Consider the following 70,459-nt stretch of genomic DNA (forward strand, 5'->3'; position numbering starts at 1 on the left):
TACCAATCCCCAACCACTATCCTGTTGCTGTGGCTAGGCTCACCTGTATTGCCCTGATCTGCCTTTCGCCTGTAGTAAGCGGTCTTCACTTCATCTGCGGCCTAAGTGAAGAACACGTCGTCATCCTCCTCCGCCTGTAAGCCCACCTCTACTAGAGCAATGAGCTCGCTCAGTCTAGCAGTGTCATCATCAACCTTCTCCGCTTACAAGCCCGTCTTTGCTAGAGCGATGAGCTCGCTCAGTCTACCAGTGTTGTCTTTAGCCTCCTCCGCCTACAAGCCCACCTCTGCTAGAGCAATGAGCTCGCTGAGTCTGGCAGTGTCGTCCTCATCCTCGTCTCCCTCATCAGACAACACAATCGGTGATTCAATGGTACGACCGGCTCGCTTTGTGTACTCATCTAACTTTTTTTTCTCGTATCTTGCACGAGCCACCTCTGCAGCATGTTCCTCGCTGCATCCAATCCCTTCATGTATAAAATACAATCAGTTAGCAACGCGATTATATTACATTTAAAATCAAGCAACCAAAAAAGGCTTTCAAACACTCACTGGCACATAATGCAATAACATGCTCGTTCAAGACCTGCATCTATACTATTGTCTCCTCCATTGCCTCTTTCCTTACCCTCTCCTCCTCTAACGTCGTCCGTCTCTCTAATCCCCATTTGTCAAGCCCAACGTCAATCGGGTTATAAATATCATATTGTCTAGCAAACTCACGCATCTTATCTTTGTGATGTTTAACGAAAAGGTTGACATAGTCAGGTCCATATCCTCTCTTCTGTGTAATTACTTGCTTCTCCTTCAGTTCATCTAAGAACTTAGCTTGACCATCATAACATTTTCACCTGTATTTTTTAGTGTCCTGTTCATACGAAAAATTATATTATATATGTCTTAGCAAAAGAAATAAAATACGATTTTATGGTTACCACAAAAATAACCAACCTCATCATAGTCAACCATATGGCCACAATAATGGCCTATTTTAAGCTTCGAGGGGACTAGACCGTAGTTGGATTTAATACTACATTCGTACTTGACTGGAGGTGCTTTGTAAATTAATCTTTCTTTCTTCTTTTGCTTTGCCTTTGGAGGTTCTTTGAGCCATTTGTTCTTAGGACCATACAACCACTTCTTGAAACGACACTTCACCATTGAATACACCTAAAAAACGTGACATTAGTACATGAACATATATAGCTCAATATTTCAACACATACACTTTGCACTTACTTCATACTTGTTTGAACACACAAACTCCAACGTATTCTTAAGGTTTATCACAGCTCAATCTCCGCAATCACACAGAGGAGGTTCCTCGAGTCGTCTAACTATGGCTAAGTGTTTCTCTTTAGTCGTCATTGGAGGGGGGGTTAGGGGGAGGTGGAACCCACCGCTCGAAGTGCTCTCGTGGATGTCGTCCTCTCCACCCATCATCGAAAAGGAGGTACCTAGGGTCAAACTTATCTGCACCGTCGATCCACTGAAAGAAAAAGCACCTTTTATGGGCCCACATAACAAAATTTCAATAAAATATTAGTAACCTAGTAATACAAATAAAGAAAAAAAAACATACGGAAACAATTACTTACATTAAAACAACTACATGTATAGAAGCAACGAGCTGCTGTGTCTGGATATCTCGATTGAAACACGTTGGCTGGACAACCATAGTCACAGTTAGGGACGGAGAGTTTAGGAGGGATGGGGGCATCTTTGCTAGACTCGTCGGGGTACAATTCTCTAGGACGACCTAGTTTTCGCCACAACTGCTCCCAACACATGTCTTCCATCTAATAAAACGGTTCAAAACAATGCAAATTAATGTAAAATATAATCATTTGCATTGCAACTCAAATAATATAACCAATACTTATAACAACAAAAACATACATGATAAACATACTTCTAACTAAATAATTAACCTTAACATTGATAAAATCAAACTAATATCTTCCTTTAAACCGTAGTCCATGGTTTTCAAACATAATTTTTCTCCTAACCTTAACTCCTATTCATAATATCCTATCCACCATTCAAACGAAAATCAAAAGTGTGTCATTACCTTGAATGAGGACGAGGGGGAGAGGCCTTCAGAGAATGGAAGGGAAGGGAGAGAGACGACAACGGAGGGCCGGGCGGGTGACGGGCGCGATGGCCAGGCGCGGGCAGGAGGTCTTGCTGCTCGGGCAGGGGAACTAACCGCGAGGGTTTTATTCGGCTCTGCTGCGTCACGGATCAGGGCGCGGCACTGCCGCGTCAAGATCGGTGACGTGACAAGCCCAGCCACGTCACCGGTCAGCGATTTCGGTCGTTGCCACGTCACATCGCTGCCGCGCCACCATTTGGCCACGCTATGACAATAGGCGCGGCAAAAAGTGTTAGTTAAAAAAAAAACAGACGATGTTAGATTTAAAATTAGTTTTTAAAAAATGTTAAAAATTTAAAAAAATCGAAGCCTTCTACTCGCTCCACGGTGCAGGCATCGCTCTTCATTAAAAAATGGATAATCAGAAGGAATGTTGATCAATCCCCGAGTCCCCGTCCCCCCCCCGCTACACCCCCCATCCGGCGGCCGAGCTCCCACGGCGCGGCTGACAGAATGCGCGGTCGCCACCTCCTAAAACCCCTGCCCCTCCTCACCCCTAAACCCCCTTCCCGGCCGCCCGCCGCCCACTTCCGCGCCCGTGCCGCAGCCCATCCGCCAACGCCGCGCCGCGCGCCGCTGGCCGAGCCCGACGTCGGCATCTCCCGCTTCGCCTCCTCCATCCCGGGCTTCCGCGGCGCGCTCAAGCAGCGCTGCTCCGACTTCGTCGTCCACGAGGTCTCCCGCGACGGCGCCCTCGTCCGCCTCACCTCCTTCGATCTCCCCGACGGCGAGGAGGTATTTCTCTCCCGAACTCCCATGCTGCGGATTTGCATTAGTGGACTGGGCTGTAATCTTATCCGCCATCCGCCATGTCCTAGGCTCTGACCTCACTTCGGCTGCCTGGTGTTTGTGGATTTGCACTTTGCAGAGTGGAGATAATGCGGAGGACGGCGACCCCGACGCCGCCGCGAATCCATCGCGGGCGCTCGAGTCGTTCCGGCTGCTCTGCGGCGAAGCGGATTACGACGCGTTGAGGGGATTCCTGGAGAGGGTTTCTGAGGGAGGGGATGGCAATTTGTCGCCAATCATTCTGTCAGCTGATTCAGATAAGGCCCATCGATCGGTGAGTTTGGTTATCCCGAACGTGGTTTCAGTGGATGCCTGGATGATATGTGTGTCACCTGCTCTGTTGTAATTGTTTTTGGTGCAGGAGGTGCACGAGTTCATCAAGAGGAATTTCAAGTTCCTGAACATGGATACGGTTGAGCACAGCGATGGTATTCAGAAATGTATTAGGGTGCGCTTGGGTTCGGGGCCACGTGGTGGGAAAGGAAGGAACAGGAGAGGCATGGACAGTTCAGGCTGGAGAGATGACAAGCCGTTTGACAGTAGAGGCTCTACATCCTGGCCTTATCACCTGGGGAAGTTTCTGAGGTGCTGCCATTTTCTTTTTGTCATATGCATCTATGGTCTGCTGAGATAATGTGTTAGGATGCGCATTTGACTTGTGATTCATATTTCATGTATTTTGATTTTGAAATATAGCTGGTAATAGTAAGCAATATTACCAGGTTTCACCTTTACAAAGAGAACAAGGACACACAAGAGGCACTAGGAGTTATAGGAAAGATGCTAGGGGTTCAGGTAGTCTCCATGTTTTACTTCATCAAAGTACTTCACAAGTTTTCTATTGAGTTGCTCAATTTTCTCATCGATTGGTTGGTGGCCTTAATTTCCACAGCCAAGATCGTTTGGATTTGCAGGAACAAAGGATAAACGTGCTGTTACAACCCAACAGGTATGCCCTGAGTTGTTCCCATTTGTTGGTTTATTGTTGGACAATCTGGGTCAATATGGTCTGGTCGGGTAACAAAGTATTTGAATAAGCTTGATAAAAGGCTGATCTCAGTGTGAACCCCCCCCCCCCCCTCCTCCCAATTCTCTATCTTTTTTTCCCACTGTCCTGATGATTCCCTGCCTTTTTGATCAGGTGACACTTTTCAAAGTGCATGCCAGTAGGTTGGCTGCTCTTAATAGCAAACTCGTAGGTATCAGAGTTGGAGACTTTAGGTAACCATTCAAGCATATAGCTATGAACTGCTTTATGTAAAATCACTGACTACTTAGCTGCAAATGGCTCTCCAGTTACGCGAAGGAGGGCCTTACTCTTGGTCAACTCAGAGGGAACCACTTTGCAATTACTTTGAGGTGTGTACTCTCCTTGCTATGTGTGGCACTATTGGCAGCATTAGCATGCTGGTCGTATGTCATGAATGGTCTTCATGAAACTGCTTGTGCTTTGCCAATTTTGATGCTGCACGTGCACTATGAAACATGTCGTTGGAATCACGATAAAATGCTTGGTGGCTTGCTTTTAAGTTACAACTTATAAGGAACTCTAGAATTTTGTCCATCATTTTGCGCTATTATCTTTGGTCCACTTACTTGGGCCATGACCTTGTTTTCTAATTAAAGAAATAAAGAGTGAACAGATAATTCATGTTTCCCGTTTCTTTTATCTCTCCCAGGAATGTTATTGCAGAATCGACCGATGTTATAAATGCTGCAGTTAATGGTCTAAGTAAAAATGGATTTATCAATTACTATGGCTTACAGGTACAGGAACATGCTTCAAGTTAGTACTGTTTTTATATTATTATGTGATGTGTAGTTCATCATTTTTTGCTTCTTATGCCTGTTAAGATATGATTTTTTGTTCGTTATTCTGCAAATCATAATAGTTTGCTTCCATTGTGTTTGATAGCGCTTTGGCAGCGGTTCTGTACCTACTCACTTTGTTGGTGCTGCTTTGCTTAGAGGAGAGTGGAGACATGCTGTTAGCTTGATTCTTGGTACAAGGGTAGGCGGTATTCTTTTTTCCCTATTAAATAACTAAATAATTTATGTTAAATGTGAATATTTGAAACTTAGCCCTAAGCCAAGCTAATAATGTGAGGAGAGGTAGAGAAAGACCGAAATTGACAAAGGGGGAGGCAAGACCTATGTTTGAATAGGAGTGCTTGGAAAGTAGCTATTGAAGTGCCTGAATCGTGACTAGGGGCTCTTGGTGGGTTTCAACTCTAGCCTACCGCAACTTGCTTGGGACTGAAAGGCTTTGTTGTTGTTGTTGTGAATCTTAACTCACTTCTAGCAGTTTCATGCAATGAATGACGTGCAGGTACATTATAAATGGCATGTTGATGTTGATGCAACACTTAGGGGCATGCCCCGACATCTCACAGTGGAGAGAGCTATTGTAGGTTTCCTTGATCTTTTTGCAGACATAAGTACATGTTGCCAAAATAAATTCATACACCTTTTCCTTCCTAGCACATTTACTGCATAGTTTTGGGATGCTGGGATTTGATTGGTCCTAGGCTCCTACTCCGTAGTTTCCTACAGAGTCCACTTATATAAAAAGTAAGATATAGGTATTTGTGTTTCCCGCCTGCCAAGAGCTTTCTTGACTACACAATACAGAGTCTATGTGAACTGTTGAGGTGTTTGGTGCAGTTCCACTCATGAATTTTAAGTTCAGCAGTTCGGTTTTAGCATCAGTTTCAAACAAGGAGGCTTTGAGAGGTAAACCAGGCTTGGCAATTGGTCCAGAGTGGTGAAAGTTGCTCAAATATTTGCATGCCTGGATAGACATGTTCTTTACACTACACTAGTTTAGGCACCTCTAGCCTCTAGGTACTAGGCAGCACCATACAGCCTTCCTTACTCATAGCAATTTGAAATGTCAGGTAATACACAATTACTTTTTCTGTACAAAATGTACCCAACCAAAAGATAAAAGTCGTTTACTTGCACAGTAAGAGGTAATAAATAGAAAATTCCCTTTCTGTCCTGCTTTTGTGAGATTGAGTTTTGCATTTTCTCCAATATTTACTAAGTGATCATGATAATTCATGAATGCCATATTTTATGTTCATTCTTGTTACCATTTAAGATTTTACATTCTTGCTTGTTGTCAGTCTGAATTCAATTGCATTAATGTGGGAGCCTTAGAACTATGTTTTCTTTCATTTCCAGCTTCAGAGATTGAAGAAGTACCCCGGTAACTATCTACAAGCACTAATGGCTATACCTAAAACACTGAGACTGATGTATGTTGCAATACATTATCTAAATTCTCATTCGTATTGCTAATTATGTAATGAAGAATGTGGTACATCACTGTTATGTAAGAAATTAGTATTCAAAATCTACTGTCAGAATATATTGTTAGGGCTTTTCGTATTTACTTTGTGCTCTGGTACTCCAATGGAACCATGCTGTGCAGGTATGTACATAGCTACCAGAGTTACCTATGGAATCATGCTGCAAGTATGAGAGTGGAAAAGTATGGTAAGTCTACTTGTGCATTGGATTCTGCTGCTCTCGTTCAAGCTGTTGTTCTAAAACTAACCTTTCGCTTTCTAGGGAGTAGGGACTAGTATATACTCTTGTTTCTTCTGTATATGCTAATGGCTGAACTCACAGGTATTTCACAAGTTGTAGAAGGTGACTTAGTTTACAAAACAGGGTCCTCTCTTGGAGAAGCAACTACCACGGATACGTTTGATGATGATGATGATAGCCATGCTAATTCACCTGAAATGGAATTGTCTTGTAAAACACTTCCTGAAGAAATGATCCAGTCTGTGAAGGTATGCTATAAAAAATCGTTACTGAGCATACTTCTGACGGCGAACCTTTCCATAACACTGATATAACAAAATTCCCAATCATGCGCTTCTCTTCTAGTTAGTTGATTCTGAAGATTTATTGAAGGCAGTCTACTCGTTTGAGGATGTTGTCCTCCCTTTGCCTGGGTGAGGACTGAGGAGCATATGCTTATGTCGTATGTTTTTGTGATTTGAGTGTTATGCACTTATGCTTGCTATTTTCCACGTGCAGGTCAGAAACATTGTTTCCTGGGAATGAAGTTGCTAGGATTTATCATGAAATAGCCAAGAAGGTAATGAGTTTTGTCATGAACTTTTCAGTTATTCAAGAGGTTTGTTGTGTTATTGTTGGAACGTGGATTGCTACGAAGGTGATAGTAGTGGGACGTGGAGGGGTTAGGCTTGAACGCCCGGCGGCGCCGTGCTCGGCGCCGAAGCTAGGGCTGTGGACGAGGGTGTGAGCGCTGGGGCGCCAGGGAGCGAGAGAGATGAATCTCAATCTCTGGCTGATTCTCATTAATGAATAGTGTTCCACACTTATAACCAAATGCTAACAAATCTCTCCTCACTCTAAGGAATAATGAAACAAACTCCTAATGTCTCTGATGGTAACAAACCAAACGAAACAAACTTCTGAAGACTCGGCTGCCGCGAACAAACTGCGACGCCGCGACGTGGTGACCGCGCGCTGGTTCGCTCCTGCCGCGGTCCACCTACTGGCTTTGTCGCGGCGTTGGTATACCTTGCCGACCATAACAGTTATGAACTGAAGAAACATCTTTAATGAACTAATGATAACTAGATTATGTTGTACAAGCATCTTATGCTCTTTTATGCCCAAAAAAGGATATAATTGAATTTTTCTGTTTACATGCATATGATTTGGAGTATCTAGTTATGAAATATAAATGTTTAGTCTGAAAGTTATGATGAGGAAATGGTTTATTAGGTCATGAAGTCCTTTAACTTTTAGTGTTTCTTCCATCGGTTACTATATTATCTCTCTTTAGAGAAATCTTTTTGACAAACTCATGGAATACATAATTCTTCCAGTCAGATTATGAAGACGTGATAGAGTTTCACACGTTCAAATTATTTCTTCTCCAACGACCACCATAATGTTCATCTTAATTTTGTGACACAGGATGGCATTAGCCTGATAGAGAGCGCCCATGGTATCAAGTAAGTCAGCTCTGTCACAAGGTCCATTTTTTTGCTGTCTGACTCCTCCTTTGAACAGCTTAGTGGTGCTTACGAACTGTAATCATACACTGCCACTAGAAAGTTCCTTCTGATTTCACCAGAAGGAAAATGAGGGTTTAAAATGACATTTATCTATGTAGGCTTTCCTTTTTGGTTCTTTATGCACAATATACTTTTAGGCCAGTGGAGCAAGTTCTTATTTGTCATACATTTCTTTGACTGTCATTTGTTAGGGACTTCTCGATTACAAGCATGAAAGGAGGTTACCGCCGCGTACTCCAACGCCCTATTGATTTTGAATGGTACACACAATACAAGCAGAGGTTTTCTGTTCCGTCGAATCAAATGCTTTGTCCCCTATCTTTTAGATTTAAACTTTATTTTTCTGTATATTTATTCATAGTGAATTTAGATGAACAACCCAAGCTAATTGTATATGTACTCCTGTACGACATTTGGTGCTATGATTTGTTTTTTAATGAATGCAGGGACCTAATGACTTACACTAATGACAATACATCCTTTAGTACCAACTGATTTAGATATTCTATCAGAAACCCAGTCATCAGAAACAAATCAACCGTTATCTGATGGGACTTGCAGTTGTCCATCAAGTGATTCCAGGTTGCAAGCTTCATTGGACACCTCTGGACCAACCATTGAAGCTAGCTCAGTAGAAACCAAATCAATTGGCATCTCAGATCTGTCACCAGAGAAACTGGCTGTGAAATTAGAATTTACTCTACCAGCATCATCTTATGCTACAATGGCCATAAGGGAGTTGGCGAAAACTTCAACTTTGGTGATTTCCTGGTCAATTCTTTTATTTGGTTTTGAAAATACTTAAATTATCTTTGCTACTCCTTCATTTCATCTTTTGGTCATCGAACCGAACTATTGGGGCTCGACCACGATCACATAATTTTCTTTAGGGTGTCTCACTCAATGCTTTCCTTTTGACAGACAATTATCGTACAACTAAACAATCTATTTCTTCAGTTTGCACTTCAATGCTTGAACTCATCCACCCGTATAGTCCATAATGCTATGTTTTTCTTTGGTCATGTGCAGGCTGCTTGCCAGAAAACATTAAATGGCTGACCGAGCCTTACGTGTAGAATGCATTCTTCACAAGCTGGTATCCATTGTGACAAAATCACAGAATACATCATGTGGGTTTAGCTGGTACGTCACAATTGAAAATTTTGTTACTAAAATATACCTTTTCTTCAATACCTTAATTTCACATTATGATTTCCGGACTTGTTTCGGTACTTGGTTGCCTACAGATATTTTCTTTTCTGAATCATACTATTTGGAGGATTTCTCTACTTATGGAGCTTTTAAAACAGATTGTCTGAGTGTGCGCCAGATGGTCAATTACATGGATGAACTACTACTTGAGGTTAGTTATTAAACATGAGAGTTGCGTGTTTAGATCCTAAAAACTATATAATAATTTCCTGTAGTAGCTTGCCTTGAAGTTGTATAATTTAATTTAGAGTAAATTGCAGAGGAAATTCCTAGGCTTGCTTCCCATGGTTGTGCTACTTGGATCCCTGGACATGAGAATTGCATGTTTAGATCCTAACTTTATAAGTTGATCAATGGAGATCAAAATTTTAATTAGAAAATGTAATTGGGGATTATATAGTGCCTTGGCTAGTCTGAATGTTGCTTCATTATGTGATCATTTGAAACCACTATTGTCAAATAAAAAATAATAGTTAGTGTTATATAATTTTCTGTGGGCAGGTGGAGTTTTTCTTTCTAAAAGTTTGTTTTATCCCCAAATTGGCATAAATCTGAATTTCTCTTTGATCAAATTTTCAAAATTAGTTTGGACTCTATTTGCATTTGACTATTGGTAAGTACAGAGTAGTGAATTAGTGATTGTGCGTGCAGACTGCAGAGCAGGAAGATGAGCACTTAAGTAGCCGTCTAAGTTAGTTTGAAATTAATATTCCCTATCATATAAGGACCAAATGGTTCTTAAAAATATGTCCAGCTAATTAGTGTACTTATTGCAATTGGTAGTGTAATTCAAAATTCAGACATGACATGGAATAATAATCTGTACATTTGTCAATATACTACCACTGTTTTTGGTCAGCAAAGTTAATGATTTTGCCTTGTTTTACCATTTGATTTCATCTTCTTTTACCAACAAACTGTAGGTTTGTCAATTTACCCTGCAACGTTTGGCTTGACTTGTCTTATTTCATCTTCCCAGTGTATTGTCGAGAGCTACCCTGATACATGAGACATGTTCTTGAAAATCATAATCGATGTACTAGAACATTAAGCTACCCTGCTCAGCAAAGATGACTTGCCTTATTTCATCGTCTGTTGCTGGATACCCTCACGCTGTTCCATGATTTTTGAGAAAACTGGAACAGATGCTGGTCTGTCATATATGGATGTAGGTAGCTTTACCTTTTGCAGATAGATCTTTTAGTTTTTAGTTATTCATCATATATTGTGATGTCTGAATTGAGGTCGCAACCTCGTCGGCATGCACATATGACTATGGACTTCTCACTACTGCGAGACGTGCACTACCTCATCTCGTCCATGTGCGTACCACTGTACCAGCATTTCCGGCTAAGATGCGGCTGATGGGTGCCTGGGTCATCAGGTGAACCGCAATTATAGCTGGAAAGAATATACATAGCCAGCTACAGAAGCTACCGATCGATCCTCTATTCGCTCTGTCCATGAGACCATGAGTTACTACTGCTTCATAGTAATAACACGTATATTACTACTGTACTGCAGCTGCAGCGCATGCTTAGTACGTCCCAAACTGTCAGAAAAGGTGGTAAAGGGTTTACCATAGTTTTCGTCCTTCATCCAAAAGGATATGCTCAAATACATTTGTTTAATTTCAGTGGTTTCTGACTTGAGCCATTACCTCGCCCGATTCTCAAAAGAGGTATCCAGTGGTGCTAGCTCACGCAGCGTCCCATTTCTTAACACAAAAAACCTGGCCCTCAATGCTTATCTCTTGTACGGTAGGCACACATGCGTTGAACCGATATATATTGTCACAAACTATGACATCAGTTCGAAAGCTCCGCTGCGGTCGTCGGTTATTGGATAAGCATGCTTAGCCCATGCACGGTCGCCCTGAAACTTGCCGGTCATCTAGCCACTGAACACGAGTCATCCTTCGAAAAAAACATAAACGCAAGTCGGTATCAGTATCTTTCTCCCCTGACAAAAACATCACCATCGCTATCCTTTCAGAGTCTCATTCGCCTCATCAGAAAACCACGGAAAAGCGCGGCGGTGGGACAGGTTCCGCACCTGCAGCGACCGGGTCTGCAAAGCCAAAGCATTTGCCAAATCCTGGGCTGAATCCACGTGCCGCACATGGAACCGCCCGGTGGCCCCTTGTCCCGGCCCACCGCTGCTCGCCTGCTTTGCCGATCGATGGACGATAACGGGTGAACGCTAGGACGGTGATAAGCGCACCACCCTCTCGCTCTCAGCGCGGAATCGGGATTGGAGCACCGCACCTGGCGAGAGCCGAGAGATACGATACGCCCCCGCCGCACACGCAGCAGGCGTTTGTCACGCTCAGGGTGGTCCGAAAAAGCATGGTTGGAAGAGGTACGCAGGAATGGGCGCATGGCAATCGCGTCCCGGGACCGACCGGAGAGGGGAGCACGATGGGGACCTGGGAGCACTCGCTCTCGTACGTAACTTGCGCAGCAGCGCACCTGCAATTTTTGCATAGCAAGTCATAATTGTCGTTGTCAGCGCACTTGTACAGGTTCGTTATTGGTTGCCTACACCATCTTCTGCACGATTAATTTGTCCGAGATCGGTGTACAGTAACTCCGGGGGTTCTGCTCACCACCCACAGTTCGTACAGTGCGTGCGGATCAGTGCAAAAATGGCACCATCTTGGTTGCAATTTTGCGAAGAACTCGGATGTCTGCGCGCGACAGGGAAAGCCGCAAAGCAGGCCGCACGAAAATGGGAGCAAAGACTGCGTCAGCTGATCAGCTCCGAGCTCCGTGGAAAATTCGCCGGTTTTGGATGCATATGCATCCTTCACGCCCGGGCAGGGGCAGACCGGCAGAGCGTGACTGACTGACTGATGCAGCAGCAGCAGCAGGCCAGCAGCTATAGGAGAAGCCTCCTGGTCATGTGGGTCGCCCAGGCGGCCCATGCCCATGCCAGCCTGGCACATACGACAAGTGGGCGTCGGCTAGCGGGTTCCTTAACCAAACGGGTTAGCAGCGCTTGACGCTGTGATCAGACGCTGGTAACAAAGTCACGGGTCAGATCAGATTCAGATCTCGTGCACTGCACGCGGGCCGAGGGCGATTAAAAGTCCCCCAGCTCCCCGCACCGGAATAGTAGGATTTCCAGAGACACAGAAACAAACGGAGAAGCAGAGAAACCCTTTCCACGCAGATTCATCCGGTTCGGTTCGGACCACGCGGGACGGGCGCGGGAGAGATGAGCGCGGCGGAGGAGGACGCGGCTGCCGCTGCGGCGGATGGGGGATCCGGTGGCGGGGGCAGCGGCGCTGGGTCGTCGGAAGGGGTCGCGCGGCGCCGGTTCGACGACAAGGGCCTCGTCGCCCGCACCTCGCTCATCCTGTGGCACACGCACCAGAACGACGTCGGCGCCGTGCGGAAGCTGCTGGAGGAGGACGCCGCGCTCGTCAACGCCCGGGACTACGACAGCCGCACGCCGCTCCACGTCGCCGCGCTCCACGGATGGCACGACGTCGCCGAGTGCCTCATCGCCAACGGCGCCGACGTCAACGCCCAGGACCGCTGGCAGAACACGGTGGGTGGGTGGGAGTGGGGTGGGCAGTCTCCTCCGACGATCCTCCCCTGCCCCTTGCATCTGCGTTTGATTTGCATGCTCTGTCTGTTCCGATGTCGCGGGCTCGATTTGGGTTGATGCTGCGCCTTGGGCTCTTTGTTTTCGTGTTGGAACGATTCAGAGGTTTCAGATCCTACTCTCTTCTGTTGGGATACGATTGGCTTGTCGAATTTGACAATTTGGAAAGGCACGCGATCAGCTACATCCACGCTCTGCAGCTTTTCATCCTACTACTGCGTTGTACTCTTTCATCTTCTGCGTTGGGCTTGGGAACCGGTTTTCCTTAGTGTCTCGACCTTGCTGCATTTGAGGAATTTGCAGATTGCGCTGCGAATTCATGGGGTCTCGCGCTTGCTATGTTGGCTTGTCAAATGTGCCGGTGCTACAATGATCGGTGCATTCCGCTCTTAAAGCATGTTTTTATGACATTTGTTTCCTCGCGACGAGTCATACTTTCATTCAGTCTCGATTGTTGCTTATTTGGTTCGGTTTGGTGTTAAAGTCTTGATGTAGAAGCCTGGCGTGGTTATGTCCAGTGCACTTCTAGGTTTATGTTGGCTGATGGGTTATATTCGTGCTGTAGTGCTGTAAATATTGACTGGCTTGGTCCAGACTCTCATATTATGATGTCACACTTAGGACGATTGGTAATCATGCTAACATTTCTATGGTTTGTGAACAGCCACTAGCTGATGCGGAGGGCGCAAAGAGGCAGTCCATGATTGAGCTGCTCAAGGAGCACGGCGGATTGACATATGTATGTGGTCGATAACTTGATTTAACAGGTTGTCTTGGTTATTGGATTGCAAAGTTTTAGGTTGAATAGGTTTGACCTGTAGCTCAAGATTACTAAATCTGTAACTTGAACACCAGGTATTCCAATTCCACCTGTCACTGTATGGTATGGATTTAGTGGGTGAGTCCCCTGTATATTGCTCTGCAGCTGTTATCGGTGCAATGTTTCTAAATACGTATCCAGGACACATGGTCCCCAATATTGTTGTCGGAAGTAGAGGTGTCCTCTCTTTCTTTGGCAAAATATTAGGTGATCTAAGGGGGAGGACTTGGTGATTTACACATGCTCTGTTTAGTTGATACTTTTGGCTTACCTTTTGCTTGCAACTAGATTAATCATGCTCTGCTGGACTACGAGTTTTAAAACTGGCGGTTGTAAATATGATATGATTATGCAGATTGATGCATCATGTGATCGTTCTCATCTCCTTCGAATTTTTCCTTTTTACCCTGTAGGGGAAAACTGGAAGCCATTTTGAACCAAAGACGATTCCACCACCTCTAACAAATAAGGCTGACTGGGAGATTAACCCACTTGAATTGGACTTTACAAAAGCACAAGTTATCGGAAAGGTTTCAAGTCTTGAAACATCTCTTTCTCAATACAATTATTTGATAAAGTATTAGCATAGTTTAATGATTTACTGTACTTCACTTTTAGTTCCTTTTGTATTGGGTTATCTTAAGTTCGTGTAACCTGCTTCCTACAACAGGGCTCTTTCGGTGAAATTCTGAAAGCAAATTGGCGAGGAACACCTATTGCTGTCAAGCGCATTCTTCCATCCTTATCTGATGACAGGCTGGTGATGTAAGCCAATCATATCAGAATAACTACCAACCTCCTTGCTTGCTCCAACTGATTGATTGTACAACAACTTTTCATCAATCGTAGTTAACTATAGTGTTCTAGTTACAAGATACATGTTTGTGTTGTGTATGCATGTTTATGTAATGTTTTTTTTCCCTTTCCTGCAGCCAAGATTTTAAGCATGAAGTGAACTTGCTAATAAAGCTGAGACATCCAAATATTGTCCAGTTCCTTGGAGCAGTTACAGAAACCAAGCCTCTAATGCTAATTACTGAGTTTCTACGAGGAGTATGTATTTTGCTTTGTGTTCAACTATCATTTTGCGTGGACTATTTGGAACTTGCTCATGTTAGGTTAAATGCATTTTTTCAGGGTGATCTTCATCAATATCTGAAGGACAAAGGTGCACTCAACCCACTTAACGCTGTTAGTTTTGCACTGGATATTGCAAGGTACTCTCACCTCATGTGCTTGAATCTTAGTGCATACACCTCTGTTTCACTGTGTTTGTCCATAGCACAACAAGTACTTGATTTGGGATGGCCATGCGCTCCCCTATTAATTACATGATAGAACTATTTCTCTTGTTTCAAAGCACTTGATTCGGGAATGGGAGTGAAAACATATATACAATAATTACACAATTGATGTCCTCAATGGACAAACATTGCGAGACGTATTCTCCCAAGGCCGAGGACAAACACAGCGAAACGTCCTCGAGTAATATTGTGTTCTCCTCAAGGCCTTTATAGTTGTAATATTGTTAAGAACAGCCGTTATGCTATTTAAATAATTTCTCGTGTAATATATAGTAGTTAAGAATAGCCTTGACCGTGAGTACATTGACTCTGCAGTTACAAATGCATCTATTTATCATCCCTCGTGAGATCATGTCAAATCTATTAACAGCATTATAAACTTATGGTAACATGGTCTGTTGGATCTATTTGAACTGTAGATTGAGAGATGGCGTGCCATAATAGTATATGCATTCTAGTTATGCCATAAACACCATATCCTTGAGCCTTCATATACTGCCTGCATGTATTTCTGACTCACCTCATTGCATACCACTGTCACTCCTCCAATGTATTAGCTGTTTTTCCATAATTCTTAGCTGTAATAATTGAGTCTTGTGTTATTTTCTTCATTATGTTTTTTTCTTTTGCAGAGGAATGGCATATCTTCATAATGAGCCTAATGTTGTGATTCACCGAGATTTAAAACCAAGGTTTGTCATGGAATTGCTTGCTTTTGATAATGTGACAATATTTTTTGTCCCAGTCTAACTCAATGTGTCAACTTCTAGAAATATTCTTCTGGTGAATTCTGCTGCCAACCACTTGAAGGTTGGAGACTTCGGCCTTAGCAAGATCATCAAAGCGCAGCACGCGAATGATGTATACAAGATGACTGGAGAGACAGGAAGCTGTAAGCTTCAGGAGCTACCACTCTCCTTTGAATATCTTCTCTTGAATTCAATATATTATGCAATTGTTAATTGTTATGTTTAACTTTGGACAAACATAGATCGGTACATGGCCCCTGAAGTTTTCAAGCACCGGAAATATGACAAGAAAGTTGATATCTTCTCTTTTGCCATGATTCTATATGAGGTAATTTCATCCCTAAAAGTAGAAGCCACCACCCAGCAGTAAGGTGGTATCACTGAATGACCTAAGATTATTCTGTATGATCGTAGATGATGGAAGGTGATCCACCCTTCTCCAACTACGAACCTTATGAGGCTGCTAAGTACGTGGCAGATGGGCATCGCCCAGTTTTCCGTAAAAGTCATACCAATGAGTTGAAGGAGTATGTATTAAGTCAAAAAATCCTTGACACTCTTACAATTGCCATGTTAACATGGATGCTGCAGTATTTTAACTTGTTTTTCTTATTTCTTATTGCAGTTTGGTTGAGCTATGTTGGTCTGGGGATATCAGTCTGAGACCATCTTTCTTGGAGATCCTCAAGAGGCTTGAGAAGCTCAAGGAGCATTATTCGCATGAGAACCACTGGCATTTGTTCCAGTAGCAGTGCATATATAATTATATATTCGTTACTACAACTGGTGTCTTGAATGGGGTTTTCTCGGGAGATCTGACATTGATGAATGTACAGAATTAGGTGCCTCGAGAAAGGTCCAATGAGACTACAAAATTTTCTTGCTGTTTTATGTCGATGCTATTTCTGTTAAACAAAACAGAAGCTTTGTTTGTACCACATCCTTTGCAACTTTGTCTTTAGGTTTTCTCGTTGCTTCTCTCCGTACATTATGAAAAATATTGAGCTATTAGATCATAGTTCTGCAGCATATAGGTTGATGTGGGGTTCTATAGATCAGATGGTTTCCTTTTTCTATTCTTTTCTGTTGCCAGGATCTTTATATGCTTATTGAGAACTGCCTCATTGGTGATGGGAAGTGAATTTACCATGCATATTCTGTAAGTGTTACTTAAGTCAACGAAGTTACTGTAAACTTTATACAGAGAAACATTTTACGGATTACAAATTTCGTTGTGATTACAATGTACTATGTTACCTTTATGATCTGGAGAAGGTGATTCTTTGCAGTTTACTGAATGAACTGGTAACTACTACGGCGCTGCAGTCTCAAGTTTCACTGCAACTGTAGCATATGATAGTTATCAGGTTACCGGCCATCGATCATTGCAGTCATGGTGTAACAGCCATGCTGCAGACTACACCCAGATGATTACATGTGGAACTGGCGATTAGAGTCTAGGAACGTCGGGCTTTTCATAGCTCTGCTTCACAATAGCTAGCAGGTAAAAAAAGAACAGGCGCTCCAGATTCACAACTATCACGTAAAGAAGAGTCAACACGGTGCTCAAGAAGTCCAAATTACAACACGAACTATTGAATGGAAGACAATTTAGTTTCCCTTTAAAGTTTCTTATAGAAGTTCAACTGGACAGGCTAAAGCATAGTGAAGCATATTTCTCTAGTATGACATACCAGTTTCTTACATGGGATTTCAAGCTCTGTAACAGATCGACAGTTCACCCAAAAATAGGTTACACCTGCGCTGAGGTCTACTGTGAATCAACTACAGCAACTTCTTCCTCTCAAAGAAGGTCTTCAGGTGCCACAGCTGCAAACCTGCCACTGATAAGCAGATGCCAAGGGAGAGGAACCCTAGCCAAGCCATCCTTGAGTTTGTTCGCCTGTTCAGGTCCTGCATTTCCTCTTCCCTGGACACAAGACATGGCCATGTAGTATCAGAATTGCTTTTTAGTTTTCCACAAAATCCATTTTCTCGCTGACTTGGTAGATACTACCTTTCACGCAGATAAAACATCTCTTCATGTATATTTCTTATAGTTTCCTCTAGCTTCTTCAGCTCCAATTCCATCATCTGCAACATATGAGCAATACACATGCATGAACAGAGGCACTAGCCATAAGAAACAGCATGGCAAAAAGTAGTACTATTCTCACAAAAACAAGACAACTTGCTCAGTCTCAGGAATTGATTATGACTTACGAGCAGTGTCAACACAACCAATAAATAACCAGAGGAGCAAATGCTATATGAGACACATTATTAGCAAGATCAGTTATGTTCAATTCCTAGATAGCACTAAAAGTTTAAATTACAACCCAATAATTTGCAAATACGAGGTGAAAAGCAGATAAGCTACACACAGCCACCAAAATGCCCAGTTTCAAGTTCTAAGAAGTCAGCAAAAGGATAAGTCGTCTTTTCTCCAATTCCTTTTCTTCAATGGAAAGTTCAAAAAATACCCTTACGATCAACATTAACCTATAATAGTTCAATGCAGAAACCACGACATCCCAACTTCATCACATATCATCTCTCTCGGTCCACTTCTCTAGAATTTTATGCCAATAGACCAAACTTGTTTAACATATGTTCAATAAGAATCTGACTCTAAATCACATACGATGCTTACCATTAAGCCATGCATAATTAAAACGATATAAAAAAAAAACACCAAGTGAGAGATTAAAACATTACAAATGTCAATTGTATACCTGTTATTCATTCAAGTACAGTCAACATTGTGCACAACTTGTATGAAACTAAGTACACATTGCAATGAAAACCAAGTAAAAACACCACAAAAAAAGTAACGAGCAACCTGTTGGTTACTAAGCTTATGACCTTTCTACATCCACATTGAAGAACATATAATTGAACTGCAGGAATGACTTACTAATATCAATATAAAAAATGCGTACCCAGTGCAGAGAGCTCCCGCTCTGTGCGAGGTCTGGGGAAGGGTGTCAGTGGCAAGCTTTACCCTCGCCTGTACTAATATCAATATACTTTTAAAAAATGACCTTCTTGATTCAAATTACAAAACCACACGAACATATATTTTTTTCCAAAAAATACAGCCCCACAACTGTACCATACTTGAACCCAGCACCAGGGCAGAAAATATAAATATACCACCTGCAAATATACTCCATGACAAGGTAGCAAAACTAAAAAGAACTCATTATGAAGCGCGTAAAACAGACTACAAAAGCATGCACAATCCATACCCAAATTGAACTCAACTTATTTCAGAAAATTGAAAAGCTCTAACTAGTAAAATCTAGCAGTCCAACATGCAAACACACCAAAATCACTATCAAGCTGAAAGTTGCAAAACCAAATGCTCTTCAACATCAATGTGGAACAGAATTGATCAACAAACTGTCAGCATGCACAATCAGAAAATTATTCCTGTCTAAACATACTAGTCCCGCAACCGCACAAGTTAGTCCACACCAAGCACCCAAATCGAAAGAGCAGTCCTGTAATTATGCTGCCACAAGTAAATTAGAACCCTCGATCTATTTTCTTAATTCCAAAAAGTGAACCACTAACCACGCGACCAGATTGGTGGTGAATTGACCAAAACAAAGGTAGGAATCTGAAGAGCGAAGCGAAATACTCACATCGACCTTGCCCTTCTTGGCGACGCTGGGATAGTCCTTGGCAGAGACGCCGCTCCTCCAGTCGAACTCGAACTCGATGGTGACCGGCGGCTTGTGGTCGGGCGCCCAGAAGCAGGCCAGGTAGTCGCCGGCCTCCGCCGCCGTGAAGGCGAAGTGGCCCGACTGCACGTTCTCCGCGTAGTGCATGCTGTTCCCGTACGGCGAAGTCACCTGCCCATCAATCGAAGGAAAGCGCCCCCAATCATCACACGCGCATCGCCATGGGTTCCCCTCCCAAGCCAGATCACCCAATAGCCGCTTGGCGCTGCTCGCTTGCTTACCCTGAGGGAGATGCGGTGCGATTCGGGGAGCTGGGCGTCGGGGAAGTTGGGGTCGGGCCCGACGATGCGGTACTTGCCGACGGCCATGGCGTTGACCTTGATCTCGTCGGAGACGCACTTGGTGTGGCCGGACTCGAGGTCGAACCGGAGGGCGCGGGCCGGCGACGGGGCCGAGAGGAGGGCGGAAGCGACCAGGAAGAGCAGCGCGGACGGGCGCAGCCACCTGGAGGCGGGGGATCCGAGGCGCCGCGCGGCCATCGCCGGAGATCGGGGGCTGGGGAGGTCACGGGGCTGGAATTCGCGTTTGGCTTGTGGGGAGGGGAAGACGATGACGCGATGCGCTGGGCCGTGTCAGAGAGCGCGACTAGTTGAAGAGGTTTCTCAAGTCTGACGTCAGGGTGCTTAAAGCTGCAGTGTTTTTTTTTTTTTTTTGAAAAGGTAAAAGTTCCACTGTATCACAAACATGTCACAGAGATGAAGATTTTGTTACACAGTCGTGGTTTTGTAGCACAAGGTTGATTTTACAAGTTGGATGATGCGCAAGTGCCTGGCAAAAAAAAAAAAAAGACTTGAATTCAAGATGCTTCTTGCCTTTAGCAAGGCTGTCAGCTATCTTATTTACCTCCCTATGAATCTTGCGTATTGTATAGCTTTTTGCTCGGATAATGTTCTGTATTTCATTAATGATTGGACGTATCGACCAATGTCTAGGATTAGTGTGTGGCGATCCATCAAGCACAGCGGAAGGTTGTCAATGAACAGAGTTGCGAAAATTACCTGCCTGCCATCGTTTCTGCGTGCTGGTTCGCTGTTCTTTCCCATCGAGCGACACCTTCCTCTCCGTTCTCGAGCGAGCGCACACCGGCACTAGGGATTGGGGCGGCCGCGCTTCCTTCTTCTCCCTCCCTGGCGGCCGCGCGCATCTCCCTCCTCGCTTAGGCGCGCATCTCCCCCATCCCCGGCGGCGGCGCGGGCCCTGCCCGGAGGCGTGCGTAGACAACCGGCGAGGAGGGTGAAGCCGGCGGAGCTCCCTTGGATTTCGCTAGCCTGCTCGCTGCGGACGCGGCCCTGCCGGTGGACGCGGGCGAGAGGAAGACGCCATGGTCGCGAGTGGATCTCGCCTCAAGCTCTGCCTCCCGTGCGCCCCTCCTCTCCTCGTCCCGCGCCGGTGACCGAGCTCTTCCCCCGAGTGCACCTCCCCCAAATCCGGCAACCGGGCAGCGCCCCTCCTCCCCTGTGCCCAGCTCCCGGACAAGCAGCAGCAGCGGGCTCTATTCTTTCTAGAGGAGAGGCAGTGGCTCTTTATCAAATTTCTTTCAAATTTGCATGTAAAAATCTTAATCGACCTTAATCAATTTTGTTCTTTGTATATAACTCTACCAGTTTGTTTCAAGGGCAGAGATCGAATTCTCAACGGTTTGAGAGATCTAGAGCTTCAAAGTTTGGTAAATTTGATACCCAATTGGGATGCATGTCAAGTTCAGAGCTTCATTTCTATGCAAAACTTACAAAATTAATTTCCCTTTTCTAAAATTGCTATTTATAGTGAATCAGTGAATAACACAGTATTTTACAACCAAATTGCATATAAACAACGTCTAAAGTAGACCGAGGTATTATAGACCTTTTACACAGCTCACAGTACCATAGTTGTTTTAGCCAAACGGCTTTCAACTTTCTCCCAGCTGACATTCCACAACAGCGTTTTCATAGCCCACAACCCACAACAACTTTTTCCCAAAGCAACAACTCAACCAAACGGACCCTGGGCCAAGGGTACCTGCACTGTCAGTATATATGACCACCACCAAGCTATTGGCCCAGCAGCCGTGGAGGTCCGCAAAGGCTGACGCGATCGACCAACGTGGAGATCAAGGCAAACTAAGGTAGACGTATCTGGACGATAGCTAGGATCAATCTATCGTCAAACTAGAAAACAATCTGTTAGCCCGATCGTCCTCTCTGTAACCCTACCTCTCATGCCTATATAAAGGAGGGTAGGGACTTTGGACTCAGGATCCATTTTCCACCTATTCCATCTACACGTAGCTAGGAGCAACAACCCCTGTAATTAAGCATACGAATACAAGAGCAGCCGTACCAATGGAGTAGGGATTAGTGCGCATCGTGCTCCGATCCAATATAAATCTATATCTCGTGTGCTACCATCTGATTCCGTCTACATGATCACGTTGCTGGATATTGCTGAAGCAAAACAATCCGACAAATTGATACGATATTGCCGGAGCAAAATAATCCGATAATTTGATACCTTTGTCTTATCATCCTTGGTCTTTGTTTTTCTCTTTCTTCTTTTACAAGTTAGAGCACTTGATATTCACTTGTGGTCACCTCCATCACCATTGGCCATCATCTTGTAGCTCCATCACTTTGCTTGGACCACCCTTGCTTATCTTCACACTTAGATAAAGGGTTAGTCCAATAAATTTCATCAATTAGTCAAAACCACACTAGGCTTTCACCTGGCGCCTCTCTCCTCTCCCCCTGCGCCGTGTGCGCTGCTCGGTCGGATCCAGTGCCCCTATGGCTGCAGCCGTCATCTCCTCGCCGGATCGAGGACGGCGGCGCCACAACGGAGGGCCCTTCCTCATCCAGGTTCATGTGCCTCGCTTTTTTTTTCATAATGATTGATATTGACTCGGAGGTTATCACTGGCCCAGTGCGTGCTTGCACTTGCTTGAATTTTATCAGGCCTTTATTCTGCTGCCGATCTAAATTAGCAACACACCACTATATTGTAAAAATAAAAAAGGAAAAAAGCCCTACTTAAAAACATCTCCTCAAAATTACTCCATACATATGCAATCGACAGGTATTTGGCTTTGCTGTGACCTTCCCACTGGCAGAAAATGGTAGAGTGGAAGTTCAGGAGCCAGGAAGACGGGAAAATGCATGTGGGTGCCCATGATGCCCATGTGGTCATGCTTCTCGGAGCAGGTAAGCTGCTTTAGTCTCCGAAGGACGATTTGAAGGTAATCTTTGGGCCATTTCTAGGCTCGCTTTTGTCAGGGATATTTCGGTAGTTCATTTACAGTTATAAAACTTTAGTTCTAATTGCTTCACTTACAAGATTTGGTTTGTGTAAAGTGGCACGCTAAAATTGTATGTGTATGCAAGAAGACACACTTTGATACTTACTCCTTTCCAATTAATAGCTCATTTTTGCATCTACATGTTGTCTTATACAGGAGAGTTAAAAGAAGGCATCATGTTTATCGAGAGGGTTATAAATTCTCAAGTTATTTCATCTGTAGGGTACGGTGAACCTTGTAATCCGCACATAGGTTCCTCCTTGATTAGGTGAGATTCTATATGAGTTTGTTGTTCATTGATATCTCATTTGCCAAAGAATCCTTGTGAGGAAAAGCGAAGATGACCTAGCCCTGATCGGCATGCAGAGAATAGAGAGATACTGTATAAAGTTTCTAGAGGGTCAGTATATGAGAGAAACGAAGGCGCACGTGTGTAGCAGCATTGGAAACAAGCTTTTGTTTATTTTTTCTTTTGTTTTGATGGGGTATCAGAGACAAGCTTTGGCTTCTGAGTAACAGACAGAGCCAGCACATTTAAAGGGCCAACCTGAAGGTAAAGCATGCAGTTGCATAGCTCGGACATTGCAGGTACCAAGTAAAGCAGCATTCCAACAATTGTCATTCTCCACCACTCAATCCGCCACTTCAATGGATTGAAGCACGCTTGCTCTCAGCTGGGACTAGTCATGCAGCCAGAAACATCACGAGGAAGCTAGTTAAACTGTGAAAGTATCCGCCACTTCAATGGATTGAAGCACGCTTGCTCTCAATGGATTGAAGCATACAGATCAGCATCAACTTTCTGCATTGGAAGCCTGTTTCAGTTCAACAAAAAGCATCAATTTGGATCATCTACCATCATGCAGCACTTTGCAGTTCAAATGTGGCTATTAGATCAAAATTCAAAATGACAAAAACCTACAGTCTGTGCGAACTCGGGTACCACCGTAGTGTTCATTATAGCAAAATATTACAACACATTTGATAATAAACCATGCCAACAGAAAGGCAAAAGATCAGTGGTGCTAGAGCTGCTGAGATAAGGGAAATAACAGGAATGCTTAAACTAGAATTGAACATAATACATCTCAACTAGAACAGGTTCAGGATTACCTAGTTGAACAGCTGGTGTTTCTCTCTAGGATGATATACTAGAAACTTGCATGTTTTACAATAAAATATGCATATTCAATGTAACATTTAAGAAACATGTAAGCACATTCAGCGTAGCTCTCAAGTTCTAAAGTTCCAGTGAATACAAGTTTCAGGAAACCACACTTCAACTGCTCAACCAACCATTTCGCTCTTATCGACGAATTCTCGATGACAGCTACACTGGGCTAATATCCAAACTCCAAAGGCAAAGAACTTCAACACGAATCCATTCATACTCAACAAACTTGCAAGCATAAGCACGGTGAGATCGCAGCATTTTGATCATGATCAGTAATAGTCAATTTGCTACGGGTTTTGCCAAAAATTTACTCACATAGACAGACGTATTTTCGCTGCTGCAGGGCCAACTGAAAGAGAGGGTGGGATGGGGTTTCCTTGTCGAATCGAATCGCTAACCCCTGTTTGGACATGATTATAATAATCAGATTATATAATCAAATTGGATCCAAACATAACTAATTATGTGATGGATTATTATAATCAAAATTCTTGATTACCATATATAATTCCATAATCCGGGTGAGACCATGTTATAAAGAATTATAGAAGTTCAATTTACCTCTAATTAGTTGTCCAATTTGCCAAACTATAAAGGATAAGATATGAATTTTCTCGTTTTAACCAACCATAACCAGTTACCATAATCTAAAGATGCAAACACTCTTATTATTATTCATAATCCTGATTATTATAATTATATGTATAATCCAAATTATAACAATCTCGCTGTGATCTGAACAGACCCTAAGAAATCATGAATAGAGTAGACACAGACGAGCGAGCGAGGTAGGATTGTCAGTCGGGTGAGGCTGGGCCTTCTTTTCTTTCTATCTACTCCTATATAGGCCTCTTCTCCATGACCTGGCCCAGGCAGGCACAACCCCCAAGGAAGGAGCAAGTCAGAGTCCAGTCATCCGACCTGAATTCATTCATTCATTCAGGCGCCAGCTAGTAATCTCAGTCTCTACTCTATTGTCATCAGGTAATCTCAGTTCCTCTTTATCAGAATGGAGAATGAAGGCTCTGGTTCAGAGCAGATATGGATCAGAGCATTGCTCCTCTTTATCAGAATGGGAAGATATGGATCAGAGCACGGCAGCATGTCATTGATCTGTCAATGTATGAACGATGAATCCTACAGTGGTTATGTTAAGTTGTAAACAAGGGCGGCGGGGCAGCCTTTGATAAGCAGCTTAGCTAGATCTATGTGCGAGTTCATTGAAAATCCTTTTGGTTCGGTAACAATGGGAGAGAAAAAAGAGAAAATCTGCACATGTTCTGCATTTTTTCTCAAAGGGAAAACCTGCGCATTCTTCACTTTGTTTTCAATTTATAATGGGTACCCCCAAGAACCGTGAAGCAAGCTCGAGGTTTCTTAGGATTGCCAGGTTATTATAGTTAATTTGTTCCAGACTTTTCCAAGATAGCCAAGCCATTGATCCAGCTAACCAAGAATAGTGTAAAAGTGGACCCAAACTTGTGAAGATGCTTTTCAATGTCTCAAATAGAAGCTCGGCACCCGTTTTGGCTCAACCTAATAATACTACAAGGAGCTTTGATGTGTATTGTGACACCTCAAATGTTGGATTGGGATGTGTACCAATGCAAGATGGGCATGTCACTGCTTATGCTTCAAGGTAATTAAAGCTCAATGAGTTGAATTATCCAACTCATGATCTTGAACAAGCTGCTGTGTTCCGTGCATTAAAGATTTGGAGACATTATTTATTTGGACACTGCTATGTGATCTTTTCAGTTTATGATATGTAGCTGTGTTCCGGATTCTGAAACAAGTGCCCTTGGTACGTGTACTTTCAGATCGCAGAGGGGGATCTTCAGCTTCCAACACAAGGAAAGATGAGTACAGCTGGAGATATGATGCCGATGAATCGATGATATATCTGAAGAGAAATGGTACACCGGTTATGTATGGTTGTCTTGTAACAAACGAAACAAGTATTACAGTTAGTTGAACTATGGGTGGACTTGATCCGATAAGATTGAATTGGCACCTCAGATTATTGGATTTATTATTTATTTCATATTTATTTGTTGCGCACGTATGGTTCCGAGAGAGTTAGACTGTCATACATCGCGATGGACAAATTCACTATTGACATAGCAACTACAGTAGTGTTGTTAGACAATTACCACTCCTTTTTTCTTTCTTCCTTGTTAGAGTACTATGTTTTTCGAATCAATTGAAACAATGTACATTCAACTAGTAACAAGGATAGTTATTTTGTAATGTGTGTTATATTTTCGATTGAATTGAAACAAACTTGCATTCAACTATTAACTAAAATAGTTACCTAGCATCTCAAATATTTAATTTGTATACTATGTGTTATATTTTCAAATCAATTGAAACAAATGCTCGTTCAACTATAGTAATTAAAATAATATGTCCACCATTTCTTTATTTTTTAAAAAGTGTCCAGCTCGTGGCTATATATATTTATAAGTGGGCCTTTAACTTTGTGCAAGATGCAGGCAGTGATTCAAAGATATTTATTCATCGCCACAAAATAAAAATGAAAGCAAAATATGCATGACGAAAGATAATTTTGACAAATAAAGTTGAAGATGTATGGGCACTCTGATTATTATTACATATACATAAGCAAGTGCGGGGGATCAACATCTACCGGCCTTACGCTAGTAGCTCCAAATAAACAAACAAACGAAGTCTATATATATATATATATATATATATATATATATATATTTGATACAAGCAGCCAGCCACTTATATTAACTGTTTTCAAATAATTCCCCCAATGTCAGCAAGCATGGTGTGTATGGGAAACAGGTTCTTATGCCCACTGGTATATGTATGTGCCCGCTCAACTGTTGAACCTTTGAGGTATTCAAATTATAAGATATTGTCCCTGATTTTAAGGAAAAGAAGACAATCTCTTTGTAAGGATGAAATCCGAGGAAATCAACAGGGTAGCGCCCGTCTGCTTCGGCAGCCTAATTATCTTTGGCTTCATCAAGGACAATGTCAGCATTGTCAAAGTCCCATTCATCATCAGCAGCAAACTCGTGTGCATGCTGATGTCGGCACTGGCACAGATAGCTGCCCAGCTGATGTTGGCACAATTTCCAACAGAAGCTAGCTAACTTCTCAAACACGCTGATGCCGATCTATGGCCTTGCTTAGTTGACGTTTTTTTTGGCGAAATAGTACTGTAGCACTTTCGTTGTTATTTGACAATTAGTGTCCAATCATAGTCTAATTAGGCTTAAAAGATTCGTCTCGTGAATTTCGTCTAAACTGTGTAATTAGTTTTATTTTTTATTTATATTTAATGCTTCATGCATGCGTTCAAAGATTCGATGTGATGGGGAATCTTGAAAAATTTTGCAAAATTTTAGGAACTAAACACTACCTATGTATACACTTGTGGCGAGCCGTCGCAAAAACTACTATAACTAATGGATGGATGCATGGGTTCATTTTCAGCCACTGGAGGCCACCTTGGCCTCGTATATTTATGGGCAGCCATAGCACAGCTAGCTGCAGTTGGTATTGGAAAGCTAGCTATATATATAAGCTTCCCATAGAAGCTAATTTTTTTTTACAGAAAATTGGAACAAGCACTTTATAACTTAGAGAAGAAAATTGAGAGAAACACTAATACAATTTCTAAATCAAAGCAATAGGAAAACAAAACAGATCAGAACTTCTAGTCACCAAAAAAAGAGTATTCGCCCGGCATAAAAGCAACAAATATGTATATAACCTATATATATATATTATTTGGAAAATCTTTTTTAAACAAAAATTTCAATCTATTAACTACGTGTTACCAAAAGTATAAAAAGTTATGAAAATCATTCTATTATTTGTGTTTCTTATTCAAATATCAAAATCCTAATATTTTAGGACATGATAAAAAAAAATTTGAACAAAGAACCCAGTCTATTGACTACTCCTTCTATTCCTTTTTAAGCGTTGCTATGGTATTCGTGGCGGTCAAACATTTTTAAGTTTGATTAGGTGTGTAGAAAATATTAACAATATTTGTATCTTCGAATAAGTTTATTATAAAAATAGATTCGATAATCTATCTCATGATACTAATTATGTATACCAGAAATATATTTGGTCAAAGTTGAGTACATTTGAATTCTCGGAAAGTAAGAACGACAGTTAAAGAGGAGCGCAGGGAATACGTGTTAGCTAAAGGAGGGAGTAGTGAATAATCAAATAATAAAATTACAATGAACGACAGTTAAAAATGAAAAAGCGGAACGAACGCTCGGGAACAGACGCTCCGAGTAGAAAAAGAGTAGAAGGATGAGAGTAAATAGAAAGAGAATATGGTATAGCTGATAAAGATTATGAAACAGACTTTGCATTTTTATGTAATTAGATTTGTAGGTTTCTTAATACTATGTTTTTCTAAGCCGCAAGCCACATGCGTCGCTGTAGGTGGGGGCAAAAATAGCTGCCTAGCTGATGTTGCAGAATTTCCAACAGAAGCTAGCTAGCGTCTCAAACACGCTGATCCAAGAGTGATGGCTGATGAGCTTATTAAGCTACTAGCTAGCTGATCCAAGAGTGAATGCCATAAGCCCATAAATTATAGGTCGAGATAAGATCACATCACACGCATCATCCCAATTGAATCTTGATCCCCTCCTGTTCTAAGTTAAGAAGTTCATAATGCACAACAATTATGTCTATGAATATATATCCCAATCGTTCAGTTTTGGAGAGCAACTGCATGCATGCTCCCATGTCTGCAAATATGTACACTGGCATCTAATATTGGTACCAGCCGATGCTGATTTATGTGTACACTTGTGGAGAGCCGTTGCAAAAACTACTATAACTAATGGATGGATTTATAGGTTCATTTTCAGTCACTGGAGTCCACCTTGGCCTCATATATTTATAGGCAGGCATTGCACATGCATCTTTTCGTGTGCATGCTGATGAGACTCCGCTCGGCTCCCCTTGCATTGGTCAGTAGCAGCTAGCTTGATCAGATCACAGCCGAGCTAGCTAGCATATACGTAGTACTGCATGATGATCAATCAATCATGCCACCCGCAGCAGCCGTGCTTAGTCGTTTTCATATTATCTTTACTAATAGCCACAGCCGCCTTTGCTCAAGCACCTCCACCTCCTCCACCGCCTGGGCCTTATTAGAGATATAAATAGATATGTATAGCCTGACTTGTATTGTACTTCATATTACTTGTACTCCAAGCCTTCTCAGCTATATATATGAAAGGCCACCCCCCCTTATTGGGTGTGCGGTGCATTATCTCTCTACATGGTATCATAGACCGGGCAAATTAGGGTTTCCTCTCTTCCGCTGCCCTAGCCCTACCTCTCTCCCCCCCCCCCCCCTACCACCTCGGCGCCCCCCCCCCCCCCCTCCCCTGTTATGGCCACCAATGGATTCTCCTCGACCGCGACCTCCGGGATGTCTGGATCACCATCCATGCCGGCCATGACAGACGCCCCTGCTCCTGTGATCTTCTCCTACGCGACCATCAACGTGCGCCAGCACGTGCCGATCACCCTTGATCTCAAACTGCCGAACTACACCAAGTGGTCTGCCTTCTTCACCGCTATGTGCGGGAAGTTCGGCCTACTTGGCCACATCGACGGCTCCATCCCAGCACGTCCTACTGATCGCACATGGTCCCAGCCAGATGCTTGCGTCCGGAGTTGGATGTATGGCTGCATCGACAACAGCGTCCTCGACCTCGCCATGGAACCTGGGCAGACTGTCCGTGATCTCTTTGTTGCCATTACCAATCTGTTTCAGGCAAACCTGGAGACACACGCCGTCGTCCTAGGTCAAGAGTTCCACTCTATGACCCAGGGTGATTTGTCCATCGACGCCTACGCCCAGCGCATGAAGCACACGGCCGACGCTCTCCGCGACGTTGGCCACACCGTCTCCGAGCCCCAGCTGGTCCTCAACCTTCTTCGCGGCCTCAATCCGCGCTTCGCCAACACGGCGGACATCATCGCCAATGCGGCGGTTCTTCCGTCGTTCATCTCCGCCCACAACACCCTTTGGCTCAAGGAGCTCCGCCTCGCCAACGACGCCAAGGTCTCCTCCGACACCGCCCTTACTGCCATCGCCCCGTCCACGACTTCAGCGACTACGGCCTGCACCTCCCCTTCCTGCCGCTCCTCGCCCTCCGGCACCAACCACAACGGCGGCGGCTATGGTGCGCGTGGAGGCGGCGGCAAGGGCAAGGGCAAGGGCGGCTACGGTGCGCGTGGAGGCAACAACGGCGGTGGCAGCAGCCACCCGCGGCGTCCCCGGGCCTCCTGGGCGGGCGTCCCGGCCCCGGCGTCCAGCCGACTGGTCCTTGGGTCTGCATGAACCCGTGGGCTGGTCCTTCTCCGTGGGCTCCTCAGCCGCAATGGCGTCCTCCAATGGCACCTCTGCCGTAGGCCCACACGTCCTTCGCACCGCCTTCTACGTCCGGTGGCTGGGATCAGGGCGCTCTCATTGCCTCCCTCAACCAGATGGCACTGCAGGGAGGCGCCAGCCCCTGGGTCCTCGATACAGGAGCTACATCTCATATGTCCCCCCACGACAGAATACTTCTTTCCCATCTACCTCATTTGCCGTCCTTCATCACAGTCGGCAATGGGTCCTCCATTCCAATTTCTAGTCGTGGCACTTCCATTCTTCCTATAGCTGATCATATTTTTCAACTCAATAATTTTCTTGTCGCTCCACATCTTGTTCGAAATTTGTTATCTGTTCGTCAGTTTACTCGCGACAATAACTGCTCCATTGAGTTTGACGCTTTTGGCTTCTCTGTTAAGGATCTGCAGACCAAGACCGAGATTCTGCGTTGCAATAGTGGCGGGGAGCTCTACACCCTTCCACATTCCAGTCAACCTGCTGCAGCCTGTCATGTCGCCGCCATCTCCTCATTGTGGCATTCACGTCTTGGTCATCCAGCACCTACAGCCATAGCCACACTTAATAAACTTTCAGCTATCTCTTGTAATAATGCAGCCCGTGGTATTTGTCATGCCTGTCAACTTGGCAAACACACATGGCTGCCCTTTACTAGTTCATCGTCTCGCTGTTCAGCACCTTTTCGACTTGTTCATTGTGATGTCTGGACGTCTCCAGTTCTTAGCGTGTCTGGATTTAAATATTATCTTGTGCTTGTTGATGATTATAGTCATTATTGCTGGACGTTTCCTCTTCGGCATAAATCAGAGGTTCATGCACATATTGTCGATTTTACTAATTATGCTTACACCCAATTCAGCCTGCCTGTCCAGTGTTTTCAGGCGGATAACGGCACTGAGTTCATCAACAATGCCACGTCTACCTTCCTTGCTAGTCGCGGCATTCTTCTTCCCACTTCTTGCCCTTACACGTCTGCTCAAAATGGGAAAGCTGAACGGATATTGCGCACGCTAAACAATATCGTTCGCACCCTCTTGATTCATGTCGCCATTCCTTCAGCTTACTGGGCCGAAGCTTTAGCGACCGCCGTTCTTCTACTCAATCGGCGCCCGTCTTCCTCCATCAATAATGGTATTCCCTATCACCTCCTTTATCACAAGATGCCTGACTACTCCTTGCTTCGAGTCTTTGGTTGCTTATGCTACCCAAATCTTAGTGCCACGACACCTCATAAATTGGCTCCTCGCTCATCAGCTTGCGTCTTCATCGGGTACCCCTCTTCACAAAAGGGTTATCGTTGTCTCGATCCCTCCACTCGCAAAGTCATCGTCTCCCGTCATGTGATTTTTTATGAGACTCACTTTCCGTTTGCGGTTGCCAAACCACCTACGGAGTCACTTGATTTTTTATTACAGGATCGTCTTCCTGCACCTGTGCCAGCTCCTCCTGCTGGCGCTCCGGGCCGGCTCTCTACTCGGCCGACTTTCGACGACGACGACACCCTGGCACTGGACCCGGCCATCCTCTGGCACGGTCCGGTCCTTCAGGGTACTGCTGCCCCTACACCGGCAGCCCCTGGCGCGTCCTCTGCTGCTGACATCCTACCTGCTGCTCAGGGAGCAGCACGTCTGCCGGCTCCTGCTGCATCACGACCGCCGGTGCTCTTCCAGTACAGCCGGCGTCCTCGACCGTCATCTGTGCCCCAGGCATAGGTCACGCCTCCTCCACTGGCGCCTCAGCCGGCTCACGCACCTGAGCCGGTCCCTGCTGCTCCATTGCGCCGTGTGACACGGCAACAGACTGGAATGCTCCCGCCTCCGCCGGAACGCCTGACTTACTCCGCCACGCATGCCTCACCGCTTCCTGCCAATTATCGCAGCACCCTTGCTGATCCAAATTGGCGGGCTGCAATGGTGGATGAATACAAGGCACTTGTTGACAATGGCACTTGGCGACTCGTACCACGGCCTCCTCGTGCCAACATTGTTTCCGGCAAGTGGATCTTCAAGCATAAGTATCACTCTGATGGCTCTCTTGCTCATCACAAAGCTCGGTGGGTTGTTCGAGGATTTTCTCAGCAGTATGGCATCGACTACGAAGAGACTTTCAGTCCAGTTGTTAAGCCAGTAACGATTCGAGTTGTTCTCAGCATTGCTGCGTCTCGTGCCTGGCCAATTCATCAGTTGGATGTCAAGAACGCCTTTCTTCATGGTCATCTGAATGAGATTGTTTATTGCCAGCAGTCACCTGGATTCGTCGACCTGGCTGCACCTGACCATGTCTGCTTGTTACAGAAGTCTTTGTATGGGCTCAAGCAGGCACCCCGGGCATGGCACCAGCGATTCGCTACCTTCATTCAGACCTTGGGCTTCGTCGCTTCAGTGTCAGATACTTCTCTTTTTGTGTTCAAGGAGGGCACCAGTGTTGCTTACCTGTTGCTTTACGTCGACGACATTGTCCTCACAGCATCCTCGCCTGCTCTTCTTCGACATATTACTGAGCGCCTTAGCTCAGAGTTCGCCATGACTGATCTCGGGGACCTTCATCATTTCCTCGGGATTTCTGTCACTCGTTCTGCTGACGGCCTTTTCCTGTCACAGCGGCAGTATGCAGTTGATCTTCTCCAGCGGGCTGGTATGATTGAGTGTCACTCTACAGCCACCCCAATCGATGTACGCGCCAAACTGTCAGCCACTGATGGCTCACCAGTTGCCGATCCAACACAATACCGGAGTCTCACCGGCGGTTTACAGTACCTCACATTGACTCGTCCCGACATTGCCTATGCAGTTCAGCAGGTCTGTCTCTTTATGCATTCTCCACGTGAACCTCATCTGGCGCTGCTCAAGCGGATTTTGCGATACATCAAGGGTACATTGTCTACCAGTCTTCACCTCGATACCGGGTCTCTTGACACTCTCACAGCATACTCGAATGCTGATTGGGCTGGCTGTCCGGATTCTCAGCGGTCTACGTCTGGATACTGTGTCTTTCTTGGTGACAATCTGGTGTCTTGGTCCTCCAAACGGCAGACTACAGTTTCTCGTTCCAGCGCGGAAGCTGAATACCGTGCTGTCGCCCATGCTGTTGCTGAGACTTGTTGGCTTCGTCAGCTACTTCAGGAGCTTCACACTCCTCTTACTTCGGCGACGATTGTATACTGTGACAATGTCAGTGCAGTCTACATGACGGGTAATCCTGTTCATCATCGTCGCACGAAGCATATAGAGATTGACATTCATTTTGTTCGCGACAAGGTTGCTCTAGGACAGGTTCGGGTCCTCCATGTCCCTTCATCCCATCAGTTCGCGGATATTATGACCAAAGGCTTGCCTGTACAGTTGTTTACTGATTTTAGGTCCAGTCTTTGCGTCCGAGATCCTCCCGCTGCGACTGCGGGCGGGTATTAGAGATATAAATAGATATGTATAGCCTGACTTGTATTGTACTTCATATTACTTGTACTCCAAGCCTTCTCGGCTATATATATGAAAGGCCACCCCCCCCCCCCTATTGGGTGTGCGGTGCATTATCTCTCTACTGGCCTCCTATCCACCATCTCTATTTCAACCTTGGTAGACTTTCACTGATATGCGCATTCAGCTAATAAGGCTGCTGCTCAGGTTCTCGCGCACGGTACCATACAATCCCACAGATGTGATGCAAAGATACGTCCTCGGGCCCCGGCGCCTCGATTTCTATGACGAGCCGCCAGAATGGATCTATATCCATGTCGTCGCCGGGGATGCGCCACAAGACAAGGTAACCCTGACCATAGCCATTGATGACCTATACCTTCTTGGCTTCAATAATGGCACTGACCACTGGTACCAGTTTAGTGCCGGACCATCAAAATCATACAAAGGTTTACCGGGAGCCACCATGCTACCGATTGAAGAGAATTATAGAGATTTGATCGGGGGCGGCCACGTGAATCTTAATCAGGTTCCTCTAGGGAAAAAGTCGGCCACAAATGCCACCAAGCAACTTGCAACGTACGACCCTAAAATTACCCCTACATCCCAACTCCAAGATGGGCTTGTTAGGTTCGTGGTGATGATGTGTGAAGGCATGCGGTTCCGAGAGATCCGGGAGACATTCTCGGGCAGTAACTGGGACAAGGAGACCTTCATCACTCAGACCCAGGAAAATTCTGTGGTCATCCGGTGGGAGCTAACCAGAAATCAGCCACGGGGGGCAAAATGGGGTGCTCCTCGAGGTAAATATAAGGAGCTGGCTGACAAAGTGAAGACCAATAGTGAGGTCAATGGTTTCGCGGATGCCATCAAGATACTTGATTTCCTGATTCGCCCAAAAGAAACAATACCTACCTATTGATAATTAGTACGAATATAGCTAGATCATATATGTTACTTGTGTTCAATTAATGGAGTGTATTCATTCGCCAGCCCATTTTTTATTATTATATAGACGATAAACACATCATCCGACCTATTGTAATAGTTTATCATTATTATATATATCTATCCAATCCAATATATATACATATGTATATGTGTATCTGTCCTGTCCTCTTATTATGCAATCTACTATGTGCTCTCATGCTCCAAAATTTTTATTTTCGATCAGGTCGTCGATGTAAAACACTAAATAAAATAAATGATTTTTCATTGTTCTAAAAAATACCAAGATTTATTTAGATTTTTGTCAAACCTAAGATTTAAAAAATGATATTTTACAAAACTTTTTCAATTTTTTTGAGAGGCATAACTTATTTGTTGCATTTCTTGCCTTTGCATTAGTTTATTGTTTGGAAAATAAATTTATATAAAATTCATATAAGCTTCCGCCCGCCCCCGTCTGATGCGCACGCTTTGGGCTGGCCCGTCACGGGGCCTGCTGCACCGCCTGGTTAACATTCTGGGAACTTACATAACTAGCAGGAAGGCCCGCGCAGTTGCGCGGGCTAGGAAGCATCACAATATGCAATTTTTTCATTATAAGTACCTGAGGTGTCATAACGGTTCTACGCCTGTCCTCATGGAGATGTGGGCTGTTGTTATGAACAATATTGAACACTTGCAATCAAGGATGATGTAGATGAGGTTTTCCCTGGACTGGTGTTCGCCATGGGCATGTGAGCTGTTGTGTGGATTGGCACATAAGGAAAATGTTTTAGTAGGTAAATAATATTTCTGATTAAAAATGGTACGCCACAAATAATCCTAGTCGTACAGCTGACCACTGTATAAATTGATTTAAAATGATTGTAATACCTACCACATCATGAAGAAATGATTAATTCTATCATATGGCACATATATTCATATGGATCCTCTAACTAAAGAGGATGGAATCATAAATGACATTGATAGGGTGATGGCAGCAAAGCGCATATCCGAAAATGGGGCACTAATGGTGTGTTGTAGGGACATCATTTACGAAAAGGACCTATACAGAGTCCATGTATTTTTTTTTTTTTTGAAACAAAGAGTCCATGTATATATCTATACAGGGATTGTTGGTTTATAGTCCTACAATGGTACACATGGCAGGTAGTAAAATTAAATAAGCAATTGAAACACAGGAGGAACAACAGCAAGTTAGGAGCTTACAACAGTGTCGATTGCACAGCAAGGGCGTCGAATTCTCTGCAAGTAATATATATGTGTGAAGGAATACTGATAAAAGAGGAAGTGTTGGCGGTGTGTCATGGAAGAGCAGTGCTGGTTGTTTGGCTGGTAAATTATGAGAACGTACCCTTTTTTGCTCCGGAAGCTATAACGGACGTACGCCTTTTGCGGCTTTCAGTGGCAATGAACGACCCTGGGCGTGGCATATGTATTGCAAAGAAATAACAGAGATTGGTCAGTATGATGACATACGTAGTCTGCGCTGGCATAGCTTGACGAATTTTACTGACTATAGGAAGAATAAATATTAAATTCTAGAATCACCTAGCCGGTCGCCTGACCAGGCGTGTTTGTGAGACTGCCATTCTCGAATCCGAAGGTGACATAGAGGAAGCGTCACAACATAGTTGTCCGCTGGTATGTCCGGCTATATCAGAAAGGGAAATTAATGAATGCCTCTGTTTATGCCTATGAAGGCAAACACTGAATCAGCAAAGCAAATGGAAGCAGCAGCGTTGAGAATGACAACATTACCTATATGTGGCTCATCAACATGAGCAGGCCCGCGCTTACGGCCTTTAACCATAACTGAAGGAACTACGCCACCAGCAGTGGGAGGGCGACGAACAGCACAGTAAGCAGACTGATAGAGTGTTTGAAATAGCAGGCTGTTCTCACAGCTAGTGGATGAAGAGACCTATTAAACTCTGCATGTTTCTTTGATGGAACAGTAAACATATTTCCGTTCGAATCATTTTCATCTCTGATATGGCCTCCAACAGCGCAGACCCTGTACATAGTGCATGCAAATGACATTTGCATATCAATACTATGAGTACTATAGAAGGTAGCATCAAACTCTTTGAATGAAACCTGTACTGCCTAATTAGAACTGATGTAAAAAAAAATTCAAACTCTGCATCCCTGTAACCTATTTAGCGGAATAGGGTGCATGGCGACATTAGATCATGTGAAATTGGTTGCAAAGGAAGATAGAACTGGTTTATGTCTAGGTGTTGAGCAGGGATTGAAAAGTATTCAGAGGGAACAAAATCAGTAGGAAAATATCTATATGGCAGGCCAGAGGCTTCCCTTTTTTTGTGTCCTATCTTGAAACTAATTGGTAAATGTAGAGGACTAAGGGTCAACTGACAGAAGTAAAGTGCTGACTACTCACCAGCTGGTTTCACAGTTGATGCCATCTCTGTTGAATATGAAGATCTGTTGAGCATGGACAGCTAAGGATTGAGGTTGTAGTGTGAGGGGGAGGAGACATAGGCACCGACTGGGACCCAGCAGTCCTGCTCATTTAGAAGAATATGATAGAATTAATTAACAGGAACATGTATATTAGAGGAAATTTTGTTCTTGAAGAGACAAGAGAGACCTATGAAGTGTGCTATACCAAGCACATGAGAAGACAGATTTCATGACAAATTTTGAACTGCCTAAAAGGCTCAAAGGAAGATCCACATTACTGGCAGGAACTCATTATATAATATATAATTAACACTAACAAATCTTACAATTTCTTAATCATACGTTATTTGTACCAAGACCCCAAGAGTTTTTTTCATTAGACAAATTGGAAACATAATGTCATACTATGTTCTTTCCTTCTTGTGGAAAATGTGGAGCTCTTCGTAGTGAAGATGTAACCTAGAATATCGAAGACATACGAATCAAAGTAATGACGGAAGTAGGAAAAATATGCAAGGATTAATTGCATACTGACACACTGAAAGTTTGGTTGTGCAGGTGGCGGCTGTATAGGCAGCATCTTTTTCTCCGTTCATTTTTTTTGTTTGGTTTGGCATTCCATCGAGCGATGGAAAGGCAGAAGACAGAAAGGTGAAAGAGGAAAGAGAATAGGGATTCAAGGCCTTACCGTGCATGGGGAGGAGGAAGAACGCGGAGCAGGGCTGCCCCTCCGGCTGGCGCGGCCGTGAAGCCGGTGGAGAAGGACGGCGGCGGCGGCGGACACCTGTTGTCTGAGGTTTCCGGCAGGGGTTACATCCCGTCGTCTATGGCCGCCAAGACGAAGCGGAGACGGCAGCGGAAGGATCCGGACGGGCAGGTGTCCGCGGCTGTCGGTGGTGGCGCGGGCGTCAGCAGCCGGCGGCGTCCGCCGATGGAGGCGGAGGTCGCGGTGAGGGGAAGGACGGCCGGCGCGGCATCGCAGCGGGGACGACCGGAGCGACGGCGACACTGGCAGGGGCGGCGAGCGGCGGAGGGCACCGGGGCGCGAGCGGCGCAGCGGCGAAGAAGGTTCGCGAGGCGGAAGTACTGTTGACCGTACGTGAGGTGTGGAAGTATGAGGTGCAGGCGATGTTCTGCGGGCCGTTGATTGGAAATCTAATGGGCAGGGAGAAGGGGCGACGTGGCCGCTTGTGGGTTCAAAAAAGAGAGTATAGGAATAAGGGTAAGGTATAGATGTGTACAAAACTGCAAATTCCTATCCCTACTATGACTATGATCTTGAGTTAGAGCGCTTTGTGACGTTAATATTTTTTTAATTTTAATAATATAATATAAATAATTCTCACCTCCAAAATACAGCTCGCCTGGACTGGCCTCCACGCGCATATATAGGCGAGATCAAAATATATTAGAGCATCTTCAAGAGTTTTTCTAAATCTTGCTTTCTAAATTAATATTTGGAAAATCATTTGCATAAAAATCGTTTTTTATATCTTTTCACTCTCCAACAGTTTTTCTATATCTCATGCGCACTCTAAAGAGTCATTCTCGTCTTCTATTTTTGGCTAGCGAAAAATCCGGAATAGAAGATAGCTATATTTGAATGACCATTTAAAAAAGCCGTTGGAGAGTAGTTTTTCAACAAAATCTCTATTCATTTTATTTAGGAAGGACATGGAGAGTCTCTTGGAGATGCTCTTACAGAACAGACCGGCCTCCACGTTTTTTATAGCCTAAGTTAACAACTTTTAAAAACAATGAAGTTGATTGGCCCACCTAAGGCCCTGTTTGGTTGGGCTTTTGGCTTTGGCTTTTGGCCCCAAAAGCCAAAAGCCCAACCAAAGGGGCTGTTTTTGGAGGGTGCTTTTTCAGAAGCAGCTGCTTTTCCGTAGTTCATTTTTGAAAGCTGGGTTGACCCTGCTTTTGGCTTTCTGCTTTTCGAAATTGGTGGAATAAAAAGCTCTTCCATAGTTGTTTCAAGAGAGATAAAGATAAAAGGTATATTTTATACTTGTTTAACCAAACAGCTTTCAGCTTTTCTACAGCTCACAGCCCACAGCAGCTTTTCCACAGCTCACAGCCCACAGCAGCTTTTTCCCACAGCCACAGCTCAACCAAACAGGGCCTAAAAGTCCAGAGTTCAAATGAAGTTTTAAGATTGCATGAAAAAACCAATGAAGTTTTAAAAGTTTTTTAAAAAAGTCCAGAGTTCAGTTGTAGGAAAACAACAACAACAAAGTTTTAAAATTTTGAAAAAAAAAAAGAACAAAAAATTAAAATATACAGCCCATGCAGTTCTTAAACCTTCGACCTTCGCGTTATTAGCACGATGCTCTAACCAACTAAGTTAATAGGCCTGTTTGAATTAAAAAAACATTTTAAATAGTTTATTTTGGTGATATATAAAAATTGTTGACTTCTATTTATGCTTGCATAGCGAGGATTACATGCATATCTATCCTCTCTTGCTGGTAGATGCATGCAACGGAGACTAGCGATTACTCGTTGGCTCGTCGTTTATCCTGTACCGTTCACTTCATAGTCACAGATCAATGGCACTGCATCCATACTCCAGAGAGCTGTACGTCAGGTTTCTCAAGTCTGACGTCAGTATCGCACTTGAGGATCCAATTGCAGATCACCAAACTTTTGGTAAAGTACTATAAGAAGAATTTATACTCCGTAATTTCGTATAAAAAGAGCTTGATATACTCTGTTTAGCCCTATATCTGCCCCTATTTTGAAATGGTCACCAAACTTTTGGTAAAGTACTGTAACGTTTGATTTTCGAACCCAAATTTGCCACCTGCTCCTATTCCTATGGTCCACAATACAATGAACCAGCAAGTCACAGTGCATGAGGGATTCAGCTCCTTATCCTTTTCGTTGCACACAGGAATCTGGTCATCTAGAGAAGCACTATTTGGCCCGTTCGTTTGAAGGAATTTGTGAGAGGAAAACACTGTTCCGGATGAAAAAAGAAGCGGATCAAGCCGGGTTTAAGGGCACGCGAACGGGGCCGTTGGGTGCAGCGGCATGAAGGAGAAGGAGGCCGTTTCATTGGATCTGTGGGCAAGGCGCCAACCTGAAGACCTACAAGTTCATCATGAAGAGGGATTACAGTTAGTCACCTCTACTTCACAGAGGAGACGATGCTGTTTGATCTTCACCCAATTGCCAGGTTCTGGACATGCAAAATTTTGTCATGCCAACATTAGAATTTAGAACTACAAATTTGGTGGCACTACTTTTGGCTTTTCTCGTCACCAATTAGAATTACCAACTTCCTAGCAGAATGAAGCAAACTTGATAACAAACCAAACACAATAAATCTAAAATTTTTACCACTCCCCTTAAGATATTAACAACTTTCAAGCTGACATGCGTTTGGTTTGACTTTTTGCCCAAACTAGCTCTCGAGGATTGCAGCAAATGCACGCGGTATGCCTGAAAGGCATTATATTTAAAAAAAAATCAAAACAAAAGCCGGTATCACAATGTGCCGTTTTGGCTTGGACACGACGCAAATACATGCCAGCTTACATCAAATATGCATGTACGTTGTTGTTGTGGGATACATCATTTACATATTCTAGAGACAGATATGTTCCTGTCTACTATAGTTGACTCCATTCTGAGATCATAGGTTAACAGGGATCTCCACCAGGCTTGTCAGTTTAGAAGCAGGTGTCAACATAACAATAGCAAAAATATGTCCCTGGAGTCACGCCACAGGGCAGCTGAAGCATCAGAAAGATGGCAACTTGATTACTTCAGTGATCCAACTGTTTTCACTATAACTTGATTACTTCAGTGATCCAACTGTTTTCACAATATCGATTATACTCTGTCGCATTTGCCAAAACTAGGGCCACCGCACTACTATATAGTTTACTAAAGTTCAATACATCCTTGCAGTAGGTCAGGTCCAAATGTAAGGAGCAAGTCATTAGTCTGAATCCGAGTCTGACATCTCCCACTGACGAGCGTCTTTTGGGTCAACGTCTACGACAGAAGGTTCACCGAAGAGCGACGTGCTAAGCTTTGGACGAGGCCTCTTTGTCTTGTCTTTTGGAGCTTTCTCCTGTGAGATGACACCACATACTGTCAGAGCTCTGAATGCTGAGTAACAAGTCAAACATAAATATACTTTCTAAAGTGTTAAGAACGTGATGTTTCGATTTGCTAGGATAACGAGTAGGTTTCATGGAATGCGAGAACCTTCAGATCAAATACCACCCAAGTGACCTTTTTTTTGGTTGGAAACAAATGAACAGTGAATCATGTGGAGTGTAACAGTTAGATTGGCGACATCACAATTTATTCAGATTGTATGAGAGAAAAATTAATGGTATTTTGGGTTTACAAATTCAGGTGTATGTAGAGTAGTAGTAGACAAAACCTACATCACAAACTACCTGTAACTGACTGATCAACATTAAGAAAACTGAGCATAGACATGGGGAGAACTCCAAAAGTTTTTGAATCAGTAAATAAGGTAATGCTCATCTAATTTTATATCAAACATGAAACTACCTGTCGAGTACTTTGAGTTGGTTTGTTGTTCCTGAACCATATTATTCCCATAGAAATACATCCGCACATAAGCAAAGTTGAACCAATCATTGGGTGGGTTAGGTAATCTTGGACATGGAAACCAATGTTATCTTTTAGACTTTTCCCTGCTGAGCGGATACTTTTAGAACTTCTTAGCCACTCTTTGCTCGTTTCCTCTGGTACAAGATCTGGCACCTTTGAAGTCTACACACACAGAAGAGCACTGCAAAGATTAACAATATGGGGGATATGGTATACACTTTGTGCAATGTGACTGCTCTGAAAACATTATTTTCAGAAGTAAAGTGAAAGCATTTTCATCCGCGGTACAATTAATGCTTAGACCTCAATCGCATATAGTAATTGTTAAGCCATGGTGAATTTTTACTGCTAGTGCCAACAAGTTAGATATTGTAGGTGCTTGGGTAGATAGAATGGGTGTTCATACAAAAATGGTTAGAGGCAACTTGTATCAACCAAATAATGTTGACTGTCGTCAAAAGGAGATACATTGGACAAAGACTGGATCAAGTAAGACAAGTCAAGCAATTGAGTCAATCGTCCTTTGGTCTATGTGGAAGTACATTTCATTTCTTATATATTCTTACCCCTTTCATTTAAGAATACATGCTAGGGAGACTATAAGAGCATTCTTTAAGTCTACATATGTACACAATAACACAATTTAAGGATACTGAAAAGGCAATCTAATTCAAAATCATTGATGGAATGGACATTCTTGAAGTCTACATATGTCTAGCTAACCTTGTACACAATAACACAATGTTTTTTTCTCTTGTAAAATTATCGATTCAACTAGGCAAAGGTCAAGTGCAACGTCCTGCAGATTTTTACCAAAAAAAAAAAAAAAAATCTTGTACTCCCTCCATTCCAAATTATATGACGTTTTAGCATTTCTAGATGCATAGATTTTGCTATGCACTTAGATATACACTATGTCTAGATACATAGCAAAAACAATGTATCTAGAAAAGCCAAAACATCTTATAATTTGGAACGGAGGGAGTAACATGCAAGAGACTTACAAAGTAAGGAATTTCTCTAGTATCTCCATCTTTGATAATCTGAGAGATCCACCTATTTATCTGCAATATTATATTATTTAAAACAGGTACAGAATTAGCAGTGATCTTTTAGTGTTGAGGTACCAAACCTGACATAATTATCAGAAGGCAAATAGATAATGCACTAGAAGGTACAAACCATTAAATTCTCACCTCTTCAATTTCATCTGGACCCTTGTACCTTGCCACTAGCTGGGACGCATCAGTATGCTGTCCCTGGAGAACATCCACAAGATTGTTCTTTTTTTCAGCTTTAAGTGCCTCATATGTTGCATTTCTTTGGAATCGAACAATGAAAATTTCTGGTTTATCATTGTCATCTCCAAAGTCTCTAGGACCACAGGCTCCAGTATAATCAGTGGCAAGATAGAAGGCACAAATTTGCTGCCAAAATATATGCTTACGATGTTATTTTCGTATTTACAAATATAAGAGGAGCAATTTGATTGCTGACAGTGGAATGGCCCACACATTTGCTGAAGTCAGGATCTGATGTGTTTCTGTTGCTCAGGTTCCAGTGACGTACATGGGAATTAAGGACAACTATAATATAACCAGAGGTCCGGAGCATTTCATTTGGTGGGAAACACATATTTCAGAATCAATAACTCATTATCCACTAAGCAATTGGAGGATACCTTGAGGTTCTAAAAGGGCTACAAGTGACAAATAGACAAAAGCACAGACCAATCTCGCATGTAGTGTTTTTTCACAGAATCAATGAAGCACGCACTGTAAATTAATGGTCCACATAATTGTTATTACTACCACAGAACATTTTGAATCAAATCCATTATGGTTCTGTTCACAAGGGTCTAGTATTCTGGACACTAAGGTAGTACTTGTTACGACCATTAGATCATATCGGGGGATAACTATCACAGACAATGAGGCCGCATGGCATGGCTTGAAGTGGAGGGACTTTGGGAGAAAGTGTAGACTGTTGGCTGGTGGATACTTCTTTGATTCATTTTTCCTTTTTTATATATAACAAAAGAATGTAATGCCATGCCTTATATAGAGCTGGTCCTAACAAATCAATCTATACCTGCCAACTAACAAGAGATAACATTCCAAACTGGATAAGATCCTATCCCGAAGATGACTATAGATAATATAAGAGATAAATAGTAAAGTTTGAAATTATAAAGCAGTCTACCTTTTGTACTTCTCCATCTAACCAAACAAAGGTCAACCTATCATCTTTGAAGGCAGTTGCAGCACTTGATGTCTCTACTGAATTATCGACACTCCGAGCACTTTTGTCAACATCACCTAACAGTTTGTCTTGGGCCTTACGCAAAATCTAGTTTCAAATGCAAACCAATATACTTAGCAAACTAGTAATGAAGATTATTCAGATAATAAACCATACCAATTTGCGCATTGCAATTAACTATGAAAACTTACTTGTCTCTTCTTACTTAATTCTGCACCCAGACGACCAGCGACAATTACACAATACCAAATTGCTGCATCATTGCCAGCACGTGAATGGCCTCTAGCATCACAACCCAGTTCCAAAGATGTGTCACTTCTTAGCTGTCGCAGTTCTAAACAAGAACAATAATGGAGTGAATGTGGTGATAAAGAAATGTTTTGTTTCATTTAAGGAAACTGTATCCTAAACAATACTACGCGGTTTGATAATTCAGTACAATTGGTTCAGAAACTGTTCAACAATACCATGGTGCTTGTGCTCCTCCATCATCTCTATGAACTCTGACTTGCTAAAAATTCCTGAATGGGGATGTCAACAATCAGCATAACCTCTGCATTGCAAAAATAAAAAAAAAAACTTAAGGGGAGAGGAATCTTGCCATGGTGTACAAAAGGCTTCGTGCCTGCCCCCTTCAAGAAAACAAGTGCTGGAGCCGACTCCACCCCTAACCTGATCCGAAGTAGACAAAGATTGTGTGACCAACTTTACCATGTGTACTAACAGATGGGACCATGGTAGTGTTTTGCTTCATTAAAATGCAGTAGCTCAATTGCTAAATGCTCACTGATCTTGAAATCAGTAAATCACATGTTTTCGATGCTAAGTAGCTACTATTTGTGGTATCAGCATTCAATTGTTAGACTGTAACACTAATTATCTGATTAAGAGTTTCTCTGTAGCCAAAAAATGGTAAACTTTCAAGTCAAGGCATAAACATAGCCAAAAAAAAAAGCAAAGGATCAGGAAATAGATCATTGACAAAGCTGAGTTGAGACTATTTTTGAACTTAAGGTTGGATGCGCCATCATATGTAAAACCATATATACACATGAAATGGTATGTGCAATAAGACTCTGATCAATGAAGATGATCGTAATAGTAGTATATAATACCACTTACTGAAACAATAAAAGCAGCAAGATGGGAAGGAGTCGTCGCATCCTTAGTGGCGCGCTACATCGACGCCCGGGTGTAGTGAAAAATGAGCAAGGGTCTTCACATCTGAGTCGACGGGTGCGAAGGGTAAGGAAGCTAGTCGAACCAACTAGGATCCGTTTAGGTAGTTGGAATGTAGGGTCGCTTACAGGTAAGTTAAGAGAATTAGTTGATACCGTGACTAGGAGGCATGTAAATATATTATGCGTTCAAGAGACTAAATGGAAGGGTCAGAAGGCGAAGGAGGTGGACAATACAGGTTTCAAGCTTTGGTACACAGAGACAGTCGAAAAAAGAAATGGAGTAGGAGTTTTGATTGATAAGAGCCTCAAGAATAGTGTGGTGGGAGTGAGAAGGCAAGGAGATAGGATTATCTTAGTTAAGCTTGTCATTGGTGATATGGTCTTGAACGTAATTAGTGCGTATGCCCCCCAAGTAGGCCTCGACGAAAGTGCTAAGAGACACTTCTGGGACGACTTAGATGGCCTGATTAGAGCTGTACCTAGTAGTGAGAAGCTTTTTATAGGAGGAGATCTTAATGGGCATGTAGATACTACAAACGCAGGTTTCGAGGCAGTTCATGGAGGTTTCGGGTATGGTAGTAGGAATCAGGAGGGGAAGGAAGTTCTGGACTTTGCGGTAGCTTTTGACCTGATGATAGCCAACACTTTCTTTAGAAAGAGAGAATCTCATCTAGTGACCTTCAGTAGCGGACAACACTCTAGCCAGATTGACTTTGTCCTCGTAAGAAGAAAGGACAAACGAGCATGCTTGGATTGCAAGGTGATACCAGGGGAGTGTGTTGTTTCTCAACATAAGCTTTTGGTGGCAGACTTTCGTTTTCAGGTGCGTGCCCGTAGGGATAAACAAGCTAAGATTGAAAGAACAAAGTGGTGGAAACTGAAATGGGAGACGTCAGAGGTATTCAGGGAAAGGGTTATCAAAGAGGGCTCTTGGAAGGAAGAAGAAGACATAAACAACATGTGGGAGAAGATGGCAACCAACATTCGGAAGGTGGCCTCAGAGGTGTGTGGAGTAACCAAAGGAAGTGAAGGTGAGGCTAAAGATACTTGGTGGTGGAACGAGGAAGTCCAAAGGGCTATTAAGGAGGAGAAAGAATGCTATAGACGCTTGTACCATGACAGGAGTGTGGGCAACATAGAGAAGTACAAGGTGGCAAAGAAGACTGCAAAGCGAGCTGTAAGTGTGGCAAAGGGTAGAGCGTACGAGGATCTTTACCAACATTTGGGTACGAAGGAAGGAGAGAAAGACATTTATAGGATGACTAGGGTTCATGAGAGAAAGACAAGGGACTTCAACCAAGTTAAGTGCATTAAGGATGAAAGGGAGCATCTCTTGGTGAAGGAGGATGAGATCCAACATCGATGGCAAAAGTATTTTGATAAACTGTTCAATGGTGAGAATACGAACACAACCTTTCAGTTGGATGACTCTTTTGATGACACCAATTGGCGTTTTGTGCGGAGAATCTAAGAATCTGAGGTCAGAGAAGCGTTGAAAAGGATGAAAGGAGATAAGGCGATGGGACTGGATGGTATCCCAATCGAGGTGTGGAGATGCCTCGGGGACATAGCTATAGGATGGCTAACCAAGCTATTCAACCATATTTTTCGATCGAACAAGATGGCTGACGAGTGGAGGAGAAGTATATTGGTACCGATCTACAAGAATAAAGGGGATATTCAAAGTTGTACTAATTACTGGGGAATTAAGTTGATGAGCCATACTATGAGTTAAGGGAGAGAGTTATCGAGCATCGCTTGAGAGCAATAACGCGGGTCTCTATGAACCAATTTGGTTTCATGCCCGAAATGTCAACAATGGAAGCCATTTTCTTAATAAGACAAGTTATGGAGCGGTATAGGAAGAAGAAGAAGGACCTACACATGGTTTTTATCGACTTGGAGAAGGCTTATGATAAAATACCAAGGAATGTTATATGGTGGGCTTTGGACAAACATAAAGTCCCAACGAAATACGTCGGGCTCATTAAGGACATGTACAACAATGTTGTGACTAGTGTTCGAACAAGTGATGGAGACACAGATGACTTCCCGATTAGGATAGGACTACATTAAGGGTCAGCTTTGAGCTCTTATCTGTTTGCCTTAGTGATGGATGAAGTCACAAGGGACATACAAGGGAACATCCCTTGGTGTATGCTTTTCGCGGACGATGTAGTGCTAGTTGATGAAAGTCAGACAGGAGTGAATCAGAAACTAGAGTTATGGCGGGAGACTTTGGAGTCTAAAGGTTTTAGACTCAGTAGAACTAAAACTGAGTATATGAGATGTGACTTCGGCACTACTACTCGGGAGGAGGAAGATATTAGTTTGGAAGGTCAAGTAGTGCCTAGGAATGATACCTTTCGATATTTAGGATCAATGCTACAGAGAGACGGGGATATTGATAAAGATGTTAGCCATAGAATCAAAGCAGGGTAGATGAAGTGGCGCCAAGCATCTGGTGTCCTATGTGACAAAAGGGTACCACAGAAGCTAAAAGGCAAGTTTTATAGGACGGCGATTAGACCTGCTATGTTGTATGGTGCAGAATGTTGGCCTACGAAGAGACGACATGTTCAACAGATAAGTGTCGCGGAAATACGTATGCTACGTTGGATTTGCGGTCATACAAGAAGGGATCGAGTTCGGAACGATGATATACGTGATAGATTAGGGGTAGCATCAATTGAAGAAAAGCTTGTCCAACATCGGTTGAGATGGTTTGAGCATGTCCAACGGAGACCTCCAGAGGCACCGGTGCGTAGTGGAATCCTAAGCCGGGATAGTAACGTGAAGAGAGGTAGAGGAAGACCGAAGTTGACTTGGATAGAGACGATAAAAGGAGACTTGAAATGATGGAATATACCCAAAGACTTAGCCTTAGATAGGAGTGCTTGGAAAACAGCTATTCACGTGCCTGAACCTTGATTGCTTCTGCTGAGTTTCAACTCTAGCCTACCCCAACTTGTTTGGGACTTAAAGGCTTTGTTGTTGTTGTTGTTGTAACGATTAGTAGCTAAGTATGAAATAGGTGCTGTAAATAGGAAGTGATGAACAATTGTGTAAATATGCAGACTCTGCAGAATGAATTTCTGCAACTAATAGAGCCTTAAATGCTAGTGTTCAATAGTTTTAGTAAATTGTATCAGTTAAAATTTTCATATTTCTTTACTCATTATAAACATATATATAATATCAAACTGTTATAAATAGCTACTGTTAATATATTATACAAAGGCATGATTTATAGATAACAAAAAGTTGTACAAAAACTCAAAAAGCACATACGAATTCCACCAAATCTGGGATTCGTCTTCTCTCCATAGGACAAATCCAAATGATGAATAACTTGAATACTCTTGGGCAGCTTGGCGAAGGAACGGAGCAGCACGCTCTCCAGTACTTGAGAAAAAGATAACTTTGACCTACATAATGCATGCAAAGATGGCATGAGCAATTGTGAGTGGCCAAAAGCCCAAAAGGTAAAGGTGCTCCAGCAAAAGCTATTCAACCTTATGATGGCCGCTCTTCCCAATGAATTGGGGCCCCTGAAAATAAAGCTCTGCATTAGAACCATAATTCCACTCAAGTAAAGCCTATCAAACCTAACTGCAATTGTTGAATAGTAACACTGAACGGGGCAGCAATATGCAAAACGACAAGAACAATACGTAGAGGAGTGTGTTGGTTGGTTACTTTTATAGTTACAAATTAGCCATAAGGATTGTGTAATTAAAATAGTTCCATGATGTCATAAGATAAACATCCCAAATAAGTGGGCGAGAAGCCTAGTCCTGACTGCTTCCCATGCAAGTAATGACAAAATTTTCACTAACCAAACTAGAATCTGTATCTCTAAAAAGGAATTTTGGATGCAGATTCATACTCATGATTCAGTAGGTCACATGGATCTTAGTTACTAACTAAAATAATAGATTACATTTCCAACAGGCCTTCAATTTGCTTCGAATTTCAAATATTTAGAAAGAACACATCGACATAGGATAAATAAAGTAATAGAGCTAATCATAAGGCTCACCAATGTCTCCTTTGAATAGTACAAGATCCGAGGCAATCCTATAACTGATGTTGCAACCCAATCAACAACAGAATCCACAAAAAGCCCACCTGGGTACCTAGGCATAGAAAACATGGTTATTTAGACCGTGTACCGAATATGCCATGTCTTCAGCACAGATGGGAAATGGCGTGGCATAAAATCTCATCATGGGAATGCTGATATAACAGGAAAAGAAGAGTCACAGACTTAAATATGATCAGGAAACTGATAGTCTGGCCAAAATAGTCACCTCATGTAACAGGATGGACTTTTGCAGTTAGCAGGGTATGCAACAAGTGTTGGTACACCTGCACGAATCGAATGAGTATGGAATGAATGAACCATAATAACAAAAAGAATACCTTTTTTTCTCAACAGAAAATTGAGGACAGAACTTCTCCACTACCAAAAAATAGCAATCCACTTCCCTCACTGACCTACTCTGTTTGACAAAATCCATGTAACAAACTAACAATGTTTCAAATAGAGGGTCAATATGTTGAAGTGGATCACCAGCGAAACCTAAACTAACTTAAAGTTCACATCATTATGACTAACAAGACTTGTTGTATTGACATACCATTACGGAAAAATGGCCGTTTGGAGAACCGTTTTTCAGCAAAATAACCAGCCACTTGTGAATCACCAACTTCTACCATAGCAGTTTTGGCGATTCCATCCAATTGAGTGCCTAGACCATGCAATCAAATATTGTGAGGGGGGAATCAAGTAGGAGATTTTTTCTTGGGAATTCTAAATTCACAATGTTTGTCAGTAGTTATTGTTGTCAACACCAAATAATTTCTAAAGGAACGGAAAATACAGTCGAGTGTCGACTGAACTGCCAAAAGATCCATAAAGTACCGCTCAGACAAAACGCTAAAATTTCAAAGCTTGCTCACCTAAGGAATATTCTCAGTCTTAAAAATAACAAATTCTAAGTAGACAAATTCAATTATATCAGCATATGCCTTTCTCATAGCATGCCACTTGGCAGTGTATTAAATAGTAATAAAGAATGTCTTTTCTAGATCTGACCCTGCAATTTACCACAATTCCAATTTTCATCATCCTTCAATACCATTAACTACTAAAGTCGATGCAACTTACCCCATCAATAGTAAATAATTTCATGTAAGACTATCAGTGTGAAGCAACAAACAAAACAGCGGCCAAATGTGTAATCCTACAATAGGTTGCATTTTCCATTAAGTATCTAAATGTGTTGGTTTTCTTTCCAAACGAAGCAACAAATAAAAAAAATAGCATCCACGTCAGAATGAAGAACGTACCAATTTGCTTCCAGTACTCAATAAATTGAGCACACCGAGGACTACCCTTTGAATATACCTAGAAAATAGAGCAAGAATCAGCAGTAAGTTCAGTGATTCGTTCCAGCAGAAGATACTAAGAATATGCACAAGTAATGTAAATAAAACAACGGAAGCTTAATCGCTTACAGAGGTAGCATAAAAACTAACCAGTATGATTAACGGGTATTCTTCATTAATAGCAGACATGAACGACTCATGTGTGAGTACATTGAAGGCTTCATCAGTCAAACCTAACAAATTGAAATAGTTTTATGCCAAACATAACAAAAGCAAGGAAATATATCAGTACAATTTACAAGTGATTAGATAGGCGGAACTTACTGACTACAGAGTCTTTTAACAATGGGAGATCAATTTTGAGAAAGTGCTCCGTTCGATATTGTTCTTTGACTCTCTTGAGGACATCCTACCAGATGGAAGGGAAAAACTCTTAGACCGATAGGGAAATAGAAGTGATAAAACTGAAGAAACTTTCAATTGATCGGCGTGCACGTGAACGGGGAGAGGGGGAGAGAGTGGTCACCTTATGCTCATCCAGTCCAAAAAGATCATAGTCCCTCTTTAAAACTGGATTTGTCAACAGCTCATATGCATAACGGATCTATACGAACCATCAAAGAATTGTGAAGTTTCATATATTACTCTCATAGCAACAAGCATTTGGGGGAAAAACAGAGAAAAAAGACTGAATGGTAGTTGGTTTATAATCTCAAAGGTTCTAAAAGTTGAATGACAGAAGGTGTGAAAAGTGTATGACTACATAGATACATGAATGGTGAGTCTGCTATGGAAAGTTATTGCCATGCCTAGGACGTAGGCGATTCTTACAAAATAATCACTATATTCTATGCAAACATTACCAACTACCAAGTCTAGTAGACTGAGCTCTAGATTTTGATCTCACCTTTATAATATCAACAGTTGGTTGGTGATTCTTTTCAGATAGCCTGGGTTAACATCGACAAAAGATTCACTCAGATTCTGTAAAGCAGGTATGCAAAAGAACAATAGCAACTAGTAGAGATAAGCAACAAGCAAGCAATCATCCACAGTATCTTACTGATTTCCCTCAAACAAACAAACAGTATCTTACTAAGACTGGAGTGGAGAATCGAGTGATGCGTCTGCACTATCTCAAAGCTGGTGATTCAGGCAAGCACTAATCGTGCCCTCTCATTCCACGTAAACAAAAGCAAGCCAGACTAGATTTTGCACACACACAAACAAGTGCAGAAACACCATCAAACTCGTAAACTCCAACTAGATTACCCCGTTACGACTTGCAATAGTCGAGAAATGCACTTCCCAGTTCCCACAACGAACTCCACAGAACAACACACTTCCAAATCAATTCAAACAGAAGCTATCAGTAAGTCGCATCAATCGCACTCACCACTCCTTGGAGAGCCACTCGTAAGCCTCCACAACCCGCTCGACCGGCGCGAACCTCTCGATTCCCAGCACTGCAAACCACACAGCACGGCCAATCCCCAAAAAAAAAAGTTTCAGAAGTCAGAACGTGGCGAATCGGAGAGCGCGAAGCGGGAGTGGGGACGGCGGAGGGGCTCTCACCGTCGTAGTGGGTGGGCGGGAAGTGGCGAGGCAGGACGAGGGCTTGGAAGAGGAATCCGGCGGTGAATAGGAGTATCGGCAGCCAGTAGCGGCGCACCTGCGCCGGAATCTCCATGGCCATGGACGGAGACGGACGGCGCGGGCGGAAAAGGCAAAGGTATCGGGGTTTGCGTGGGGGCCAGGGGTTTGCTTTGGTTAAGCTTTTTTAGGAGGCGCTTAATTTTACATAAATACTATACAACACATATGTATTTAAAAATATATATATATATATGGATTTTTTCTCTCTCCAATCAGTGCCCCGCCACGCCATCCTATCGGAGCTGCAGGGCGTGGCGGGTACCAGGTGAGCACCTCAGGCCCGGTGCAGGGCGTTGCACAGTGCAGTGACTCCACAGCAGTTCCGATGTGTACCTGGCGTCGGAGCGAATCCGGCTCCAGGTACCTCCTCCTCCTCTGTGATCTGTGATTTGTCCTTTCATAGAAAAAAAATTGTTTTTCGTGATCTGTAGATCTATGATCTTGTAATTTGTAATTGTCTGAAGGTAGAAGAAGGCTGGAGGTAGAAAGAGGGTGGAGCCTGTTGGATCTTAATTCTATGGTGCAAAAAAAATTATGTGTTAAAACTATATAAAACACATAGTCGTTGAGTAGACATACTCTAATTTTCAGATCAGTTCGCGTTCCAAGGAGAAGATTAGGATGGATCAGTGCATTTTGGAAGGTCCAGATTAGGCTGGGTTTCAGTAGAATTATGGGCGAATCTGCATAGTGATTAGTGATTGAGAGTGCAAATGCACCTTTTATAAAAACATAAAAAGTGATTATATGACTACATCTTCTATGGTATAAACCTATTCACAACTCATTTTCTGTTTGCTCTAACTTGGCCATTATGTGAACCATTCCATTATAAACATAGAATGACATATGGTTGTTGGTCGTTGTCATTGTATGGTATATCTTTCAGTATTTTTTTCAAAATTAAACTTGTCATTGATGCTTAAGCTAAAACTAATTGATATTTGCAGAAAGGTGCTATATCTTTCGGTATTACATTTTTTAGAGTATTTTGACCCATGATATGGAACCTAAACAAAATATGCTATGACGGGACTCCTATGTAGTCTCCTACAACTAAAAAGAATAAAACGTGGACATTTTTTGGTGCGACATTCCAACTTCGTCCTGTCGCTCTGCCCCGTGCGATACCTCTCCCTCGCGCCGTCACCCTTTCCTCCCGCGGCCCCAGGTCTAGATCCCCCTCCCCTCGCTCTGCCCTTGCGCTCGTCGCGCCTGCACCGTCATCCTCTGAAAACTCTAGTTTGGTTTTGGTGAATTAATGAAACCCTAAGTGCTAACCTAGTTTATCAAGTGATCATGAGATAGGTAGCGCATTCCAAGTGGTGAAGCAATAAAGATCATGACATGATAATGGCGATGCGATGGTGATGATCAAGTGCTTGTACTTGAAAAGAAGAAAGAGAAAAAACAAAAGGCTCAAGGCAAAGATATAAATGGTATGAGCCATTTTGTTTTGGTGATCGAGACACTTAGTGAGTGTGATCACATTTAGATTCGATAGTTGTACTATTAAGAGGGGTGAAACTCGTATCGAAATGTGGTTATCAAAGTGCCACTAGATGCTCTAACTCATTGCATATGCATTTAGAATCTAGTGGAGTGCTAACACCTTTGAATTTTTTTGTGAAAATATGCTAACACACATGTGCACAAAGTGATATACTTGGTGGTTGGCATATTTGAGCAAGGGTTAAGAAGCTTCATAGGCGGAGTGTCCGCCCGTAGAGTGCGGACAGTCAAACGATGCCACCGGCGTCCTGTACAAAAAAAATAGAGTTTCACAGAGTGTAATGGACATGTCTGGTGGCTAAACCTAGGTGAATGTGGTCACTGTAAGTGACCGGACGCTAGTCTCGGTAGGACCGGCGCGTCCAGTCAGTGGCAGCAGTGAGCGTGTAGTTTTGGTCTCATGACCGGACGCTGGCACGAGAAATGACCGAACGCTCAGGGCCTGAGTCCGGTCAGTATGACATATGATGACATATGCAGCGCACAGGGGAGACGTTGAGTGATCGGACGCTGGGTGATTTCAGTCGGTCATGATCGGAAGCGTTTGGTCGTGATTTTTCGCTTCTGGTACCTTACTGGAAATGACCGGACGCTGATGTTGGTACGTCCGATCACTTTGAGCAGTGCGTCCAGTCACTACTTAAATGTATTGATGACTTTTGAGATCGGGCGATCAGGGTTTGAAATCGATGACACATGGCAAGCATTGGGCGACCGGACGCTGGGGCCCTACATCCGGTCGATCTGATCGACGCGGCCGGCCACCCCGAGTTGTGCCCAATAAAGGAGTACAACGGCTCTATTTCATATGGGGCTTCTATTTAAGCCCCATGACCGGCTCTAGCTCACTCTCTTGTCCATTTGTATTGACATAACAACCTTGTGAGCTTAGACAAAGCCCTCTCACTCATCTCCATCATTGATTCAATATCTTTGTGGGATTAGAAGTGAATCCAAGTGCATTGCTTGAGTGTTTGCATCTAGAGGCACTTGGTGTTCGTGTTTCGCTGCGGGATTTGCTTGTTACTCTTGGTGGTTGCTGCCACCTAGATGGCTTGAAGCAGCGAGGATCATTGAGCGGAGGTTGATGATTGTCTCTAGCTTCGATCATGGTGATTGTGAGGGGTTCTTGATCTTTTCCCCGGCGGAGAGCTAAAATGTACTCTAGTGAATTGCTCGTGGCTTATGTGATTCTCATCTTGTGTTGGTTATGCGGCACCCTATTGAGGGTTTGACTTGTGATGTCAATTAGCGCGTGAACCTTTAGGTGAGTGAATCGCCACAACAAGGACTAGCTTGCCGACAAGCAAGTGAACCTTGATAAAAAATCATTGTGTTATCATTTGATTCCGAGGTGATTGGTCTTTATTGGTATTTATTCTTGTGATTGATTGGCTCCTTCCTTGATATGGTGGTATAACCATCTTGCTCACTCTCTCTACATTACCACAAATTAGTTGTCAAGCTCTTTAGTGTAGCTAGTTGTGAGAGCTTGTTAGTTTAGTTAGTGTGGCTCTTTAGTTAGCCTTTGAGAGCACACTAACTTAGTATAGTGACATAATTATTGTGTGGATAAAAACTATATAAACTAGAATTGTGGTAGGTGGCTTGTATTTTTAGTATGCTAGCGCAATACTCGCTTCGCCTCATAATTGTCTAACTAGTTTGTTAAGTGTTGTTGTAGAAATTTTTTATAGGCTATTCACCCCCCTCTAGCCATTAAAACCTTTCAAGTGGTATCAGAGCCAAGGTCATCATAATTTGAGGTTTAACAACCTTTGGTGTAAAAATGGCTTAAATCAACAATACCAAGAAACCACCCCAATTTGATGGTTCAAATTATCCCTATTGGAAAGCTAAGATGACAACTTATATCAAGTCAATTAATAGGAAGGTTTAGAAGGTGGTAGAGACAAAGATTGAGATTGAAGATGAAGAGGCTCCCACCGCCGCCGAAGAAATGCTACTCCAAAATAATGACATTGCTCTTAGTGCCATCCATAATGCTTTGGATGAGAGAACTTTTGAGCAAATCAAGAACATTGAGAGAGCTCATAAGGCATGAAAGAAGTTGGAGAAATTATTTGAGGGCACTCAAGCCATGAAGGGTGCAAAGGCATACATTCTCAAAGAGAAATTTGTAAGCTTCAAGATGAAGAAGGATGAGAGTATGCCAGAGATGTTCCATAGGCTTCAAGTGCTTGTCAATGATCTCAAAGCACTTAGAGAAGAGGTAAAGGATAAGGACTTCCCCACAAGTTCTTGAGATGCTTGCCTTCAAGATTTAACACATTGATCACTATTCTAGTGAGGAATGGTTTGGACACCATGACACCAAACTAAGTATTGGGAGATATAATGACCGATGACACATATAGAGATAATAATGAGAAGGAAGAAAAGAAGGAGAAGAAAGATGAAAAGAATGATGACAAGAAGAAAAGTGTGGCATTCAAGGCCACATCATCCAAGGGCAAGGCAAAGCAAGATACATCAAGTGAAGATGATGGCTCATGGGATGATGATAATGATAAGAAGATGGCTCTCTTCGTCAAGAGATTTGGCAAGTTCATGATGAAGAAGGGCTACCGTGCTAGAAGAAAGAAGTCTTCATCCAAGAATAAGGAAGAGTCAAGAAGGTGCTTTAATTATGGAAGCAAAGATCATCTTGTTGCTCAATACCCATACAATAGCGATAAAGATGATGACAAGAAGAACAAGAAGAAGGACAAGAAGGAAAAGAAAGAGAAGAAGGACAAGATGACCTTCAAAAAGAAGAAGGGTGGTTCATATGTCGTCACTTGGGATAGTGATGCTTCCTCAAGTGATGATGATGATAGTGATGATGACAAGACCACCAAGAAGAAGGCATTTGCAAGCATTGCTATCAATGATAAGCCTTCTCTCTTCGACACTCCATCATGCTTTATGGCTAAGGCCACTAAGGTATAAATTTGTGATGATGGAAGTGATGAGGAACATGATAATAAAAATAAAAATGAAAGTGATAGTGATGATGATAAACCTACTAAGAATGAACTATTTGACATGCTAGAAGATGCTAAAGAACACTTTGGCATTAAGAGAAGGAAATGCAAAAGCTTGCGTAAGGAACTAAAAGCCCTTAAGCAAGTCTTTGATGAGCTCAATGCATCTCATGAAAGGCTAAAGGAAGCCCATGAAAAGCTTGGCAAGGCTCACAAAAAGCTTGAAAATGCTCATTCCTCTTTGCTTGATGAGCAGAATAAAAAAAGCATGTTGTGACTTGTAATATAGGCTTAACTTGTGATATAATTGATGAATCATTATCTATGCCTATCATTGTTGATCCCACTAACCCTTCTTATAGTACTTCTACTTCTACCTCATCTAGTAGTGGTGGTTTCACTTGTGATGTCTCACTAATGGTTGAGAATAAGAACCTTAAGAAGAAAGTCAATAAGCTCACTCACACCTTGGCTAAGACCTATGGTGGTAAGGACCGCTTGCTTATATGCTTAGATAGCCAAAGAGCTTCTCTCTATAAAGAGGGATTAGGCTATACTCCCAAGAAAGGCAAGGCGGCCTTTGCTCCTCACAAGACTAGTTTTATAAAGAACAATGGTCGGTTTTACACTAGTTGCAAGCAAGTTGGTCATGTAGAGCAAAAGTGTATGAACAAGAAGTCAAGCTAATGTATCCTCCATTAAGCTTGATTCTTTTTATATGCTTACCAATGGTGCAAATGGTGTAAAGGCTAAGTTCATTGGTAAACCATAGATGGGCTCAAAGAAGAAAGGCATTTGGGTACCAAAGAGCTTAGTAACTAACCTTCAAGGACCCAAGCAAGTTTGGGTACCTAAAAGGAATTGATCTTCTTTTGTAGGTTAATTACAAAGTCGGAGGAAGGCATTGGGTTCTTGATAGTGGGTGCACTCAACATATGACCGGTGATGCAAGAATGTTCAACTCAATCAACACCAATGGCAATGATGGTTATGATAGTATTATATTTGGTGATAATGGCAAAGGCAAGGTCAAAGGGCTTGGTAAGATTGCAATATCCAATGACATGAGCATATCCAATATGTTGCTAGTAGAGAGCTTGAACTTTAATTTGCTATCCATGGCTTAATTGTGTGATCTTGGATTCAAATGCATATTTGGGGTAGATAATGTAGATATCATAAGTGTAGATGGCTCTAACTTGATCTTTAAAGGCTTTAGATATGAGAATCTATACTTGGTTGATTTCAATACTAGTGAAGCTAGATTATCTATATGCTTGTTCACTAAGTCTAGCATGGGTTGATTATGGCATAGAAGGCTTGGTCATATTGGAATGAAATAATTGGATAGATTGGTTAAGCATGACTTGGTTAGAGGCTTGAAAGATGTTGTGCTTAAAAAGGATAAGTTATGTAGCTCTTGTCAAGCCAGAAAATAAGTTGGAAACACCCATCCTAAGAAAAGCATGATGAGCACTAGTAAAGCGTTTGAGTTATTACACATGGACTTGTTTGAGCCAACACAATACACTAGCATTGGTGGTAACAAATATGGCTTTGTGATAGTGGATGATTACACTAGATACATATGTGTATTCTTTCTAGTGGATAAAAGTGATGTGTTTACAATATTCAAATCATTTGTTAAGGGCATTCACAATGAGTTTGAAACAACCATCAAGAGAGTTAGAAGTGACAATGGTAGTAAGTTCAAGAATACTAGAATTGATGAGTTATGTGATGAATTTGGAATTAGACATCAATTCTCGGCCAAGTACACTCCATAATCAAATTGCCTTATTGAGAGAAGGAATAGGACACTTATTGATATGGCAAGATCTATGCTTAGTGAGTACAATGTGAGTCAATCTTTTTGAGCCAAAGCTATCAACATGGCTTGCTATTGTAGCAACCGCCTCTATTATCACCCATTGAAAGAGAAGACACCATATGAGCTCTTAAATGGTAAAAAGCCCAACATTGCATATTTTTGGATCTTTGGTTGCAAATACTATATCTTGAAGAAACACACTAGATTGGGCAAGTTTAACAAGAAATGTGATGAAGAATTCCTACTTGGTTATTCCACTACAAGCAAAGCATATAGAGTTTGGAATTTGGATAGTGGTACTCTTGAGAAAGTTTATGATGTTGAATTTAATGAAACCAAGGGTTCATAAGTAGAGATTGAGAACTTGGAAGATGTTAGAGGCATTCAACTTTCAAATGCCATAAAGAACATGGATGTTGATGAATTAAGGCCTATGCAAGTGAATGATGATGAAGATGATTAAGCGCAAGTGCTCTCTAACTCAAATGTGCAAGATGATACAACTCAAGTTAGTACAAGTGGCTCTCGTGATAATGAACAAGATCAAGTGGCTAGTACATCATCTCAACCAAATGATCAAGTAAATACAAGCAATCAAGTTCCAATGCTCTAACCAATAAATATTACAAGAGATCATCCATTGGACACTATAATTGGTGATATTTCTAGAGGTGTACAAACAAGATCAAGATTGGCTTTATTTTATGAGCATTCCTCATTTGTGTCATCTATTGAACCATAGAAGATAGATGAAGCATTAAAGGATGTTGATTGGGTGAATGTTATGCATGAAGAATTGAATAACTTCATAAGAAATCAAGTATGGGAATTAATAGAGAGACCAAAGGGACACAATGTGATTGGAACCAAATAGATCTTTAGAAACAAGCAAGATCAAGATAGGATAGTGGTAAGGAACAAAGCAAGATTGATAGCATAAGGCTATACACAAGTTGAAGGTCTTGACTTTGGAGAAACATATACCCCAGTTGCTAGATTGGAAGCAATTAGAATCTTGCTAGGCTATGCTTGTACCCACAACATCAAACTCTATCAAATGGATGTCAAGAGTGCATTTCTCAATGGTTACATCAATGAAGAAGTATATGTTGAGCAACCTCTCGGTTTTGAAGATGACAAGTGTGGTAGAACTACTTAATCTAATGCCTCCCAGGAGTGCTCGTCTTCCATTAGACACTAAGCACTGAAAGGAGAACACCAAATTACTCGGTTCCGTCTGTCACACCACAGGGGAGAATCTGAAAATCCATATTTTTTCATCAGGATCACAAATGAGAGAATAAAGCTGACATCATTTTTATCCATTTCTTACATCACTTTTAATACAACATTAGAGTATAATATTTATTATTTATAATAGCGGAATGTAATCAAATTATCAGAGTTATAAACAATTTAATTGAACAGCGGAATATAAACATGTGATCAGAATTCTAGCAGAAATAAATATCTAATCATGACATGATAAAGTATTGATATATAAACTATGACAATAGATTATGAAACTTTCATTTATAAGAGCATTTGGTGAGAGTTATAAATAACAACTATGATCATAGCATAAAGGAATCCTCGCTGAGCCCACCAGGAGGTATCCATACACAAGGGTCAACTCTAGCATCCACCTATCACCTGTAATAGGGGGAATAAAACTCTAAGTACTCTATTGTACTCAGCAAGACTTACCCGATAGGAGAAAAGAAAAGACTCCAAGGATATACAAGACTATCTGGCTTGTGGGTTTATTGTATTTGCAGAAAGCATTACTAAGCGTGCGTCCTTATATTTGATTTTTAATAAGCATTTGTTACATAGAATGGTTAGTTAATGAATATGTAAGCATTATAACCATTCTATGTAAGCACATATTCATTAACTAACCATTCTATGTAAGCACATGTACAACTTTCAAGCAGGTGGTAAGCAATCAGATTTCATTTTTCCATTCCATCTTTCATCTTTCACTTCTTACTACGGTGCTAAACCCAAAAACAAGCCGTACCAGATCGCCTAGCGATTTATGAATCAATGCCTCTAGCTGGGTACTCCAAAAACACACGCCCTGCTTGTACCCAAAGCACAAGCAGGACCAACCCCTCACCCTCCTGTCCTGGGGTCCTAGGTCCCTATCCAACCTGGGACTCTAAGCCCCCGCTCCTGAGTCATGGACTCAGTGCGGTGCAAGGACCTCCTCCACCAAAATAAAACTTTGACAATCGGTCCGGAAAGAGCCAGAACCCATAACAAAAGAGCAACAAGTCTTCCAAGTGTCAATATCCAAGTATGTGCTCAGGATAATAAATCTATGACTTGCCTCGAGACTTATGCAACGACCGGTCCTTAATCGACATAGACAGGGAAAGCAGTGTAACCAAGCTGTGCCCTACATCCGTGGTGACACAACCTCTTACACCCACCAATACCCAAACCATATCCCTACCCAGTCACCAATTTCCTTTCCACCGTTTTTATACATTCCAAGTGATAATAATCCAATAATATATTTTCTATCTCTCGCGAGTGACAGCCATCACTCGACTTCTATCGGAGTCCTGTAGCATAGCAATCTACATGACCCTATCATACTAGTAAGACTCATATGATAAAGATATATATATGCAAGTAGATTTTATTCAACTCCTTAAAACTTAATGCACAAATATAATTTAAACTATAGAAAAGTAGGGGTCATGCACCGGGGCTTGCCTAGGTAAGATATATATTAAAAAGTTAGTATATGTATCTTCAGATCATCCACCATCAACTGGATTGAAAGCCCATTGCATCATCTCGTGGAGAGAATATCATTACACCATCTTTGAACTCCCAATCATCCTTTAATTGATCAGTTGATCCATCATCGTACCTATATGATATGCATGGATGTAAATGCATAAATATAAATAACCAACGACAGCTCGAATGCTTAGAAACCCAATCACGCCTCATAAGCTAATGAGATAGCTCTAACGTTGGTCTACGTATTCATATTGTCGAATAAGGCATTATGTCCCAATAATTAATTTAGTTATATAAACCCAAGTTGTTTCTTTATTTCATTCTCGATTTAATCATTGTTCGAAATAGAGCATCATTATCTACCTAGCAAACTGATTATTCTAGAGCCACAAAAATTATAGTGAGTACCTAATATTGCTAGGAGCCTACTGTAAAAATTTTAGATTCAATACTATTATTAATTTATCACAATAATTCCTACAAGTTTATATTTTTACAATATTAAGTACCTTAAATTAATTATATAGTATCCAAGAATATTGTTAAACTATGTAAACAAAATATACTAACAAGTAGATCATGATTTTAGGAGACTAACAAAATTGGTTTGGTATTTTACGATTTTTCTATGATTTACTATAAATTTCCAAACATTCAGCCGATAACTAATATTAACAAAATACCGAAGACAGAAGAAAAGACCCTTGGGCCGGAAGCAGCCTAGCTCGCCTAGACCAGTGGCCATGGCAGCCTAGGCGGGGCAGGCGTGACCCAACGCAGCGCAGCGGCCCAACAGCGACGGCAGCCGCGTGGGCGGCCCAGGCGGGGCGTCACAAGGCCGTCCCAGCGTGTGGCGCTAGCGGCCCAGCCAGCCTGGCAATTTTGCAAAACTGACCCTACATTTTTCTCTATTCAACCCTAGGTCTAGAGTCCTATTTAAATGAGTCGTGTATTTCATAGTAAAGACCCTATATAAAATTTTTGCTTGGGTTTATACCCTTCTCTTCATCCTCAAAAGCAGAGCATCGGCAGTGGAGGCCATCCGCCGGCCAAGAGAGCGGTGCGCCGGTGGTGGTGCCATCATGGGTCATCGCATGGGGCAGCGAGGTACCTACCGTGCCTGAAGGTGATGGTGGCAAGGCCAAGGACAGCCCAAGACGGACCAGCCATGAGCGCTGGTGGTCGGCAAGGGCACCCGACCAGCAACGGACATCGGTGGGGCTCGGCGGGTCACAGCCATGGCATGACGGCATTCTCGGGTGGCGTGCTGGCCATGACAAGGTGGTGATGTGGAGCACACAGGGCTCGGGCGCGTTGTGGGCCTGCGGTCCAGAGCGGGCCGAGGGGTGCAGCGATGGCGACCAAGACCACTGCGTGGAGCGGTGCGGGAACACGGTAGGGTGGCGCTGAGGGTGAAGGTGAGCATGACTTAGGCAGGGGAAGGCAGTGGAGGCACGTGGAGCAGTGGACCAGCACGGGCCGGGGCTCGCTCATAGGGAAGGAAGAAGGAGGTCCGGTGTGGCCGTGGGCACGCGCGATGGCGGTGAGAGGCACGGCAACGGTGTCCCAACGCAGAGGAGACTCGAGGCGAGGCAAAGCCATGGAGAGTTCACGCGCTTGCATAAGCGGTGGTCGGTGACGGGAGCGTGGTTCGTGGAGCAGTGGGCCACGAGAGCGCTGGACAGGAACACGGCGCATGGAGGAAGAGGAGGAGACGCCGGTGCTACACATGGAGGAGAGGAGGCAAGATGAAGCTACGCGTGGCTCGAGACGAATGGCCGTAGTAGTAAAGCTGTACCTGCATGGATGACGGTAGCCGTGGCACGACGACCATGGCATGCAGCGGCGCTGGCCGAGCAGGCAGCATGGGACACTGTAATGATGGGGTAGAGCAGCAGGGGAGGGCAAGCAAAAACTAGACTCCAGCATAGGACCTCGGGGCTCATGCACGTAGGGGAACAGGAGGAGCCACGGTGGCTCAGGCGCAGTGCGAGGAAGGCAAGGCCGGGGAATGGAGGCGCGAGCATTGCGGTTGCTACGACACGGGAGGAACCGTGGGGAACTATCACTAGCGGCGTCCAGCCAGGGTGGGTCGTGGAGGCGGGTAGATGCGGCGGTGGCTGAGGAGCTGGCCAAGGCGATGGCGCTCTTAGGGCTTGGTGGCGTGGTGGCGTAAGCGGCCGCAGGTGTGAAGGGTCGAGATGGCGACTAGAGGGGGTGAATAGTCTTTTCTAAAACTTAATTGCGTCGGCTAACCGATACAAATGCGGAATTAAAACTATCGGTCTAGCCAAGACTATACCCCACTATATATGTTCACTAGCACCTTGCAAAGATAATAATTATGCAATAAAGGTGCCGGGCTAGCTAGAGCTCTCCTAAATAATTCTAGGAGCAAGGTTACACAAACCTATGCCACTAGTACTTTAAGCAACAAGGGAGCTCCTACACATGCTAGTAAGCAAAAGCACAAAGCTAACTAAGCTCACTAGCAATGCTCAATAACAAGGCAACCAATGCCTAATTAGAGAGCGCAAATACTTAGCTACACAAACTAAGCAATGTGACTAACAAGGTTACATAAACCAAATTAGCCACGCAAGGGAGCTACTTCTATGCTACATAAGCAAGAAGGTAATTAGCAAGCTACACAAGCTATCTAATTACAAGAGCAACAACACAAGCTTAAAGTATATGAATGTAAATGCAAGCTTGTGTAACGGGGATGCAAACCAACGGGAAGAACAAGGTTGACACGATGATTTTTCTCCCGAGGTTCACGTGTTTGCCAACACGCTAGTCCCCGTTGTGTCGACCGCTCACTTGGTGGTTCGGCGGCTAATTAGCATCACCCGCTAAGCCCGCACGTTGGGCACCGCAAGAACCTACCCCTTGAGTGAGGGTAGCTCAATGACACGCTTTACTAGAGTTGCTCTTCGCGGCTCCCGCGGGGCGAGCACAATGCCCCTCACAAGCACTTCTCCAGAGCGCCGCACAAGCTTCTTGCGGGCTTCCACGGAGATCACCACCAAGCCGTCTAGGAGGTGGCAACCTCCAAGAGTAACAAGCACCATCGGCTTGCAACTCGATCACCTAGTGCCACTCGATGCAACCTCACAATGCAATAGCACTAGAATCACTCACTCACATAATCGGATGATCACTATCAAGTATATGTGTGATGGAGGGCTCCCAAGCACTCACAAGCATGGACACTAAGTCCCTTGAGGTGCTCCACACCAGCCATGGCCGAAGGCCACTTCTATTTATAGCCCCAAGGGCTAAACTAGCCATTACCCCTTCACTGGGCAACGGTCGGGCCGACCGGACGCTCCGGTCGTGTTGACCGGACGCTGGACCTCAGCGTTCGGTTGCCCGTAGACGGCCACGTGTCTCGGTTCCAACGGTCACTGACTTGACCGGACGCAGCAGCTTCAACTGACCGGACGCTGGACCCTCAGCATCCGGTCGTTTCCAGTAAGCTCCCGAGCATGACCGGACATGTCCGGTCGAACGCGATCGGACGCAGCCAGCGTCTGGTCACTCTTCAGCTACTGCTACACTCCACGTAAGTGCGACTGGACGTAGCCTGCCAGCGTCCGGTGCATTCAGAACCAGCGTCCGGTCAGTTGACCGATGCCAGCATCTTCTCCATTCTCTTCACCCTTGCTCAAGTGTGCTAACCACCAAGAATTTGCATCCGGCGCAATAGAAAATAGACATTCCATTTTCCCGAAAGTGCCGAATCCTACCTCGCAAGCTCGGCGGGAGGGAGAGAGGGACCCAAACCCATCTCACCCCTACAAACACCACCTCCTTTGTAAATGTGCCAACACCACCAAGTGTACACCACCATGTGTATGTGTGTTAGCATTTTCACAATCATTTCCCAAAGGATGTTAGCCACTCAACTTACCACGCCACTCGATCCTAGCGACAATGCAAAGTTAGATCACTCGAGTGGCACTAGATGACCGATATGCAAACAAGTTTGCCCCTCTTAATAGTACGACCATCTATCCTAAACCCGGTCATAAACTTCTCTACACACCTAAGACCGATGAAATGAAATGCCCTAGGTTATACCTTTGCCTTGCGCATTCCATTCCATCTCCTTCAAAGTCGATGCAACACATGCACCAACACGATCAACAATGATATGATCCACTTCATATCATCACATGATCATATTGGTTCATCGATCTTGACTCTACTTGCTCTTCACCGTTGCCATCGTCCATTGGCGCCAAGTCTTGCTCAAGCTTCACCGCCACGCGGTCCATCACTCCAAAGCCTTCGACTTGCCCTTCACGCTTACAACCGGTCCATCAAGCCAAGTCTTATCTTGATCTTCTCCGCCTTGATCACATGACTCAATGTCATGTCTCATGTGCATTTAAGCTCCTTCATCATCACATGTGTGAGCTTTGCAACATCTCCAAGCCATTTTCACCTTCATAGCATATGTTTCTCACACACATGTACCTGTGGACTAATCACCTGTGTATCTCACATAAACACAATTAGTCCACCTAGGTTGTCACTCGATTACCAAAACCAAACAAGGACCTTTCAAGGTGCCATAGGAGGCCGCCTGGAGTAGCGACTGCGGACACGGCCAAACAGGACATGCGATGCGGTAGCGCACCAGCATGGACAAGGAACGTGGACAGTGGAGGAGGTGCCTGGGTGGGCAGCGCCGTGGAGCAGCGGGTCCGACGCGTTGGGTGGTTGGGAAGGCACGGTGATGTCGGCGCGAGGCAAGCAACTGAGAGGAGAAAGGAGAGGCAGCGCTGCTCGAGCAACAGTGGGATGAGCAGCGCTCACTCGTAGGGCGGCTTGGTGGTAGGGGCGCCGTGCAAGGTAAGCAAAGGAGGGAGCCGAGCGAAAGAGCAAGGAGGGAGAGCCAAAGTTGGGACACCAATGAGCAGCAGAGAAGAAAAGGGAGGAGGCAGCGCTTGAGCTCAGCCTCGAGCTAGACCATGGTGGATGCGTGCTAGCAGTAGAGCTCGGTGCGCTTGTGTTGTGGTTGGGTGATGGTGGCCGGAAGGCAGGAGAAAAAGGGAGGGTGAGAGGGACAGGTCTAGCACGGCTTGGCCTCATCATAGGCGCGACGCGACTAAAGAAAAGACCACACAACACAGGCACCGACAGACAGCAGAGAGAGGCAAGGCAAGGACGAGCAAAGGACGTGATGGTGCTGTAGGGATGAAACGACCGAACTAGCAGAGATAGAGAAAGACAGCAGCGTAGACAATCGACGCGTCGGGGGTTCGGTCAACTTTTATTAACGCAGGGACAACACGGACTGGCACAACGTGGCCGGCAAGGCAACCCGATTAACCTCCACCAATAGTTATTTTACGCAAAAGTTCATGCTTCGCACTAACCTATAGAGACAAAATATTTAAGCATTATGTAATTACTTTGCTCAATATAGTTCGCCACAACTGGCATTTTAAACATAAGCTCCAATATTTTAAATTTTAAAATCCAAGAAAATTGTTGCGGTAACTCCTCTTAGGTCTAATCGCGGTGCTAAACAAGCTCGTAACACTAGAGGTGTTACAACAAGAAGCCCGACCATGTGTACAAGTTGAAGAAGGCATTGTATGGCTTGAAGCAAGCACCTAGAGCATGGTATGAGAGATTGAGGGACTTCCTACTCTCTAAAGGGTTCATGATGGGCAAGGTTGACACCACTCTTTTCATCAAGAAGTTTGAAAAAGATTTATTTGTATTACAAATCTATGTTGATGACATCATATTTGGATCAACCAATCAAGATTTCTATCAAGAATTTGGAAAGATGATGGCTAATGAGTTTGAGATGTCCATGATTGGAGAGTTAAGTTACTTCCTTAGTCTTCAAATCAAGCAATTGAAGAATGGTATATTTATGAGTCAAAGCAAGTATATCAAGGACACGATCAAGAAGTTTGGCATGAGTGATAGCAAAGCCATTAGCACACCAATGGGAATAAATGACAACTTGAATAGTGATGCAAGTGGCAATATGGTGGATCAAAAATTATATCGATCTATGATTGGAAGCCTACTCTATGTGACTGCATTAAGGCCAGATGTCATATTTAGTGTATGCATGTGTGCAAGATTTTCAAGCCTCACTAAGAGGAAGTCATTTGAAGGCTACAAAGAGAATTTTGAGGTACTTGAAGCATACACCAAATGTTGGTTTGTGGTATCCCAAAGGAGCAAAGTTTGAGTTAGTTGGTTACTCTAACTCAGATTATGCAGGATGTAAGGTTGAAAGAAAGAGCACATCGGGCACATGTCAATTATTGGGAAGATCACTTGTCTCATGGTCATCAAAGAAGCAAAATAGTGTTGCATTATCAACCACCGAAGCCGAATACATATCCACCGATAATTGTTGTGCACAAATACTTTGGATAAAAGCCACTTTGAGTGACTTTGGAATCAAATTCAAGAAAGTGCCATTGCTATGTGACAATGAGAGTGCAATCAAGCTAACCAACATTCTGGTTCAATATGCAAGAACAAAGCATATAGATGTCCGCCACCATTTCATAAGAGATCACCAACAAAAATGGGACATTTGCATTGAGAGTGTTGGCATAGAAGATCAACTTGCTGATATATTCACCAAGCCATTGGATGAGAAAAGGTTTTGCAAGCTAAGGAATGAGTTGAATATATTGGATTTCTCAAATATGTGTTGATGCACCCCCACTTATATGACACGCCTCTCTTTCGAACTATCTAAGGTAAAAGTTGATTGGCATGACATACATCCTTGTTAATGACATGGTTAGTGCATCTAGTCACATTTTCAATCTCATTAGGACCTTTCAAGTGGTTCTATTTTATTAGGCTTATTCATGAAAATCAAATGAATTTGATGTTTATATGGTATCACTATTGCTTCTATGCTTGACTTGATCTAGTGATAGCATATGACATGTTTGTGGGCTTGTAAACCTAGTGTTTAATATAGAACATGAGCTATAAATGTTTAACTCAACATGGTACAAGATAACCCTTATTTGGAGGTGTGAAGAAGCTTGTTCCTTGGATCAAACAGAGTTAAATATCTTTGGCATATATTCTAGTTTGAACCAAATTTGGAATTTTGATCCTCACCCCATTGATTGACATTGATGATCTCAACCCTACAAGTAATACTATCTATATTTTGAACCTTTGTGGTCATTGATGACAAAGGGGGAGAGAAACAAAGATATAGTGAAAAAGGGGAGAAGAAACATAAAGATATACTTGATATATATGACATAGGAGGAGAGAAGTGAAAAAGGAAAGGGATCAATTAAAATTTTAAGCACACAAGTAGGGGGAGCAAGCTCATGAACTTGGATGATGCATTTGAATGTGCATTTCATATGTTTGCTTGCAATAGCACAAGTTTTAAACTACAAAATCAATGCTTGTGTGATGTATGCTAATTGTAAGATTGAATGATGAAATAAAATCATTAGATTACTTTCATTTCCAAGTATTTCCAAGTGGTATATTTTCAAAGCATGTGTACAAGTAGTATCAAGCTAACCATGGTGCTAAGGATGGTATAATAATGCACTCCGATTGGTATCACGCTTCAAAGGTCCATCTTTTATACCTTAGCATCATTTGGTAGACAACAACTCCTATATTTCCTATCTAAGCATATGTGCAAACTATAATCCAAACTCTTAGCACATGTGTAGGGGGAGCAATTGCTACCATTTAGGGTTCATGAAACTTGTCCATATTCTTTTACACATGGTAAATATGCTTGGACAAGCGACATGGATTCAATTGAATTTTATTTCATATCTTTGTATAAGGGTCGTCATCAATTACCAAAAAGAGGGAGATTAAAGCTCTAGTTTGGTTTTGGTGAATTGATGAAACCCTAAGTGCTAACCTAGTTTATCAAGTGATCATGAGATAGGTAGCACACTCCAAATTGCGAAGCAAACAAAGATCATAGCATGATGAAGATGATGCCATGGTGATGATCAAGTGCTTGGACTTGAATAGAAGAAAGAGAAAAACAAAAAGTTCAAGGCAAAGGTATAAACCATAGGAGCTATTTTGTTTTAGTGATCAAGACACTTAGAGAGTGTGATCACATTTAGGTTTGATGGTCGTACTATTAAGAGGGGTGAAACTCGTGTCGGAATGCGGTTATCAAAGTGCCACTAGATGCTCTAACTCATTGCATATGCATTTAGGATCTAGTGGAATGCTAACACCCTTGAAAATGTTTGTGAAAATATGCTAACACAAGTGCACAAGGTGATACACTTGGTGGTTGGCACATTTGAGCAAGGGTAAAGAAGTTAGAGGTGAAATAGAGTTGGTAGCAATGATGCTGGCGTCGGTCAACTGACCGGACGCTGGGTCACTAAGCGACCGGACGCTGAAGGGCTACGTTCCGATCGTATTGTCGGTCAGCATAGTAAGTAGTCACAGTGTGACCGGACGCTGGCAGGGCCTGGTCGAGCATGACCGGACGCATCCGGTCGGCAAAAGTCGGTTTTGGAACCTTACTGTAAACGACCAGACGCTGGTGTTCAGCGTCCGGTCAACTCAAGCGTAGTGTCCGATCAAGACTGATGACCGTTGAAGTTAGGACACTATGGCTAACTGCGAGCGACTGGACGCTGGGGGCTCAGCGTCCGGTCAACTGACCGGAGCGTTCGGATCAGCCCGCGTTGTGCCCAGTGAAGGGGTACAACAGCTCTATTTCATGGGGGCGTCTATTTAAGCCCCATGGCTGGTTGAAGCTCATATCTTTGGCCATTTTCATTGACATAGCAACCTTGTGAGCTTAGCCAAAGCCCTCCCACTCATCTCCATCATTGATTCATCATCTTTGTGAGATTGGGAGTGAATCCAAGTGCATTGCTTGAGTGATTGCATCTAGAGACACTTGGTGTTTGTGTTTTGCTGCGGATTTCGCTTGTTACTCTTGGTGGTTGCTGCCACCTAGATGGCTTGGAGCAGCGAGGATCGTCGAGCGGAGAGTGGTGATTGTCTCTGACTCCGATCGTGGTGATTGTGAGGGGTTCTTGACATTTCCCCGGTGGAGAGCCAAAAGGTACTCTAGTGGATTGCTCGTGGCTTGTGTGATCCTCATCTTATGTTGGTTGTGCGGCACCCTATTGAGGGTTTGGCGTG

At 43.2% G+C, this 70,459-nt stretch overlaps 6 protein-coding genes and 1 pseudogene across 11 annotated transcripts; 4 read left to right on the forward strand and 3 right to left on the reverse strand.

Annotated features, from left to right (window-relative positions):
* Window positions 1-2,580: 2,580 nt before the first annotated feature.
* LOC136550429 (uncharacterized) lies at window positions 2,581-10,407 on the forward strand (annotated as a pseudogene).
* Window positions 10,408-12,266: 1,859 nt separating this feature from the next.
* LOC136550430 (serine/threonine-protein kinase VIK-like) lies at window positions 12,267-16,970 on the forward strand. The gene is made up of 11 exons (XM_066542001.1): window positions 12,267-12,776; window positions 13,498-13,572; window positions 14,067-14,183; window positions 14,324-14,418; window positions 14,586-14,706; window positions 14,791-14,870; window positions 15,590-15,649; window positions 15,728-15,849; window positions 15,949-16,034; window positions 16,121-16,233; window positions 16,332-16,970. Exons 1-11 carry the CDS (start codon window positions 12,441-12,443, stop codon window positions 16,453-16,455), a joined length of 1,329 nt encoding a protein of 442 aa, XP_066398098.1. The 5' UTR covers window positions 12,267-12,440; the 3' UTR covers window positions 16,456-16,970.
* A 263-nt stretch (window positions 16,971-17,233) lies between these two features.
* Window positions 17,234-20,105, reverse strand: LOC136550431 (transmembrane emp24 domain-containing protein p24delta9-like). The gene is made up of 4 exons (XM_066542003.1): window positions 19,677-20,105; window positions 19,357-19,566; window positions 17,724-17,800; window positions 17,234-17,636 (listed from the first exon to the last, which is right to left on the reverse strand). Exons 1-4 carry the CDS (start codon window positions 19,932-19,934, stop codon window positions 17,492-17,494), a joined length of 690 nt encoding a protein of 229 aa, XP_066398100.1. The 5' UTR covers window positions 19,935-20,105; the 3' UTR covers window positions 17,234-17,491.
* Window positions 20,106-22,980: 2,875 nt separating this feature from the next.
* On the reverse strand, window positions 22,981-38,215 carry LOC136550434 (uncharacterized). 5 transcript variants are annotated; one of them, XM_066542006.1, is made up of 9 exons: window positions 37,801-38,215; window positions 37,090-37,213; window positions 36,449-36,702; window positions 36,237-36,337; window positions 36,040-36,105; window positions 35,895-35,930; window positions 24,219-24,303; window positions 24,026-24,128; window positions 22,981-23,544 (listed from the first exon to the last, which is right to left on the reverse strand). In XM_066542006.1, exons 3-9 carry the CDS (start codon window positions 36,496-36,498, stop codon window positions 23,524-23,526), a joined length of 462 nt encoding a protein of 153 aa, XP_066398103.1. In that variant the 5' UTR covers window positions 36,499-36,702; window positions 37,090-37,213; window positions 37,801-38,215; the 3' UTR covers window positions 22,981-23,523. The 5 variants fall into 5 exon arrangements, 1 of the variants encoding a protein (XP_066398103.1); XR_010782280.1 differs by lacking the exon at window positions 24,026-24,128 and adding an exon at window positions 35,287-35,421 and having other exon boundaries at window positions 23,177-23,544; window positions 36,237-36,339; window positions 36,447-36,702; XR_010782279.1 differs by adding an exon at window positions 35,287-35,421 and having other exon boundaries at window positions 23,177-24,128; window positions 36,237-36,339; window positions 36,447-36,702.
* Window positions 29,322-30,471, forward strand: LOC136550432 (uncharacterized). The gene has a single exon (XM_066542004.1). The coding sequence runs from the start codon at window positions 29,350-29,352 to the stop codon at window positions 30,265-30,267; it is 918 nt and encodes a 305-aa protein (XP_066398101.1). The 5' UTR covers window positions 29,322-29,349; the 3' UTR covers window positions 30,268-30,471.
* LOC136550433 (ribosome-inactivating protein 3-like) lies at window positions 33,867-35,293 on the forward strand. Its single transcript, XM_066542005.1, has one exon. The coding sequence runs from the start codon at window positions 33,910-33,912 to the stop codon at window positions 34,654-34,656; it is 747 nt and encodes a 248-aa protein (XP_066398102.1). The 5' UTR covers window positions 33,867-33,909; the 3' UTR covers window positions 34,657-35,293.
* Window positions 38,216-40,629: 2,414 nt separating the features above from the next.
* On the reverse strand, window positions 40,630-52,307 carry LOC136550435 (uncharacterized). Of its 2 annotated transcripts, XM_066542008.1 has the most exons (20): window positions 52,124-52,307; window positions 51,945-52,014; window positions 51,456-51,498; window positions 51,075-51,152; window positions 50,873-50,957; window positions 50,699-50,781; window positions 50,510-50,567; window positions 49,798-49,908; window positions 49,468-49,525; window positions 49,197-49,293; window positions 48,670-48,705; window positions 48,446-48,582; window positions 44,575-44,645; window positions 44,441-44,494; window positions 44,165-44,307; window positions 43,914-44,060; window positions 42,908-43,138; window positions 42,716-42,775; window positions 41,649-41,873; window positions 40,630-41,196 (listed from the first exon to the last, which is right to left on the reverse strand). In XM_066542008.1, the coding sequence occupies exons 1-20, from the start codon at window positions 52,242-52,244 to the stop codon at window positions 41,062-41,064; spliced, it is 2,043 nt and encodes a 680-aa protein (XP_066398105.1). In that variant the 5' UTR covers window positions 52,245-52,307; the 3' UTR covers window positions 40,630-41,061. The 2 variants fall into 2 exon arrangements, with proteins under 2 accessions (XP_066398105.1, XP_066398106.1); XM_066542009.1 differs by lacking the exon at window positions 51,456-51,498 and having other exon boundaries at window positions 52,124-52,170.
* Between the last annotated feature and the right edge of the window lie 18,152 nt (window positions 52,308-70,459).

This window comes from Miscanthus floridulus, chromosome 4 (assembly GCF_019320115.1).
Source record: "Miscanthus floridulus cultivar M001 chromosome 4, ASM1932011v1, whole genome shotgun sequence".
NCBI classification, from domain to species: Eukaryota; Viridiplantae; Streptophyta; class Magnoliopsida; order Poales; family Poaceae; genus Miscanthus; species Miscanthus floridulus.

Coding starts and splice junctions, on each gene's coding strand:
- LOC136550430 (XM_066542001.1), top strand. CDS start 12,441: ATGAGCGCGGCGGAGGAGGACGCGGCTGCCGCTGCGGCGGATGGGGGA. Junction 14,871..15,589: donor TTTGCACTGGATATTGCAAG/GTACTCTCACCT, acceptor TTTCTTTTGCAG/AGGAATGGCATATCTTCATA. Junction 15,850..15,948: donor GACTGGAGAGACAGGAAGCT/GTAAGCTTCAGG, acceptor GGACAAACATAG/ATCGGTACATGGCCCCTGAA.
- LOC136550435 (XM_066542008.1), bottom strand. CDS start 52,244: ATGGCCATGGAGATTCCGGCGCAGGTGCGCCGCTACTGGCTGCCGATA. Junction 51,153..51,455: donor CAACTGTTGATATTATAAAG/GTGAGATCAAAA, acceptor TGGTTCGTATAG/ATCCGTTATGCATATGAGCT. Junction 44,495..44,574: donor GAAGCCTTTTGTACACCATG/GCAAGATTCCTC, acceptor ATCCCCATTCAG/GAATTTTTAGCAAGTCAGAG.
- LOC136550433 (XM_066542005.1), top strand. CDS start 33,910: ATGCGCATTCAGCTAATAAGGCTGCTGCTCAGGTTCTCGCGCACGGTA.
- LOC136550431 (XM_066542003.1), bottom strand. CDS start 19,934: ATGGCCGCGCGGCGCCTCGGATCCCCCGCCTCCAGGTGGCTGCGCCCG. Junction 17,801..19,356: donor CCAAGAAGGGCAAGGTCGAT/GTGAGTATTTCG, acceptor CATATGTTGCAG/ATGATGGAATTGGAGCTGAA. Junction 17,637..17,723: donor ATGTTTTATCTGCGTGAAAG/GTAGTATCTACC, acceptor TCTTGTGTCCAG/GGAAGAGGAAATGCAGGACC.
- LOC136550432 (XM_066542004.1), top strand. CDS start 29,350: ATGTCTGGATCACCATCCATGCCGGCCATGACAGACGCCCCTGCTCCT.
- LOC136550434 (XM_066542006.1), bottom strand. CDS start 36,498: ATGGTTAAAGGCCGTAAGCGCGGGCCTGCTCATGTTGATGAGCCACAT. Junction 36,338..36,448: donor CATGTTGATGAGCCACATAT/AGGTAATGTTGT, acceptor TCTGATATAGCC/GGACATACCAGCGGACAACT. Junction 24,129..24,218: donor GCGAAAATACGTCTGTCTAT/GTGAGTAAATTT, acceptor TATGCTTGCAAG/TTTGTTGAGTATGAATGGAT.